At 40.7% G+C, this 60,948-nt stretch overlaps 2 protein-coding genes across 4 annotated transcripts; one reads left to right on the top strand and one right to left on the bottom strand.

Moving 5' to 3' along the window:
* Positions 1-2,463: 2,463 nt before the first annotated feature.
* On the bottom strand, positions 2,464-7,343 carry ckba (creatine kinase, brain a). Of its 3 annotated transcripts, none has more exons than XM_085767427.1 (8): positions 7,191-7,343; positions 4,483-4,670; positions 4,209-4,363; positions 3,909-4,041; positions 3,415-3,586; positions 3,206-3,329; positions 2,921-3,110; positions 2,464-2,813 (listed from the first exon to the last, which is right to left on the bottom strand). In XM_085767427.1, exons 1-8 carry the CDS (start codon positions 7,211-7,213, stop codon positions 2,635-2,637), a joined length of 1,164 nt encoding a protein of 387 aa, XP_085623553.1. In that variant the 5' UTR covers positions 7,214-7,343; the 3' UTR covers positions 2,464-2,634. The 3 variants fall into 3 exon arrangements, with proteins under 3 accessions (XP_085623553.1, XP_085623556.1, XP_085623555.1); XM_085767430.1 differs by lacking the exon at positions 7,191-7,343 and adding an exon at positions 5,725-5,838 and having other exon boundaries at positions 4,483-5,279; XM_085767429.1 differs by lacking the exons at positions 4,483-4,670; positions 7,191-7,343 and adding exons at positions 5,078-5,279; positions 5,725-5,838.
* On the top strand, positions 6,468-33,513 carry trmt61a (tRNA methyltransferase 61A). Its single transcript, XM_085767431.1, has 4 exons — positions 6,468-6,626; positions 8,061-8,406; positions 23,048-23,314; positions 32,895-33,513. Exons 2-4 carry the CDS (start codon positions 8,076-8,078, stop codon positions 33,182-33,184), a joined length of 888 nt encoding a protein of 295 aa, XP_085623557.1. The 5' UTR covers positions 6,468-6,626; positions 8,061-8,075; the 3' UTR covers positions 33,185-33,513.
* The last annotated feature ends 27,435 nt before the right edge of the window (positions 33,514-60,948 follow it).

Here is a 60,948-nt window from a genome sequence, read left to right as displayed (position 1 = left end):
TAGCAGCTGTTATTGTTGTTTAATGAACCAAAGTTCTCTTCACCCCAACAGTCGTCATGAAGAGGAGAAAATAAATAAACACATTAACCCTTGACCCCCGTGTCTTTGTTCACCAGCGTCTGGATCATCAACGCTTTCAGAAACACTGTAGAGAGTCAACGTCCACACTGAGTCACTCCTGTCAACTTGAACGTCCTGTCTCACGCTGATCTTTTCTATCTGGACACAGAGGAGATGTGAAACGACACTGAGATGGTTTATGGTTCTTAAATCCACTAATATTTCAACACCTGAAGTTGAATCAGCTGAATGTCTTTATTGCCATTGCACAAGTACAATGAAATTGGGCGCCGTCCTTAAAGTGCAAGTTAGGAAAAAAATAAAAATATATATATATCAACTATCTATAATAAATAAATAAATAAGATAAATTAAAAAAACACATACAGGAAACAACAACAACACGTATTCACATTCTGCATGTTTATATGCTGGCCGTGTTAAGTGCAGCTGTGGCTCTGGCATAAAAACTGTTCTTGAGCCAGTTTGTGTGGGTTTTTAATGCCCTATAGCGTCTGCCTGATGGCAGGAGCTCAAACTGTGAGTGTCCGGGATGAGATGGGTCATTCACAATTTTCTTGGCTTTTGTGAGACACCGGGTGTTGTACAGTTCCTCCAATAAAACAAAGTAAAAATAAATCTTCAATAAATTACTTAAAGTGTTCCACTACATGTTGGAGGAAAACTGTTTTATTTTTCCACATTTAGACGACCACAAATCTAAAATGTGTCTTTAGAACAACAAATTAAACACCGTGCTTTTATTGTGAAGGGGCTTTGAATTGAATAAACTTCCTGCTATAGAGCTCAGATGGTGATTTTACTTTTTATAGTTTAATTTTTTATAATTTGTTTGAAAATGTCAAAGTGCACTGGTCGATGTGATTTTGTCACTGTTGCTGGACAGGAAGTTACTCCACTTTGCGTCAGGGTTGCATACTTTCAGGGTTTATTTCTCCATAACAACCTCTGAACTATACACTATCCCTTAGCCTACATATCAAACTCAGTCAAGTCACTGAAGAATCTGTGGTGTCATGAGTCTAAACTGAAAATACATGGCTACATGGCTACATTTCCCATAATGCACCAGAGTGCTGGACAATAGGACTCCTGTGTAGAGGATGCTTTACCAACACAGAATTACTGCCTGTTGTTCGAAACCTAGATAAGGGATTAAGCCATGTTGGTTATCCTGGCTGAATTTAGCCTCAAGTCGGTTGTTCGAAAGCTGGATACCTTTATCCTGGTCAAGTTACTATGGTGATTTATTCTCTGCAGCTAGCCTGCTCCAGACCAGGCTAACAGCCAGGCTAAGTTGATTCTGTTGTCTTTATCTGTGAAGTCAGCAGTCACTCTGATCAGAAATCAATGGGTTTCATACATGTTCTTATGTACATATTGGCCTGAATTATAAACAAATAAAATGCATTAACAATAATCAAAAAACATGAAACATTTATAATATTTATTAGGCTTTTTTTTCATAATTGGGCCTTCAAAATTATTTTCATAAAATATGTTACGATTATATTGGCCTAAATATTGGTTGAGGTAAGAAAATAAGAAATAAGAGTGTGAACACCTTCCAAATAATTTATAGACCTCGTCATCATTGTTATCGGCAATTTATTGAAGCACCAAACAGCATAATGTTCTAATATTTAATTAATTTTCACCTGTTGCACATTTGGCCATGTGCTGTAAACTTTACTTCAGATTTGTGCAATTAATCATCTTCCACTGCTCATCATTAAGGCAAAGTGCACAACTGTTAATTTGTGAAAGGAACTTGAGTTGTGATTATAGTTTTGGATTATTAAATCAGACCACAGTTGTCCTCCGTGCTCTCTCTGAGCTTTACGACAGCAGCGGTGCTTTTTTTTTTTAATTTTAAGAGAGGTGAGTCACCTGACGTCAACATTAAGGTCCTGTTGATTGGAGGAAAGTAGCCACACCTGTCCTCTCATCGGTGAATCTGTGATCAATCTCTGTCTCTACTGACAAGAGAATAAGTTCCACCTGGCTTGACAAAGCCGCTGCTCCTCAGCCTGGCTCAGCGTTTGAACAACCAACTAAACCAGGATGGACTTAGGAGACTTTGTCCAACCTGGCTTTTCCACTTATCCTGGATATCTTTATTCTACTTTCGAACAACAGGCCTGAACAAGATGTGGCGTGTTGTGTTCAGGGACACGTGTTTGAATCCTCATCATGGGTCTGGCTGCACATGTTCATTTGAGACATTATAAGTATCATCTTATCTGTTTCCCCTGAGTGAAGTTTTATGGAGGTAGAGATGAATCCGGAGCTGCTCTTGTGTCACCATGACAACCAGTGCTGCTGATGGGAGCACTGGGAATCTTTACACCGGCACCAGTTCAGTCAATCCAGGAGTCAGAGTTCAACTTCAACCAGAACTTTATTTTATTTCAAATCCATCATCACCTTACAGGAGCCATGTTATTTTAAATAAACAATCCAAACTGTGATACAGAAGCATCCAGGACGGAGTCAGACATTCATTCAGACAGAGGGAGAGAGGGGGAGGGGGGAGAGGGGAGGCAGGGGGCTTTACTTCTGGGCGGGCATCATGTCATCGATGGACTGACCCTTCTCCAGCTTCTTCTCCATCTCGACCAGCAGTTTGACTCCATCGACGACCATCTGCACCAGCTCCACCTCAGAGAAGCCCAGTCTGTCGGCGTTGGAGATGTCGAAGGTTCCGCCCACAGCCGCTGTGTCCACGCCGCCTGAGACAAAGAGACACAACAAACATTAAATACATGTGTATGTCCAACAGGAACTGCTTCTACTCATCGTTCCAGTAAAACAGTGTTTCTCCTCCAGGTTCTCGTACCTGTTCCACGTTTCTGGAGCCTCATCCTCTTGAGAACTTCCTCGAACTTGGCGTGTTTGCTCATGTGGGGGATCTTTACGTGCACACCCGCACGCAGGCCGGTGCCCAGGTTGGATGGGCAGGTGAGGACGTAGCCCAGGTGCTCGTTCCACATGAAGGGGCTGCCCTTCGCCTTGAACAGGTCCTCAATCTGAACAGAAACAGAACAGAACCAGACTGTCAGACACTCGTGTTGTGTGTAATAATGAAGACTAATGATGAGTCGTGGTGTTTCCTGTTTCCGACCTTGGTGAGTCCGGTGCAGAAGCGCTGGAACACCTCCTTCATGTTGCCTCCTTTCTGCATGGAGATCACACGCAGGTGGTCCTCCTCGTTCACCCACACCAGGAATGTCTTGTTGTCGTTGTGCCTGAAGACACAAACAGAGGATTCAGTTTCCTCCAACATGAGCTCTGCAGACAGAGATTTACAGACTGAGAGACGAAGCCTCTCACCAGATGCCCCTGGCGTCGGGCCAGTCGCGGGCCATCCCAGACGCCAGCAGCAGAGGAGACACTGGCTTGTCGAACAGGAAGTGGTCGTCGATGAGCTGCTGCTGCTCTGCGTCAGTCATGTTCTTCAGGGCGAAGTATTTCCCCTTCAGGTCTCCGCTCAGAGAGTCCAGAGCTGCAGGACAGATGTTTGAAAAACATGAAAACTTAAAGTTCCAGCTTCTGAACTGCAGGAATATTCTGTTTCCTTTGCCTGAAGCTGTTTAGTAAATTAACTTTGGGAAACTACGATGACTTTATTGTAACTGATGTTCTCATCAGTCTGCTTTACATTCACTGTGCTGTTTCTCCACCTGCTGCCACCGGAGGGCGCTGTCTGCTGCACTAAAGGCTTCACTTCTCTTGGCCTCAGATACTTCAGCTTTATTATATAACGATCACTGAGCTGGAGACACGTCTCGGTGCTGATGTCACCGTCGCCACCGTGTCGTCCTCACCTTCGATGGAGAGCTGCTCCACTGCTCGTCTCTCTCCTCGGCTGCAGTGTGGCGGCAGACAGTACCCGCGGATGCTGCGGCCTGTTCGGACTCGGGAGCTCAGGACGTAGTTGGGGTCGAGGTCGTCGCCTCCCTGAGAGAGAACGACACACGTTAGTTTCTGGTGGACGGTGGCTCAGAGCTGCAGATGGAAATGAGCTCTGTCTGGCTTATTTGCAACAAATTATCATCATTTTGTATGTTCATGAAAATGCAGAGTCCCATTTCAAATAAACGTATGAATGAAATGAAACGCAGTACCTTCAGGTTGTCTGAGTTGAGGTCGGTCTTGTGCTTGTCTGAGGGCTTGTATCCTCCATGACGGTCCTCGATCACGGGGTCCAGCAGCTCCTTGAAGACCTCGTACGTCTCCTCGTCTCCGGCCACGCAGCCCACGGTCATGATGAAGGGGTGGCCTGCACAGAGACGACGGGGTCAGAGGAGACAATGGGACAGGAAACACAGACAGACTTACATCCTCACTATCTGAATGTGCTGAGTGACACGAGGCCTCAGGGTGGGACCGTTACTGTACCAGGATTGTCAACCCCTGTCTGAATGACACCATCTATGGTGACGCCGTTGGGAGTAGCTCGCTCTCTCAGCATCTTGTACATGTCCTGGGTTAAGAACTTGGCCATGTGGTTGTTGTGCTGACTGAGATCTGGGAACTCGTCCTCAGCTGACAGCCTCTTCAGGGTCAGCTTGGCCATATTCTCAGAGCTAAACAGAAACACAGTCTACAGAGTGAGCACAGGCGTCGTTTACAGGTACAGGAACTCTAAACTGGGACTGTTAAAAGCTGGAAGCAGCCACACTCTGCTCAGCTTCACTCTGACACAGCTGTGGATTATCAGCTGCTCTCTGCATACATTATGCAACACTGTAATCTTTTACCATTTTCTATAATAAAGCTGTGAAGTGTATCTGTGATAATGGAGGAGGGGGCAGCAGCTAACTGGTCTCCATATGTCTGAATCTGTTGCTCACACTTTATCCCTGCAGCAAGGTCACAGTGCAAAAAGCTGCCCGTGTTCCCCCGCAGGAACACGGAGCTCCGCGCGCCATTAACCGCGGTCGATGAGCCACGGCAGATGGCCGCTCCGCCGGAAAGCCGCTTGAGTTTTTACCTGGGTTATCAACCCCGGTCTGGATGACATCATCCAGAGTAAATCCACTGGGGGTCTGTTTGCTCCTCAGCTTCTCGTAAATGGCAGGAGTCAGGATCTTGGCCATGTGATTGTTGTGTTTGGTGAGGTCCGGGAACTCCTTATCCGAAGCGTACTTCATCTTCATCTGGTTGTGTGTGTTACCGAAAGGCATGGCTGATCCCTGGGCGGAGGATGGAGGGAAGACACGGTGAAAAGCAGCGAAATAGACCCGAGTTGCTCGGCGCAGACAGTCGGCTTTACGTCTACAGCTCAGTCCGACATTTACATAATATGTTTGAATTTAGCATAGAAGACTGAACCACATCAGATAAATGAGTCGGAGCCTGCAGTGAACGCAGCGTCCTGAGTGCATTCAGACAAAAGCCGAAGCATGCACCAGTTACTTAATCTACTTTTAGAGGCATTTATGGATCCTATCATTTTACATTATCTCATAAGCCTCTGCAGAGTTCACATTAATCCCTGTGGTGAAGAGCGGACACATTCAGAGGCCGTGATGCCCTGTCTGTCTGCACCGCCCTTCTAGCATCGTTAAAAAAAATGAACAAATGAAAAAAAGAAATCACGCGTGTGTGTCTCGGAATCTGAGTGAAATAACCTCCTACCTGTTGTTGACGGACTTGTGCACTACTACTACTACCAGGGGTTGATACGAAGATCCCTATTTTTCCGACCGAGGAGCTCACAAACCACCAGCGGCGTCCCTGCTGCTCTCCGGTGCGGCTGATGACTTGAGATCGTCATTTATAGCGGAGCATCTCTCCTCCCATTGGTCGGTATTTGTAGTCCATTCATTCAATTGGATGCGCTGACTCGGCTCCGGAGGGCGACTCCTTCTTCTACACACTGAGATTTCACTACTGATTCACATTTATGAATAATAACTAGCATTTTTGCAAATAAAATCACATCATACAACCCGATTCATCAGCTTCCATCTCATATTGCTCCACATAGGTTACATTGAGAGGAAATTAAGTTACATAGGCCTACCATTTAAATGCAAAAAGCTGCACAATTAAATCAGCTTTTTTGACATTACAAAAGCAACAGTTTTACAGTGCAGTTTTAGGCACATAACTTGCTTTCTGTCATACTGACGAGAATTAAAAAGCATAAACATGGTGTAACGTTAATTTTCAAACGAAAGCGCTCTAAATAAAGTTGCTTTATCATAATGTTTTTAACTAACGTTATTTGTTAAAAAAAAATCTGCGGTGTCTGCTGTGGATCGCAGATCTACAAATCATCCGCACTACGCCCGTGATTGGGCTCTGTGTGCGGACGGAGGTTACAGATCGGCGGACCAGTTCACCATCCGGTCCCGTTGACTCACTCAACTTCCCCTGAAAACAACACCACGTGTGTGGGGGAAATGAATGGGTAAGCTGTCACTGCTACTCCACATGCACGTACGGTTACACTAAAGAGCAGAAAACAGTCGACATTGGCCGTGTTTTGTGTTCGTTTTGAACACCAACGGTTGAAACGGTTGTTGTGGACGCAGGTAGGTCGAGCGTCGCCAACGGTTGTTTAGTTTTGAACTGTTCAGAACGGTAACGGTTGCTAACGTTAGCATGTTAGCTGGTAGCAAGTTGAACGCAAAACTCACTAGCGTCTCGGTATAAAAGTTACACAGGTTTACAGACATTTTGCACTGTGACTCTTTGCTTGCATGTGTGGGATGATCAGTTGTGATGTTTTTTTAAAACTGTATCAAGCATGTAAGCCGATAACTGAACGTTAGCTGCTGGCTAACTAACGGTGAATCAGCTAGTTGTGTTAGCGTCAGATAAGATAAAGTCCTCCTCAAACTAACTGGTGGCTAACGTTACAAAGTGGCTAATTCAGTTTAAAGTAAACCTTTCTTTTGAGATTTGTGTTACCATTTATCGTTTTCTATCAAGGCTAAGCCTGCCCTTAACAATGTAGCTCCTCTCTGGCTAAGTCTAGCAAAACTCACAGGGGACAAACTGAATGTGAAACCAAAACCTCGACACAAAACACAGATTTTCTTTGAAAACACAAGAGAAATGTAACATTATCTTGACACGACATTAATCTCACTCACATTTTCTCGATGTTGTCCGACATTGTTTTGTTTTTTTTCCTTCTTCTAGAGCAGTGAAATAAAATCCGTCTTCTCTCTTTGAGGTTTAGGAGTTTTTAAAAATCAAACTACTGTTAAACGTTATTCCAAAAATTGAATATAAACAACAACGGCCAACACGCGAGATTCTGTATCTAAGAAACAAACCGTGTAATTGTTATTGTTTGATTTTTAAATTAACGATTTCTCCAGATGATAACTGAAGACAAATCTGTGGCCATTTGTGTTATCCACATACACATAATTTATTTATTTCATAGTTTTTGATTTATCTACCAAGATGGTGTCTTCAAATGTTCAACAACAACAACAACAACAACAACAACAACAGTATATTTGCAGGTTTACATTGCCAAACAAGCAATGTGAAATTGTTATATGACAGGTAATGTTGTGTGTGATTTAACATTATGAATACACACAGCTTCAGAGGTTTATATTTTATTATAATAACATAAAAATTACTACATTTTGAGGTAATATATTGGTTCTCTGTATCAAGATAAACAACGATCTTTAGGATGTGTCATTTGAGTCCAGTTTAAGTGCGTTTGCCACCTACATAGATGAAGGGAACACATTAGATGAGTAAGTTACTAAGCGTGGAATAAGTTCAGCCTAATAAAAAATTTGATTATCTTATCTGTAACATTTGAGCATATTTGAATACTGCATAAAGATGTCCATGTCCTCTACTTGTTATAATCAAAAATACTGTCCAGGTATGTCAGGAAAAGGCCCAAAGATCCATGAACCTGAATTTTATTGTTCAGTATTGATTAGTTTTATTAGTTTAAACTTTAAACTAATAAAACCACCATCTTGTTGCAGACTGACGTGTTCACCATGAGTTTTGTGGAGTATTCAGACTACATTAAGGACGGGGACGTCGCCATCGTCTACCTGGGCCATGACTCCAAGATGCCCGTCAAAGTGCAGCAGGGCGCCCAAACACAAACCCGCTACGGGGTCATTCGCCATTCGACGGACCTGATCGGACAGCGGTACGGGTCGAAGGTCACCTGCAGCAAAGGCGGCTGGGTCCACGTGCTTCACCCCACGCCTGAGCTGTGGACGCTCTGCCTGCCGCACCGCACGCAGATCCTCTACACCACGGACATCGCCACCATCACCATGATGCTGGAGCTGAAGCCGGGGTCCATCGTCTGCGAGTCAGGTGAGGACGGAGTCACGTTAATGTCGGCGTTATGTAACCGTAGAGGTGTTTAAGAAGTAGGGGTGTCACATGCCATGTTTCTATCCACTTGTCAGTCGAATTATCTGAAGATTGATAAAAATATTAATGCGAATAACACCAGTTCAAGTGCGTTTCCATCTAAGCTGTTTTGCGGTCATATTGGTGTATCGAATCGTTTTCTTGCAGTTTACTGTGTTCCATTCATTTTTGTACTAAATCGCAAAACAGAAGGACATCCATCCTTCATCTTTAACCGATTATCGGAGTCTGTCCGCCTGTACACCTGCGTCTTTCTTTGTTTATTCCCGCCGTGTCGTTGAACAGCTGGAAATAAGTAGCAGAATTGACATAAAACATGATCGCAACTCACATTTATCTGGCAGAGAACTGTCACATGAACTTTTTATCGATCAAGAGAAAATCCAATGAGATCGATCGATATTCATGACATTTATCAAATTTTACTGTTTCCATAAGGCATCTTTAATTCGATATCACCTAATGCGAAAAAAACACGTGGATGGAAACATGGTTGCTGTGTGAGTTTTACAGAACCATTTAGATACACAGATACAGATTAAACCAAACATCGTCCTTTACCACCTCTTATGAATTCAATGTGCACATTAGGATCTTTGATATGTATTTGAATTTGTGCAGAAAAACATACTGACACAAACATATATTTTGCATAACAAAAGGGACACACAGGCTGCAGAATGACAAGACATCAGATATGCTATGTTATGAGACTTTTTTTATTTAAGGCACTATATGTGGCTGCATAATCAACAAAAATCACGTGCAATATCCAAATGGCCAAGTGCTACTGTGTCTTTCATAAAGGTCAAATGCGTCACTCACAACATTGCTGTGCTTTGTTAGCACCATAAATATTGTGGTTCTACAGGGAAGCCTCCCATCTGCAAAACATGTTTTCCACACCTAAGAGCACATGCATGTTTTTGTACAAGCCCCAAACATCATTTTTAAACATTTTCAGCAAAAATTAAATGTATCATCACTCCAACTGAAATCGTGACTCATATTGCAACTGCAGTGTCTTCCAGAGTTATTGCAACATGATTTTTCAAACAACTTTGCATATCGTTCAGCCTTATACTCAATAGTGTAAGACTGAATAAAGCAACCACGACTCGAACGCAAACCGAAAGCAGCAGCTGCGTTCCCCTATCAGTGTCTGCACAGGATGTATACGTGTAGTTTCCCCACGTTTCTGCAGCTCTCAGAGCCCACTGGAAGGAAATAGACACGAAGCATGATAATAGTGCATTTGACGCTGCACATATTAACATGCAAACGGCTACAACAGCATGTGAAGACAGCACATTTGTCTGGCTGGACGTCAGCATGAATGAGCGGATTAATTCTCAATATTTTCTGCTTTAGGGCTCAGAGAAATCCTGTATGTAATTCTCAGGTTTTGATTTGTTTCATCACCCAACACCATTTCTTGTTGGTGTGGGATGTCGTGTTCTGTTGCAGCCCATATTTTATTATTTAGTGCGACCTCAAATCATTTCCCCAGCATCAGCAGCAGCAGCTCACACCTTCTCCAGATGTTCTGACACACAGAGCCTCAGCTGTTTCTGTTAAACATCATAGGAACGCTACAGATGTGCAAAGGGCGATTATGTAACGCCACTTTTTATTTATTGACTTTGTCACATTTTGTCCTGCCTCTAAATTCCCCTGTCATTTCATCCAATCTCTGCAATTTAACAAATGGAAATGGAAGACGACGACGACAAAGAAGTAGGAGGAGAAGGAGGCAGCAGAGAAGCAATCACTCAGAGTGTGTTGGTTGGTTTCTTGGTTTCCTTTCAGTGTCAGAGAGCAGAGAGGGGGATGGGAGTGGACGTTTGTGCAGTCCTTCAGTGTGTTTTACTGCTGGCAGGCTTGTGCGCATGTCACGTTATTGATCGTAAAAGTGTGTGCGTGTGAGATGAGATTGGAGAGGTGATGAATGAGTCCAGCAGGAAATCGGGTTTAGTCAGCAGTATGGAGAGGGCTGCACCATCTGCATCGGTCGGTGTCACATTACTCTGCTGCTGCTCTTTATGTATATTTAATAATGTGTGTGTGTGTCTGTGTGTGCACATGCAGTACAGTACAGTGCAAACTTCTGACACCACTTCCCCCCATTCACTTTAATTAGGAACAATAGCAGGTTTAAATACTCAGTTAATTAGATGGTTTTGTAATGAAGCTGCACATAACAACACCTGAGTATCATCATGTGTCAGTGAGGTGGTAATCAGTGTATTTTTTTTTTTTACAGCTCTGTGGTGACTCATAACATTCAGCCTGACTCTCTGTTCTCCTGTAATAGCTGTTGTCCAGCGGAGGAGAGACTGTTTGTCAGCGAGCTGTTTAAACACACACACACACACAGATTACAGGTGATAATTTTGTTGGCTCTTCTCACTCGCGCTCCATGCTGGGCGCTGCTGAAAACGAGTCACCTTGGGTTGAGTGTTTGACACTAATTATGGACTGAATGTTTTATTCTTTTCACACCTGTATCAGTGTTTCACCTCAGTGTTAAGTATGCACAGCAAATATTCACTGTGCTCCTCAAGGTCTGTTCATGTTAATGACCTCCAACAGCAGAAGGAGGAACTTGTGAGTGCCCCTTAAATGCTGACGGTTAAAAATTCAGCAGCCTGGAAGGAAACGCAGCGTGACAGTGCACAAGATGTTAGAAATGCTTTGTTTTCTGCTCAGTTTTTCAGCTTCTTCTGAATCAGTCTCTCACTGTTTATGTCTTTTTGTGGAAATTTGAAGTGTAATAGTGAGTAGTAGCTCCAGTGCAGCATTAAAGCAGAAGTGAGTGATCCGGTCGTTTTCGCTAATGCTGCGTTCCAGGCAGGCTTTTGAAATCATAAATTACAGCTTCAAGTCACAACTTACGACTTTGTAGCGTTCCAGGCAACCCACTCGTGTTTTTCCGACCTGTTTTACCGGTGAAAGTCACTATAACGGCCACTCGTAACTTCCGACCCGTGAAATCGTACCAGTACGTCTTTTTGTACAGTCTATGTACCAGATTGAACTGGTACGACTTCACAGGTCGGAAAAAAACGAGTTTCCTTGAACGCACCATAACAGTCCTCGTCCCTACGTCGCCACATTCACGGCGTCCCTTGGCTGCACACACAGCCCTGCATGCCGTTCTCTCTCCTCATTGGATAAAAACTGTAGGATACGATAAATGTTTTCTCCTCGGCTCAGAGCAGAGCAGAGGGACTGACAGACCCGTGTTTCAGACCAAACACTCTATGTAAGTGATTGCTGTCGGAAGATATAACTATTTAAGACTTATATTAACACAAATATATCACTTACTTCTGCTTTAATAATACCTCTGGTGTTTTCCGTCAATCCCAGGAACGCAGCTGTAGTGTTGTAGTGTTGTTGGTGGGAAGCCAGTGAGGGATCATGTGATGGATTGTTTCAGATGGAGACTTTCATGATTTAATCTGTGCAAACACCCGATGTTTAAAGTCATTTAGCTTCTTACCAGACTGTTGAAAGGCCGTAGATTGATTTAAAGCAGAAGTAAGTGGTCCGGTCGTTTTCGCTAATGCTGCGTTCCAGGCAGGCTTTTGAAATCGTAAATTACAGCTTCAAGTCACAACTTACGACTTTGTAGCGTTTCAGGCAACCCACTCGTGTTTTTCCGACCTGTTTTACCGGTGAAAGTCACTATAACGGCCACTCGTAACTTCTGACCGGTGAACTTGTACCAGATCGAACTGGTACCACTTCACGGTCGGAAAAATACGAGTTTCCTTGAACGCACCATAACAGTCCTCGTCCCTGCGTTGCCACATTCACGGCGTTCCTTGGCTGCACACACAGCCCTGCATGCCGTTCTCTCTCCTCATTGGATAAAAACTATAGGATACGGATAAATGTTTTCTCCTCGGCTCAGAGCAGAGCAGAGTGACTGACAGACCCGTGTTTCGGTCCAAACACTCTATGTAAGTGATTGCTGTCGGAAGATAGAACTATTTAAGACTTATATTAACACAAATATATCACTTACTTCTGCTTTAATCGGCAGATTTCTTTTTTCTTTATCAGACTCTGTTTTGGATGATAAGAACCGATGTGATAACTTTTTATGTGGCCTTTAATCTTTGCAGGCAAACTGGAAACTGTCTGCGGTTTAATTTAGAAACGATGCTGTTGCATTGCTTTGAATTTTTCTAGTTATTTGCATTTGTTTTATTGACGTTTTCCCTGAGTTCACTGCAGCGCTGCACTGAGGCCACTTTGAATAATAAGTTATTTATTGTTGAACAGTCAAATGTTTATCCTCCAGGACATATATTGTTTGAACTGTATTTGAGGGATCATTTATGTAAACATGAGGAATATCGGCCAGTTCATCGGTAATAAGAATCTATTTTTACTGGATAGTTTCAGTATCATCACCGGCCATAAACATCCCATCTGAGGCTCCACTTTCTGATTATTTAAGAACAAAAAACACAAACATTTGCAGACGTTTTGGTCTGTGGCTTTGCATACATTTTTATTTAATTCTTAAATTCACAGCTGATATGATGGAGAGAGAGATAGAGGGGGAGGTTTTCTTGTAAACGTGTGGTGGAATTTCATGACTCCGGTCTCATGACGGTTTAATTGCTGTAGCAGCTGCATTTCCATACTGACAAGAATAAACATCTGTGATGCACATTCGATATATGCATATGGGCATAAAAAAATATATATTTACAACAAATATGTGCTGCAGCAGTTTCTGTATTGAAAGGCCACATTGATCAGGCTTCACTAATGGCGCCACACAGCTACACCCTCCATCCAACAGAGCGGCTACAGCATCTCCACGACAACATGAACAACAACAGCAGCAGCACTGAGGGGGTCGGATGTTTCCTGAGGTCCATGGAGACCAAACTGCGTTGAAGACGGGAAGAAGAACGACTCTCACTTTCATTTCTGCCTGCGAGGGATATTCACGTCTCTGACTTCTGTCCTGGTTTTTTTGCTCCTTCGTGCGGCCAATCGCTGCGCAGCGTTTCATGCAGACGGAGGGGGAACAGAAAGCACCAGCACAGGCTCAGGCTCAGGCTGCGGCTCAACCTCCCCTCCCCCCACCACCATCATCATCATGTCGTCCTCTTGTATCTCTGCCTCCTCTCGGTCAGTCAGTCAGTCGCTTGTCCACCGACTTGACGTCTTGTTCTTGGAGCAGATTAGAGGCGTTGATATGAGTCACAGGGTTGCCTCGATAATTTGCATCAAAGCTCTCATTAAAAACGACCGTTTTATCATTTCTGTGCAACACACACCAAACTGTACAGCAGCACAGATACAGACGGTCCCATGACTCTTATATCTTTGAAAATAGTGTCTGTAATAAAAGAAAGAGGGAACTGTGACTGAGCCAGCAGATCAAACAGACGCAGCTCTCTCCAGAATGGCCCGAAGGAGCAAGTATTCATATTTAGCTTCAGCCAACAACACTGTTGCAACACTCAAGGTGTGTCTCCGAAGACTGTTGGAAAGTATTTCAACAACATTTGGATCGAACTCAACTTGAAATTGTTGCGTAAAGCTTCATAGCATGAATCCTAATGACCTATTTAATCTGTCGCCACCAGCAGGTCAAAACATTGAAGTTAGAAACGTCTAAGAATGAGTTGTGTCGTAACATTATACCAAAGTTTTGCAAAAAGAAATCACCATTTATTTCAACAGTGAAGCACCACTGACCCTCGAACACATGCGCAGCACAGTGAAGAAGTAAATCAAAAGTCAATGGGCACAAAACATGACAATTTAGATGCATCACTTTGTCTGTGAACATTATTCCAGTTAATTAAGATCAATCAAAGACGAGAACATGACATGTACAGCAAGGCTGAAATAATTATGTCTAATATGTGCCAATAATACAAGATCACAGTAGCTGCAGTGTCTTTGATTTTATCCCCTAAAGGTTTAAAGGATTAAGCTGTGATATTGGCATCCATGCACTGTAGTCTAGTCTAGGTTTCAGCATTTCCCTTCCAGTGCAACATGTTTTACATAAGTTTCTGAATCTAAAAAGCAGTGTTTTGAAATGGAAATCCAGGCCCTTGTGAATAACAGCAAAAAATTCCAGGTATGTTGGAAATGTTTTTGTATTTTGTGTCATATTTTAACATTATGTTATTGTTGATAATGGCGCACTCATTACTGGCACTCCTTGTCACAAATGTCCCCAACCCCTACCTTAGTGGGACGATTTGCTTCTCTCTCTGGACTGTCGACTATCAAATCAACTCAAAAAATACCAACCAAAGTAATTAGACTGGTGCTTTGTCCAATGCCAGTGGAAACGTCAACACTCATCTTTTCACATGAGTCTTGACAATGATCACAGCTTTGGAAAATCCTTGTTTTGCCATTTGGTTGTGCATCAAAACAGAAAACAGATCCAGTAAACCACCTCTCAGCCTCGGTGCTTAAATGCAATTACTGGACACAAACCTGTTATTACATCAGGTACAACAGAGAAACATGTATCAGGTGCACATCGAATGATATACAAAACTTTTTTTTAGCATGCAAGAACGTTTCAGCCAGACAGGCAGGAGTTTATTGATTATGCTGGATGCACACTGGCTAATGTTGCTGCGTGAGGCCGTTTTTAAGGATCATTAATATGTATAACTGGATAAGATCTGGCTGCAGAGCATCACGCCTGGCAGAGAAGTGAGCTGCTCAGAGCTACGCTACGGAGGCTCATGGGATTTCTTGGTTTCCCTCATCAAACTCACCAAATGCTATGAGATAATAACAGAACGTTAGGAGACGAGTCGGCAAGCCTCAGCCGGCAGTCTCTGCAGTTGCTCCTAAAACAACTCTGTCTGGTAACGTTCTGTTATTATCTCATAGTGTGGTGGATGTGCAGGTCACAACTTGTCCACCAGAGCGTTTTGGAGTTGTTGGATTGTGTATTTGATGAGTTTGATGAGGGAAACCAAGAAATCCCATTAGCCTTCGTAGCGTAGCTCTGAGCAGCTCACGGCTCTGCTCCGCCGTTCTAAAAGTAGCTTGCACCGACAATTAAAGGGACAACGAGGAGTTTTGGAAAAGCGAAGCGTTTTCACACTACATTTATAAGCCTCCGCGCGCACCGTGAAATTCTTTGACCGGCGCGAGACAGACTCATGTTTTCATTCATCAAGAATTAAAGTCAGAGGTTCGAAGACGATCACATACCGTCGTAGTTCCGACCATAAACGGCGATTCGGTTGCGTTGTTCTCATGACTCGCCACAAAACCGAAAGTAAAGAAACGCTGGTCGGCTCGACCAGCATTTCCGCCACCACTAATAATAACAAAATAACGATAGAGACAAAACGATATATTTATCGAAAATTGGCCCACTAACAAGTGTGGGTAGCGTAGATTAATCCACATTAACGTGAGACTTTTTTATAACCAAATAGAAACTCCTCGTTGTCCCTTTAAAGGTAACGAACCTACTGCTAAGACTATAGAGATTATGGCAATGGGCCAATTTGCCAAAATGTTGAAAAGAAAAGAGAAAAGGAAACCGTCTTAGTCGTAATTGCCGCCACCAGCAACTAGGTTTTGACGGCGATATGTCTTGATGTTAGCTGTTGTTAGCCACCGCCTGTAGCTCGGCTTCTAAGCTTCAACTGTGTTTACATCGATTGCACAGCAGACAAACTTAATACGGTTCTTAGCTCTAGCCCAGCAAGGAGTTGGTGCTGGCTTGGAACCAGTTTTAAGAACCAAGGCGGTCGAAAAGCAAAGAACCGGTGCAGGCACCGGCTCTGAACCAGCTCGGTGGAAAAGCGGCCACCAGTCATTGTTCCCTGTGTATATCCATAAACATGCTGCATTAAAAAGAAGACAGATGCCACATTCCTTCAAATGAGTCAGAACATGACTCAGCTGCTCAGACTCTGTGTCTGAACTCACATATTTAATATGTGCAGAGGGCGGGTCTCAGTTTCCTCTGTGGTCTTGTTTCGTGCTTATGAAGTTTCTCCACGCTGCCAACACTTGAGGCTTCAGTCCCTCCTGCTCTTTGTTGTTATATAAGACTGTAACTTCTGTCTTTTCTCTTTTTTTTAAAATCGTACTAACAAGCAGCACAGAGTGTCTCATGCACGCTGAGGTAAACTGCTGCAGCACCACCACCACTGATAATCAGAGTTATTATTATCTGACAGTCCTTGTTTGTTCTTAGGACCGACCGTCGTCTCACGTTCTCAGTACTGACGCACTTTCAGCTTCAACACACCAGATTCTTTTTTATCATCAAACTCATGTTCTTCCCCACAATCAGACATTTGAGTGGGGAAATTGCACTTTGTGTACTCGGATGCTTCTGCTTTTTTTTAAAAAGACGGGTTAAAGCCTCGTGCCCTGGACTCACTCTTCATCTCTTAACTTAAACAGATCTGACTTGTGTGTTTTTGTTTTTTGCTCGATGTGTTTAAAGTCGAGTGTGTTTCTGTCGGAGCTGGCCGGCGTCCATCCTTTTTTACATCAGGACATCCAGGATGGAAAGTGAACCAGTCAGCAGCCTGAGGTCCAGAGTCGGTTTGGTGCTGATTGATCGTCTCTTTATGTGGACTGGGCTCCGATCGCTCAGAGAGAAGAAGAAAAAAAAAAAAACCTCTCCACTTCCTCTCTAACAGTAATCTGTACTCTACAGACGACCATCGATCTGTGAGTTTGTTTCTGTGTCTGTGCAACAGAACAACAGTTTAAAACCAGCACTGAGCTGAAATGTCTGATTAACAACAAATAAATCAACTATTTGATGATCTAATCCAATAGTTGATCATTTAAACCATTGAACAAGTGAAGATCCAATCATTCTGTGATCAGGCCTCTTGGTTTTTATCAGTTCCCCTTTTAATGTAAGTTGAATATCTGTGGATCTTTGAGCGTTGATCAAATAACATGAAACATTTTCTAAGACACTCGATCAATATCCATCAACAGTTGTAGCTTTGTACACACTGCGTAAATGTGTTGACCACATCAACAGGGAAGTTAAAAAGTAAAGCAGCGATTCAACTAATGATTATTCTAATAATAAATGCAGCTGTTGATTATTATCTTTGTGTAAATGTCAGAACAGACTGAGAAATGACCTTTTGATTGCAGAGATGCATTCAATTGTCTTGTTCCTTGCAGCCGACAGTACGAAACCATCCAGAAGATGTTTGGTTGATCAATTGATTACTAGAATAGCTGCTGATTTAACTTACCATTGATTGATTATTGTAGCTCCAATGTGATATATGAATATTCCTGTTATAAAATCAGTTTAATGTTCTTTTGAGATTTACAGTAAATTGTGAATTCCAACATATGTTGCTTTACCTTTCAACAAATGTCAGTGACATCGGTCGCATATCTTTGGGAGAAATTGTAAAAATCCAATAGATGAACAAACACAACTTCATATTAGTGCTGCACAATGTGCCAAAAACATACATATTGTGATTTAATGGGGCAGATATCGTGATATTCAGTTGTGATTTAGGTGTGAATGTTGATTTTTACTTTTTATTTCCACTTGTAAATGTCAGAACAGACTGAGAAATTACCTTTTGATTGCAGAGATGCATTCAATTGTCTTGTTCCTTGCAGCCGACAGTACGAAACCGTCCAGAAGATGTTTGGTTGATCAACTGATTACTAGGAATAGCTGCTGTTAAAGCTTTCCATTGATTGATTATTGTAGCTCCAATGGGATATATGAATATTCCCATTATCAAATCAGTCTGATGCTCTTTTCTTTATGCAAGTTAACTGAGATTTACAGTAAATTGTGAACTCCAACATATGTTGCTTCACCTTTCAACAAAAGTCAGTGACATCGGTCGCATATCTTGGGGAGAAATTGTAAAAATCCAATAGATGAACAAACACTTCATATTAGGGCTGCACAATGTACCAAAAACATAGATATTGTGATTTAATGGGGCAGATATCGTGATATTCAGTGTGAATGTTGATTTTTACTTTTTTATTTCCACTTGAAAAAAAGCATAAAATTGACGACGTGATGTTTGTTGGGTCCCACGCCCCTTTGATTGAATATGATTTGTTGTCCAGGGCGACTCTGTGCAACCCTGAAAAAAGAAAAGAAGGTGTGCAACCCTGCTTTATATAAAATATACCAATTCAGAAAGACCTAAATCCACACGTCTTTATATTGTGTTTTATTTACTGTCATGGTTCATTTCAGGGCGTCTCTATTGGGGTCATTGAATGCATCATTACACTGTATGCACACAACCCTCTCTGGTGGTCCTGTCTGTCCTCCTCCTCCTTCTTCCTCTATAGTTTAAACCAGACAGATGTTGTTTATTTACAACTTCATGTTCGACTTATCAACATCTGTGCGTCCTCGTTGGCTTCATTTTACTACGGGAAAAAAAAAAATCGGGTCCACAATTTCCCCATTTACTGTCGTTTTCCAGTCCCCGGACCATCTGCTGCAGCAGCGCGAGGCTTCGGCTGCCGTCGGCTGAACATTGGCCTCTTTGTCGCCATGTGAACAAAGGCGGCGGTGATGTAATGTCAGGAGAAGGGAGGAGGGAGGAGGAGGAGGTGGCGCTATGGAGGATGGGCTCCGACCTCCTTCCCCTCCCCTCCCTCGACTGCAAGTCACATGACCTGAGTTATTTTTCTTCTTGTGACACACCACACACACTCACACACACACTCACACACATACAAACTGTACATTAGCGGGCATTGTTTACGGCACGAGGACAGAACAGAAACGCTTCCGGGCAGAGAAGGCCCACTCAGAAATGTAGCATCCACTTACGAGCCAGAGGAGAGAGAGAGAGAGCAGCAGTGTGAAGATGTGTGTGTGTGTGTGTGTGTGTGTAGTCGCTTCTTGTTATGACTGTATCATAAACTGGAGTGTGGATCTGAAAATGAGTCCTGAGCCTCTGTGGTTTTATTGACGTTCCTCTTTCCTATTGGTCAGTTTTCATGAACATGAGTTGATGTTACGTCCCACAAAAAGTCACTGGTGATGACAAATAGTAGGGGTGTGCCAAAAAATCGATTCACATAATAATTGAAGTTCTCATTTAATACAATTCATAATCGATATAAAATGTCCCAAAATCGATTTTGCAAAATAAAAAAATCTGCTGGCTTTCGGCCTCCATTTCCTTAGAATTTAAAAGGCAGCATGTTTAACTATACTATTTTTTTTTTAATAAAGAGGCACTTTTAATTTTGTTATTTAAGCAATATGTGATATTGCTTTTATGCAACAGTTTCAACAACACCATCTAAGCATGGATAAATGTTCAATAAATTAAACTCAATAAATGTGAAAAAGACACTTTAGTCATTCTGTCTTGCAAAGCAGACTGGAGCAGATCATGAGGATCCTTTGCACACCGATAGACTGAAGCAGAAATCATTAGGAATCGATTTTGAATCGAATCGTAGCCCCAAAAATCCTAATCTAATCTAATCGTGAGATAGTAAAAGATTCCCACCCCTAACAAATAATATTTAAAAATGGGTCAAAATGGGATTTTGCTGCAGCTTGAGAAGCGGTTAGTGAGTATTTAGCTGTTGCTGTTGCCTTGTTTGTCTGTTTGCTGCTTTTCCACCGAGCTGGTTCTGGTGCTGGTTTGGTGCTTTACAGGTTCAACTCTGGTGCTTTCAAAGAACCAGTTTGCTTTTCCACTGATGAGGAGCCAAGTCAGAGCCACGCTCCCCAAACAGGAGCTGCTCCTGTCTTTGCTGCCTGCCACAGTTATAAACGGACCTGAAAATTAAAACCCGGTCCAACCAGCGGGTGTTGAAGCCTGAACCCGACGTGGTCCGTCTAATTAGCGTCAACTCTCAGTCTAAACCTGTCTGAAAAAGAAAAGAGAAAAGGAAAGCCGTCTTCGTCGTAATAGCCACGACTGGCAACTACGGTACATTTTGACAGCGATATGTTTTGATGTGAGCGTTAGCCGTTGTTAGCCACTGTAGCTCAACTACTTCAACTGTGTTTACACCGGTTACACAGCAGAAAAACAAACTTAATACAGTATCGATAACATCTCTGTATATCTTAGCACTGGTGTTGTTGTTCAGGTAACTCCACCGCCAGACCCTGGAGGAACCGGTTCTTAACCCAGCGAGGAGTTGGTGTTGGCTTAGAACCAATTTTAAGAACTAAGAACCGGTTCTTAGGCGGTGGAAAAGCAAAGAATCGGTGCCAATCAGGCTCTGGCTCTGAACCAGCTCGGTGGAAAAGCGGCCTGTAACTGAGCTGTTTTTTTACTCGTAAAAGTCAACAACAAATCATATTCCCAAGACATGAAGAGACACGTTTGTTTGGTACAAGACAAAATAACATCTAGGAATATCTGCACATATAATCACAACATGATGTTCTTCACATTTGCGACACCAACACTGAGTCTTTGAGTTGTTGTTGCAGTGTGTGAGGTAAACACTTGGATAAACCTGAATAGTGACTAACACTGTCAGCCATCTTTGTTGTTTGATTTTTGTTCTTGGTTTACGTGGTGAGATGCAAGAGGGCACGTGCACTTTGTTAAAGTCAAGTGAGCGAAATTGTTGGTTGTGTGGGAGTAATGAAGATTCCTTGGTTTCCTTTACACAGAAGAGGAATAAATAACAGAGAAAAAACATTGGCCAAATTGTTATTTTAAACCCAGAAAATGCATCCCTAATAAGTCCACAACTGTTTTTAATGCACAGTTAACACATGGTCTGTTATATCGACCTTTGACCCCAACCATGGTTTAAATTCACTGCTGTTTCCACTCAGACAGGATCATCATGTTGTTGTTATTATTTGAGCTGATTGTTTTATTCCAAATGCAGTGCAGCCTTTTAATGTTTCTGGACAACAGTTGTCATTGTTGTTGGTTCATGTATAATAAAGTTATATTTGCATAAATCAGCATATTTCACCGTTATTATTAAAGCTATAGTGCGTAACTTCTATCACCCCCTAAAGGATTTCTGCGTTATTACAACGATACGGGCGGCACCTCAATATGGCGTATGGCCCGGTGTAACCCGCCCCTCCCCTCCCCACCGCTACCGTTTGTCACTCTCTTCTGCCGAACGGGAAGGCTTTTTCTTTTTAGTAGGATCCACTTCTGAACCTCTTGGTCGCTTCTTCGGGCTCTCCGCCGTGTTGCTTCTAGCAGCGCTCTCCTCCCCCCTCCCTTCTCCTTGTCAGGTAAAACCGATGCTGCGTTCCAGGCAGGCTGTTGAAGCGTAAGTTACGGCTTCAAGTCACGACTTACGACTTTGTAGCGTTCCAGGCAACCCGTAACTCATGTTTTTCCGACCTGTTACCCGTGAAAGTCACTATAACTGCCACTCGTAACTTCCGACTAGGGATGCACCGAATATTCGGTAACCGAATATTGCAAAAAAAAGCAACATTCGGCCTTCGGTGGAATGAGCGCAAAGTAAGGCCGAATATTTAAAAAAAAAAAAAAGTCTGATAAATACGCGATCGCGCAACAATCGAAACGGCAGCTTAAACCCCAGCTTTATTAGTAAGTGACTCCTACTGCTGGAAAAACAACAGCAACAAGAGCAGTGGGGGGAAGCTGCACAGCGACCGCGCACAAGAGCCCGGTGCGTCCTGTCTGCAGCGGAGACACGGCCACTGAGAGGACTGAGTCAGGGGACCGTTCACGTAGGAACGCGCCTTTTAATGAATCATTTAAAAACCAAACACCCTGAACAACATGCTGAGTAGGCTATGAGAGGGAGAGACGGCTGCAGCAGTTAAAACGAAAGTTCCTCGTCCCAGCATGTCGCCCACTCCGTCCGTGGCCGACAGCTTTTAAAACAGTGTTTCCCAACTGTGGGGTCGGGAAGAAAGGTTAGGAACCACTGTTTTAAAAGACACTTGGGTTTTTTTGGAATGTACTTGCATATATCTTTCAGCACTCACAATGGGCCGATATAGGCCTAAATGAAAAACTTTATATAACTTGTTGTGCTTTTTTGATGAGCAACGGCAACTGGAATATTCAAAAACTGTCAGAATAGTCAATAAACATTTACTTTCTTTGAAAATTAAGTTAAGTTAATATTTTATTTAAAAACTTTATAACCACTTTCGGTATTCGGTATTATTCGGTTATTCGGCCAAGCGTTTTGATTTTATTCGGTATTCGGCTTTGGCCCAAAAATGAAACATGGGTCTGTCAGTCACTCTGCTCTGCTGTAAGCCGAGGAGAAAACTTTCCTTGTATCCTACAACCTTTATCCAATGAGGAGAGAGAACGGCATAAAGGGGCGGTCCTCTCTGTGTGTGCAGCCAAGGGATGCGCGTGAATGTCGTGACGTAGGGACGAGGGCAGGGACTGCTAACTCCATCGGCTGACAGGAAGTTAGCCAAAACCACCGGATCGCTTACTTCTGCTTTAAACATCTGATAAATACGGCTTTCAGGTGCATTTACGTACCTTAAAAGAGGCCTTAAAGGTTCATACCAATACATTTAGAATTCAGATTTTGATAAATATTTTAATAGATTGACATTCCTGATTAATGTGTGTTTCAGGAACGGGCAGCGGCTCGCTGTCCCACGCCATCCTGCGCACCATCGCGCCCACGGGTCACCTGCACACGGTGGAGTTTCACCAGCAGCGAGCGGAGAAGGTGGCCGAGGAGTTCAAGGAGCACCGCGTGGATCAGCTGGTCACCGTCAGGAACCAGGACGTGTGCAAGGACGGCTTCGGCGTCACCGGGGTCGCGGACGCGGTCTTCCTGGACATCCCCAGCCCCTGGGAGGCGGTGACGCACGCCAAGACCGCCATGAAGAGACATGGTAAGAGACACACACACACCTGGAGGCAGAACATCTGGTTGGTCCAGGTAATTAAAAGTGATTTATATGCAATATCAAAGACACAGAGAGCAGAGATACCGAGCGTAATAATAAAAAAAGCCACATTTAATTAGAACTAATGACAGTTATCTTTATTTATCAACACTTAACTGTTTATCTGATGCTGACTTTAAAAGCCCGGCGGCTCAGCTTTGTTGTCTAGAGCTGATAAATAGATTTCTAGTTTGAGGCTCTTGGAATAATTTAAGTGTGATAAGACGAAGCTTTGCTCAGTGTCTTTGAACGATAAGAGAATAATGAATAAGAAGCAGAACAACAACACAGAGGAGGAGGTTAAAGGTCGAGCTCTGTGAGGAAGAAACAGGCGATGAAAGGGATACTTCACCCAAAATCGATAATTCACCAATCATCTACTCACCGTCATGCATCAAGGAAGGGTTTGCAGAACTTTCAGAGTCATCAAAACGCTTTAGGAGTTCCAGGGGGGGTCCGGCTGGCGACGGGTTTTCATATAACGGCGGCGGATAGAGTTCACTTTTGAATGGTCCAAAACACACACTATGAACCAGGTACACATACTAGTTCAACATTTTGGCAAATTGGCCCATTGCCATAATCCCTATAGTTTTAGGAGTAGGTTCGTTACCTTTAATTGTCGGTACAAGCTATTTTTAGAACGGCGGAGCAGAGCCGCGAGCTGCTCAGAGCTACGCTACGGAGGCTCATGGGATTTCTTGGTTTCCCTCATCAAACTCATCAAATACACAATCCAACAACTCCAAAACGCTCTGGTGGACAAGTTGTGACCTGCACATTCACCACGCTATGAGATAATAACAGAACGTTACCAGACAGAGTTGTTTTAGAGGTAAATTCATGCTAAACCGCTGATGCGCATTACCTACAGGTTTGTCATCAAGCAGTCTCTGTATTTACCTCTAAAACAACTCTGTTTCGTAACGTTCTGTTATTATCTCATAGCGTGGTGAATGTGCAGGTCACAACTTGTCCACCAGAGCGTTGTGGAGTTGTTGGATTGTGTATTTGATGAGTTTGGGAAACCAAGAAATTCCATGAGCCTCCGTAGTGTAGCTCTGAGCAGCTCACGGCTCTGCTCCGCCGTTCTAAAAATAGTTTGCACCGACAATTAAAGTTAACGAACCTACTGCTATGACTATAGGGATTATGGCATTATGGCAATGTTGAACTATCCCTTTAATGTTATACGTCTTCTAATTGTTAAATCTCAACAGGGTTTAAACTTAGTCAAGGCCAAAATGTGATTCTTTTTACTAATGTCGCATCTCAAACTCAACACTGGTGTTAAATAAAGATCCTCTGCAGCGATGGACGGAGCGCTGGTGGACCGACGCCCTCGGCTTCGAGCCGCTGAGCCCATGTAATGTAAAGCATTTGGCTGCAGTGGTTGGTTCGTGGTCACACTCTGCAGCACCTGATCGTGACTTTCCTGTGACTGTGACTCGTCCTAGTGCAGCAGCAGCGACATGACTGTGACTGAGCAGTGTTTAAAATACCACACAGTGAATTCACCCCCCTCCCTCCCCCCTCCTCCCTCCCAGAACAACGACCGACCATCGATCCTGGTCAGCTCCGCTCTCGTGAACTTTGTCCTTGTGTTGTTACATGTGTTGGTTCCTGTGAAGCGCGGCGACGTGTCCGGGCAGGTCGGCAGCTCACCCAGGTGGGCAGAGGGTTTTTAAAGCACATAGCAACAAAACCCCCTCAACAACACGGAGATTTAAGAAGCTTTGCAGGAAATGAGTTCATTCAAAGTTCAGAGTGTCAACGTTATACAAGACTTTTCATTAAAGTTTATCATATTAAATGCACCTGATACCAAAGATTCCTTTCCACAAATTTAAAGTTGTGTGTGTGAACTCGATCACATGAGAAATATTGCGATATTCAATAAAAATCAAACCTGTCCTGGATCAGACTTGATGATATTGAAAAGAAAATCACTATCCACCAGAAAATGAATTAAATCATATCTTATCATGCAAAGTCCAAATTTCATGTCACTGCTTTGTTTTCCAGACATTTCACTTGGTCATGTAACAAATAAGACAAGGCATCACTTTATCACTTATACCTAAAACAATATCATCGTATATATCGTGATATTTGGCCCCACACTATTAGACATAAAAGTTAGTTCTTCATATTTTTCTTGTTTTTATATAAACAGTAATAATATGTTGCTTTAAGCGAAAATGAAACATGCTACCTCTATTTCCTGTGAACTAAAACAGACACACATGTCAATATGTCTCAAACATAAAGCAGCACTAGTGCATTCATAGTATCAACAATATTAAAGTGTATTTCACTGATTCTGATATAAACACAAGAAAAAATCTCATGGATAAATCATTTAATGACACTGATGAGGAAACGTTACACTGTAAAAATAAGAAGCTAAAATACTAGAATAAAAAAACTAACTCTGATGACTTAAACTTATCGAGGTGATTTTACTACAAGAAATCAAGTTTGTTCCTGTGTAGAAATAAAAGCCCAAAGGTTTAAAATCCAAATCAAATGACCTGGTGCTGCAGCTTTGACACGTGGACGAGGACAGTTTATCCCCAGAAACTAGATTATGCAATTTTTAAAAAAAGATTTTGTGACAAACTGAGGCATAAAAGACACATTCATGCTCAGTTCAAGAACTCAACACTCAAAGACGGAAAAAAACAAACTGTTTTATAACATGATAATTAATCTCATACTCCCAGATCCTGGCCACAGGATCATCTGCAGTGTTTGTAACGTGGCTCCGTTTCAACATGCATGGTGCTTAAAATGTCAATATTAGTGCCAATACCGATGCAATAAATCAGTTTTGTTACTGTTTCTGTTAAACTCACACAAAGCCAAAGTCCTACTACTGAAATCAAACTATAAAATGAACCGACTGCCTCCTCACGCTGACTCGACATGGTTGCGAGATGCACAGGAGGATCAGTGTTTTTAATATTTCCTGAGGCTCCTTAAATGCAGCATGAATTTAAAAACTAATCCCCAATATGAAGAGGAATGCAGCAGCAGAGAAGATGCTGAGCTGCAGCTCCCCCACCTCCAAGCATGGACGTCCTTTTATGGTGCCACTGCTACATATTCTCCTCACACACACACACACGCACACACACACACACACACACACACTGAGATACAGATAAATAGAGTGCAGCCATTGTCGAAGCGGTCCCATGACCATACAGGGTTATGCAGCAGAGAGAGGAGCTGGTGAATGTGGCTCCATAAGGAGAAAAAAAAAAAAAAAGAAAAGGGAAAAAGGCTCCGTCTACTTCCCGCTGCTCCGACTGGATGTTTTCTCCTGAGAGTCGGAGCCAAGCTGAGATCGACCGCCGCAGAGCGAAGAGCAAAAAAACACTCAAAGTTACACCAAGGTCGACCCAGGGAAAAAGAAAAAAGAAAAAAAAACGTCCATTCAGCAACAAGATGAACTCATCAGATGTTTTTTCAGACTGACTCAGTGAAATCCTCCCTGAGCTTCTTCACTGTCGTCGTCGACGTCGTGCAGGTGCTTTAAAAACACTTCACATACATTAAGTTGGACGTGAAGTCGTTTCCCACGGTCGTAACTCTGTCAAATCTGAACACACAGACGATGGGATGTGTTTTTTTTTATTTTTAGCTCCAATAGGAAGTTTCATTTTCCAGGGATAATTTTGTTATTATCTCAGACAAACGTAATAAATCTGCCCAGATCATCATTTTACATAAGAATTTCAACATTCAACAGTCATCCAGTGGTGGATTCATGGAAATGAAAGAGTATACATCAATCATAATTGGAATCATAATTGGATTTTTATATATTAGTGGTGGGACTCACAATGATACGATTATATCACGATACTGGAGTTACAATACGATATAATAATTACGGTTTTAAACGTTTTGCGATTTTCACAGTATTACAATAGCGCACTCTTTTTGCTACAGCATATTTATCCCCTAAAAGAAAAACTTTGTCAACATTTGTTTTATCTATAAAAAGGTAAAGTTAAGTTAACGTGACGTTTCCATTTTCATAATAGGTCCTTTAGTATTCTAATGCTAATTTTCAGTTTATATAATAACAGATCAACGATTGCTGTCGGTTTTTCATACAATATTAATTGACATTGACATTAAGTCCGTTTTTACCCCACTCCTACTATTCATAAAAGCTGGAGCATCATATCTACTAAATAACATAAAAATAATAACGTCATGTCCGTAAGAAGCAGGAAATATAAAATATTTGTTCAACTCAACTTTATTTATAGAGCACTTTAAAGACAACCAAAGTGCTGTACAGATCAATGAAAACATAACATTATTAAAATACAGTAAAGTGCAGTAGAATCAAAACTACAAGTAAACAAATAAAAGACAAGTAAAAGGGTGATAAATGATTAATCAATGAGCAGTAGGGTATATATTTCTGTCTCAGCTGATGAATAAATTAACAGACTTGTAGTGAAACTCCATTAATGAACCGGCAGCAGCTTTTTTCTCAGGCTCAGGAAAAAAAGTAACAGAGTCGATATATTGCAGTGAATTAAAGTGTGAAACAAGAGCCAGTGAATTATTTCTCTTCTTTTTCTTCCAAGTTGTAATTCTGCCAGTGTTTGGTGTTGGCGCTCGGCCCAGCCCGGCCCTGTATTGTGTCCAACCCCCCCACCACCCCCCCTCAAACACTCACAAGAGTCTTATTATGCAACTTTAAAGCAAACGCACACAGAAACCCAGGAGTGTGTAAAGATCCTCGTCACGGACTTGAGACGCCTTCGTATAATCATCAACCCGACCCCGACCCCCCTCCCTCCCTGGCTGGCTGGTTGCCGTGGAGACCAGTGGGTTTGTGTTTGTGGCCGTCGGGTGGGGGGGAGAGCGCTGGTCCGGGTCCCGTTGGCTGAAGGAACGACGGCTATGTGAAGCACGTTGTCGAGTCCTTTGTGATGTTGATCAGCTGCTGCTGCTCTGCAGAGCTGAGCGTCGTCTCATTCACTCGCTGCTGCATGAATTTAAATAGCTCAGAGACGTTTCCATTAATACAACAACCACAGTTCAACCAATATGGGATTTTTATTTTATTTTATTTGTTAAACACTGTCTTTTTTTGGTACTTTACACAATGGAGCCACACGTACCTATGTTGCAGTTTCAGCTAAACAAACGTGCACTTCAACAGTCCAGGTCCAGCGCTGGTGAATTATATAAAAATGATATCAAATAAACAAAACAACCAGATTTAAAGCAGAAGTAAGTGATCCGGTGGTTTTGGCTAACTTCTTGTCAGCCGATGGAGTTAGCAGTCCCCGTCCTCGTCCCTACGTCACCACATTCACGCGCATCCCTTGGCTGCACACACAGAGGACCGCCCCTTTATGCCGTTCTCTCTCCTCATTGGATAAAGGTTATAGGATACAAGGAAAGTTTTCTCCTCGTCTTACAGCAGAGCAGAGTGACTGACAGACCCGTGTTTCAGACCAAACACTCTATATAAGTGATTACTGTCGGAAGATATAACTATTTAAGTCAAGACTTATATTAACACAAATATTCCGCTTACTTCTGCTTTAATAAACTGAGAAATCTAAAGTAAGTTGCCTACATCATTAAACAAACAAAAAGTTACGCTCAAAGTTACCAAAATCAGCCATTTGTGAGGTTTTCATTGATTTGTGCTTAATTTTCTACATCAGAAGCTCCAAATCTTTAAAAAAAAAAAAACGAAGCAAATGGTACCCAAACCTTCTCCAATAACTCTCACCTCCCTCTCTGCACATCTGTTATCTTTTCCAGAGTAAAAGTTGCTAACATCTGTCTGACCCAGAATGCAGAACTTGGGTCTGTTTGACTTTTATAGTGCAAATGACTTTTTAGCCTTCAAAGAAACACATATCTATCATCATCATTCGATACCTTTGGGTGGAGGCTACCTGAAGCCCTTGGGATTCAATTCTAAAATGAAAAGGGCATGGATTCAAGGTCTTTTGAAAATACTTTTTTGGTTGTTTTCCCAAAAAGCCTTTACTTTACAACATTGCCATTTTTGGGGTTAATGCTGATTATATAAAAAGAGTAAAAAAAAGTTCTGATAACAGATTAAATTGGAGGAAATTCCTCATGTTTACACTCATTTTTTCCCATGATCCCTCAAATATGGTTCAAAGACTTTAGTAATTAACCATCATGGGACCAGATTCATGAAATCATCACCCATCACCCGTTACAAGAAAAACTCCCTTTTTTCCCTCCATCATATAAACCAAAAAATCAATTCCTTAAATTAAGATTTGTAAGATCCCAGAATAACGTAATAAATAAACAAATGTTTCAGTGATTTCCTTCTTGAATAACCTGAAACTAAGGCTTGACTGACGTGGTTTCATGTGATAAAATATGGATTTGAGGCACAAAACAATAAATAGCCTAACTTTTATTATTCTACTGTGTATGTCCTCGGTGCAGCTCTGCTGTGAATTTAAGTAAAAATGAATAAAAATAAGTAGAAAAACTTATAAGTGATAAAAATATGACAAATCAATAACAGATCAAGCAATGCAATGACATTATTCTAAATTAAACCCAGAAACTTCGACTCGGTGCAGATGTTTCTTTTTCAAAGAGACAGATGTGAACCAGAGAAACGTTTAAACGCTAGGTATTTAAAAGGTTTCCCTCGGTGTCTCCGTCCTCTCCAGGTCAGACGGTGAAAGTTTTTCTATTTTTTCTTTCTGTCTTGGCCGTCCGTCGGCCTCCCGCTGCGATCACCGCAGGGTTTCACTCCCTTGTGCAGGATCTCTGTTAACCAGAGCAGCGGCTCATCCCATGATCCTCCACTAACTCCCGCCTGCAGCCCAGCGGGTCACGAGGGGGAGGAGGAGGAGGAGGAGGAGGAGGAGGAGGAGGAGGAGGAGGAGGCGCTGCTCTGAAAAATACTGCAAGGAAGAACAGAATTATTAAAGGGATAGTTCACCCAAAATTGAAATTTCTGAGTTACAGGGGGTCTCGGCGTAGCAGTGCATGTCCATATAACGGTTGCAAATGGATACCAACTGTCTTCGTAACAAAAAGACACACCAAAAAACATCCGAATGCCTCCATGCTGCTCATATGTAATGTCCGTCTTGTATTGAAGCCCCGAAATGCGAAATTGTCCCGAAAAAAAAAAGAAAAAAAGTCTATATTCTCGAAGCTCCTTTTCCTGGTTTGTCCAAATTTGATGAACCGGGATTTCGCATTTCGGGGCTTCAATACAAGACAGACATTACATACGAGCAGCATGGAGGTATTTGGATGTTTTTTGGTGTGTCTTTTTGTTACGAAGACAGTTGGTATCCATTTGCAATCGTTATATGGACATGCACTGCTATGCCGAGACCCCCTGTAACTCAGAGAAGCCACGGAGGACTCTGAAACTTCTCCCAGCCCTTAGCCGACATGAGGGTGAGTAGATAATGAGTGAAATTTCAATTTTGGGTGAACTATCCCTTTAATAGAAGTCGTAGTTTCCCTGGTTTAGATTATTTGTGTTTGTCCGTTTTATTGGTTTTAGACGACACAGAAACACAGAGACAGAGACTTGCAGGTGAAACAATGAAACCAGTTGGAGCGTTTTGTTTGCGGCGCCTTCGTTTCCCAGGAGGCAAGGGAAGGCAAGGCATCTTTATTTATATAGCGCATTTCATACCAAGGCAACTCAATGTGCTTTACATAAAGACAAAACATAAAAAAAGAAGCATAAAACTGAATAAAAACAAACAAAACACAAAAAACTGAGTTAAAAGCAAGACCAAATAAAAGTAAAATTTAAAAAAATAGATAAAGTTTTAAGTAAGTTCTAAGAGCTCAGCTATAAGCATGTGAAAAGAGAAAAGAGAAGGCCGAGCGTCTCTCTCTCGTCGTGTGGGGTTGAACAGACCTGAGTCCTGAGTTCTGATCCCTCCCCGAGGCTGCGTCTGGTCCTCAAGACGCTTCACATCCCACTAAAAAAAACAAAACAGTTTTTAAGTCCACAGCATGAGGTCGTCAGGTGAGCGTTTGAGTCTCCATCCCGACTTTTACGCAACAAACTCTGCGGCCGATATCAGTTTAATTTGTTGCGAACCCTCTGGTGTTTGTTCAGATCTCTTATATAAGACAGTTTTAATTTATATTGGCAGCTGAGTCGGAGCCTCCAGCAAAGAAGCACCTGCCAACAAACACCAGCCATGTTAGATAACTACAGATTAAACACAGGATTCATCACATCACACAACAATAAAGTTTTCTGTTTCTACTTCGATCAGGTGATCAATGACAGGTTTGACCTTTGACCTTTACAGTAAGAAAAAACAAGAACAACCAACAGGGAAATTAAGCCAAACCTGGAACTGACACTAAAATCACTAAAATGTCACATTAAAAAAAAATAATTGTATGTTTTTGTGGGGTTTTTGTTTTGTGTTTTTCCCATGACAGGACGTGTGGTTACCATAGTGATAAAACCCGTTTCCTGTGTTTTCAAGTTTAATGATTGCAAATTTACAAAAAAAAAAGTAGGTTTTGATAGATTTACATTTTTAGATTTGGATTAAAAAAGTGTTTTTTGTGTTGTGGATGTTTAAGGAAGGAAACATATTAATGAACAAATGTCACCTGTTTTGTATCATGTTTTTTTTTTTTTCTTTCTTTTTCTGCAAATTAGCATATATTTTTTTGAAAAACCACACACCCAGGTTTTCTCACAAATTCACAAGAAAAATTCATAAATTAACTCCTTTATTTTGTTTTCTTACACATTTTGTTCTCGCACATTTTAAAGTTTTTCTTACAAATTTGTGATTTTACAGTGTACTTATAAATGCGCAACTTTTAACTTGAAAAGCTCTTATTTTGTTAGTTTTTTTCATTGTGGAGGTTTAAGGAAGGGAACGTATTAATAAACAGACGTCACCTGTTTTGTATCATCCTTTTTTTCCACAAACTTGAAACTAGCGGGGTAGTGCGGCTGCAGCACCAGGCAGATCACTGTGCTGCAGCTGATCTGCCCGGTGCTGCAGCCGCTGCGTCCGCGAGGCATCGCCTGTCACATACGGCGTAGCCTCCGCTCCGACGTCGTTGCTACAGCAACCTGTCAGATCGGTCAATAATGTGGCCCAGTCTGAACAGAGCCAAATGCGATTTGGACACTTGCTAAAAACAGTGTGGACAGTCAGCCCTAAAAATCGGATATGAGAAGGAATCAGATTTGAATCAGATTTGCCTGCAGTCTGAACGCGGCCTAAATGGGCCACTTTAAACTTGAAAAGCTTTTTTTGTTTGTTTGTTTGGCTGTATACTATAATAGCTGTAACACGGCATCATAACCTTTATGAATTAAAGAAAGCAGCTAATTACAGAATGTGAACAAAATGAACACCTGCTTGTTTAAAGGCGTTAATATCATAAACTGTTAAATTCAGTTCAGGTCGACATCTTGAAGGCCACGTGTCTGTCACTGACTCGTCCTCTTTCTCTCTACTCTCTGTCTCTCCAGGAGGTCGTGTGTGTTCGTTCTCGCCGTGCATTGAGCAGGTGCAGCGGACGTGCGTGGCTCTGGCGGACGACGGCTTCGAGGAGATCAACACCCTGGAGATTCTGCTCCGAGTCCACGAGGTCCGACCCGTCAACCTGCTGCTGCCCGACTTCGGCCCAGATCCATCCGCTCCTCCTCCTCCTCCGACGCCGTCTCCACAGAACCAGGTCACGGTGAAAACGACGACGCCCCACAGAGAAATCGCCGGTCACACAGGTTACCTCACCTTCGCCACCAAACCCAGAACCTAGAGCTCAGAACCAGAGCGGCGCCTCTTTCTTTAATGTCGTTTATAATCCGTGCTCCGTGCTGCGTATTTCCCATGATAATCCAGCGGCGGCGGCGGCGGGTTCCTCCTGGTCCCGGTTGGCACGGCAGCACCAAGAGGATTTACTCTTCTGAGTTACATAATTTTGAGCTCCTGTCACTTGGCACCGGTTTGTTGCTTCAAGCAGGAGTGAAACTCCAGACGAGAGCGTTTTCATTTCTACACCCGCTCCCTCTTCTTTTTTTTATAACAATTTATCAGTTTTAATCAATGAGTTCAGATTTCAGTCGATGGGGGAAGAAAAGTTTTTAATTTTTGTTGCCTTTTCTGCACTTTTGTATTAAACTTACTACAATAAATGTGTGAAAATACAAAATAAAGTGAAATTGATCTATTTTACAACAACATGTACAAAGAGTCAAACATTTGAGTAAAAAGTCAAAGATCCTTTAAACAAGACTTCAGTTTCCTACCAGATCAACCAATTAGAGGTTTTGTAATTACAAAATACAAGAAAATACTTTTAAAAGATGAGGATTATTTAGTGACACGGAAAATATGCAGCTTCAGAAGTTCTTTTGATTTTATATGTTTCCGTCCATATTGACCAATAAAAAAATGAAGCAGCGATAAAAGACAAGATTTTTAATCAAGAAATAATCTGTCATGTGACTTCCTGTCAGGTTGATGTGTGGACGACAGAGCTAGGCTAACAGTTTCCACCTGTTTCCAGTCATTATGCTAAGCTAAACTAGTTTTGTATGAAAGAAACAGACAGAGGAGAGATCAATCTTCTTTTTCTCATCTTCCTCCACTTATGAAATAGTCTTTAAAATAATTCCTTTAAAATAAAAGCCGTCTTTTCTTATTTCCATCCTTTATTTCAACAACTAACAGTTAAGACAGAACTGGACATGAAGACAATATAAATATGCTGTTGTGACATTTAAATGATCATAAAATCAGGCTAATAAAACTGTATGTACATCTAGTTGATTATCAATTAATCTGCACTCTTATTAATTGATTATTTTGTTTATAACCTGTCAATATAATGATTAGAATTAGCCAGATTTATGACAATCCATCAGTTTGTCACAGTTTGAGAAAATATTTGTCACTTCTGTCACTAATAGTTTCATTTCCCATTGTGCATGATTTTTAAATCTCACAAACAAGTCGGCAGCACAGTCATCGTGTGTTTTCCAGCTTCTCTGACGTTGTTTTGTTCACTTCAGGTCCATAAAAAACAGTCGTGTGTTTATAAAACCCTCCGTCTGCTGCTGCTCTGCTCTGAGATGTTTGATGCTCTGTTGACTCTATACGAGCGCCTCCTTGCTGTAAGAGCAACTCGACGCCAAAAAAGGCAGAGATATCGGCTTCAGGGGAAACACGGTCACTGCCACCTCTTTAAAAATCCAACCTGGCTGAATGCCCCGCCAAAATAAAATGCATCGGTTGAGGTTTCCCATCTCCCTCCGCTCTCTGAAAGGAAGGATCTGGTGCACGGAGACGCTCCAGGAAATCATCACTGTTGTATTTAATCTGTTCTCAATCGTCTTTAAAGGAGCATTTCCAAATGTTCAGATTTGTCTACACCGGTATCTTTTAGTCTAATCATTGTAAAAGGAGAAAATGCATCAAAACTGGGCTCAGATTTACTGTTTTCAAGGTTAAAATTGTTTATATCTATTAGTTAAAACTGGCTTCTAATTGAATTGAAGTAGATAAAGTGAGAAAATGCATCAAAACTGGACTCAGATCTTTTGTTTTCAAGGTTAAAATAGGTTATATCTATTGGTTAAAACTGGCTTCTAATTGAATTGAAGAAGATTAAGTGAGAAAATGCATCAAAACTGGACTCGAAGTCAGATTCAGGAAGTTTTAACACTTCACTTAGTTAGAAAAGCTAAAAAACTAAATGTAACTGAATAAACTAGGTGATTAAAACAGACTGTGGCTCTAGTACAAGCATAAATATAAAGCCCAACTTGCATTAAATTGTAGTTTTCTTTTTGCTAGTCTCCAGGAAAATTCATTAAAAACTTGTTCAGTTTTCAGAGAAACCAAATTAAATCTTAAGGATCTTTTAGTTTTATTTGGTTTCTGATAAAATTAAAGGAGTAAACTGGTTTAAAATGCATCAAAACTCTACTCAGATTAATTGTTTTCAAGATTAAAATAGATTTAGGTTGAGTTGCAATCCGAGCTAATGCACCAGACAGAAGAGGAGATTAAAGTTTAGAGGGTTAAATGGAGGAAAGAGGAAACATTGAAGCTCATTTTTACACTAATTTCTGTGAGTTAAAACTGGTTTTATGTTATAATTAAAGGAGATAAAGTGAGAAACTGTGTCAAAAAGTTTTCAAGATTAACATCGTTGAGGTTTAGTTGATAACTAGGGTTCATGAAAACAAGATGATCGATAAGAATTTAATCATAATACCCTCTTTAATTCAGTGTTGTTTCATAGAAGCTCATTAAAGTGACTCATCTTGTTGAGTTCAACCTCTGTAATTAGACTTTCTATCAATTAATCAATCAGACTTTCTTTATTTAGCCTGTTTGATACACGGTAGCTCAGATCAAACTGCTTCACACACATTTTTCACTTTTACTTTTTCTTTATTTAGTTGAACACCTGACCGCCGAGGCCGACGCTACGTTTAGCGACGTGTTCCTCCGACCTGGTTCACACAATAATCCTGAGCTTTACCGAGGGTTATTAAAAGCACTGGGGTTGTTTCAGAGTGTGTGTGTGTGTGTGTGTGTGTGTGTGTGTGTGTGTGTCAGTCAGTGTGTGTGTTTTGTGTGTGTGTGTGAAGAGCTGGAGGCTGCTGCATGTGAGCGACTGTGACCGAGTGGCTGAGGAGGAGAGCGGCCAACTTTCCACTTCTGGACCAGGCCACAGTCAAGTCAAACTCCCAGTCGCAGCACGAGATCGAAACATTTTCACTTTAACCATCAATAACTTTTTATAGGAAGAAATAATCGTTTTTTTGTTTTTTTTTTAGAGAGAGAAGTTATTTTATAAATAAATAAAACTCTTGTTGGTTCTGTTAAATTGTGGAAACAGGGAAGTGGGTGAACTGGAGAAATGACTGTTTGGGTGTCTGAAACGGTGAAGCTCATTCACCATGATGTAGAAAAAGGTAAATCGAAAAGAAAAATAGAAATAATTCAAGTTAAACACATACAGTAAAGCTCTGCTTCACATAAATTTGTATTCATTAGTATTTTTCTTTAGTCGGAAAATTAATACAAAAATTGCACCAAATTTAAACTGAGACTTCTTTTTCCCATTAATTCCAAGTCACAGTCAACGTCACATGACAGATAATGATTCTGCAAATGTGTTTTGTTAGTTTTTTTGTTGACACATATCTCTGAATTTAACAAACATGAGTCATTAGACTGTTCAGCTCCTCCAGACTCCTGCAGTGAACAGTCTTTATCTTAAGACTTTATGTTCTCTGAGTCGTTTCTGTCACTGAATACAAACCAGTGCATCAAATAAATTAAAACTAAACTGAACTGAACTGACAGATGTTGTGCAGAGAGTCACCACCTGGATGATGGTGGATCATCGTCTCTCTGCAGTCAGTCAACATGTTATTTAACCCTCATTATCCACACACGAGCTTCTGGTCGGCCTCCAGAAAACTGAGTCATGTAATTGAGCGAAAGCTGAATAAGGCCTCACAGTGAGCGGTCGCTGTCACCAGCCGCCACCACCACCACTAGAGCTGGGACGATATGCTTTTCTCCCGCTAGGATTCTTCTACGATTTTTTGGATGGCGATTTGATTTAAATTGCGATTCTACGATATTGCCGATTCTCTCGATTTTTAGTCTTTAGCATTTTTAACATTTATCTGCACACAAATGCTGTAGGAGCCTATAAATTAACATAATCCGTTATAAAGTGAACTTAAACCCTTTTCAAAACCTGGACTCTCTGTATGTAAAAAAGGCTAACAAATGCACATTGCACAATATTTTAAAAAATTCAACAACAACAAAAAAAAATTACAAAAAAAAAAAAAAATTACAAAAATAAAATCGATTTTTGAAAATAAAAATCGTCAAAAAAAGATATCGTGATATTTATGTGAATCGATTTTTTCCCCCACCCCTAACCGCCACCGCTGCCCTACAGCAGCAGCAGCAGCAGCAGCAGCCTCTTCCAGCTCTTGCAGCTCCGCAGGCTCTAATCCACGGAGCCCGAGGCCGGGAATAGCAGCTCTGAGCCGCTGGAAATCCTTCCCGCTTAATCAGCTTGGCTTCTGCCCTCCTGAGCCGAGCGCTGATACCCGGCAAACGGCCAGGCCTGAAACCACGAGCGTGCACGAGACTGGGACGGCACGCGACGAGATCCCGACGAAAAGGAAGAAGAGGAGGAGGAGGAAGAGGGCGTGTCAGGCCTCGGTGCTCGGTGAGGACAAGGACAGAAAAGTGCACTGGTTGTTTTTGGAGACTGAAATAGTTGAGGTTTAGTTGGAAGCTGAGGCGGAGGAACAACAACAAGGCTTTAATTCAACTTCTCTCAGTTGGAATTCATTTTTTTCAAGCTGAATTAAAACGACGAAGAGAAACGAGACGACGTTTTCCAAGATTCAAACAGTTTCATGTTCTGGAAACTGAAGTAGAAAAACAACTCGACACACTAAAATGGGTCAAATTAATTCAAACTTCGCCTACTTGAAACTAAAACCCAGTTTCTAATGAACTGAGAGGAGATGAAATGTTTCTGGAAGCAGAGAAACATGGTAACGCAAGAGACAGGAAGTCGCCTCAGAGTCTGTTTTCAATCTTTAAATAGTTGAGGTTTAGTAGTTGGAGTCTGAGCTAATGAGCCAGAGGAGGAGGAGACCGGGTTTATACTGGTAAATCAAACATTTACACTGCTGCCTCACAGTTTAAACTAGTTTTTAATTTAATGGAGATAAAGTCAAGTTTAAAATGCATCATAATTCAACTTTGGGTTTATCGTTTTTCAACATTAAAATAGTTGAGGTTGAGTTGGACTCGGCAGACGGAGGAGGAGACGGAGGTAAAACACATTTAACTCTGGTATCATTCAATTAAAACTAGTTTCTAATTAGATTAAATGAGTGGAAGTGGTTTAGAAGGAAACAATATGTCAACACTGAACTCGAGTTGTTTTACAGAGCGAAATCGTTGAGGAAGAAGAGTTTTGATACGAGATACAACATTTGATTTTCAGGATTAATAAAGCTGGAACTGATCTAATGATGAATGGTTATTAGGAGGAAGAGGAAATGGTTTAAATTTACACTTTTTTTTAAGTAGATTTCATGTCAATAATCAATCAAACTTTTGTATTTGTAGAGCATCTTTAATAGAGATTAGTTCAAACAACTTCACAGACGACTCAAAAGAAAAACACAAATCAAGTCAGAATGAGATAAAAAACAGATAAAAGAATAAAATTCAATAACAAAAGAAAAGATGAAATAGAATAAAGTCACATTTAGATAATTACTATGATTAAAAAAAGGACTAATGACTAAAAAATTACATTTAATTAAAGTTTTCAGTCACAGCTTCAGAGGACGTATACAGACGGTGCGTTCAGACGTCCTCGGCTCTGTGGGTAAACAGAGCTCTGTCTCAGTGTGTGTGTGTGTGTGTGTGTTTATTTTTTCTTTCTTTTAACCCTTTAATCCCGGTGCGACTAAAAGAGAACGAGTGAGGAGATGAGAAAAGTAACTGTGATGAGATTAGAGGCTGAAAACAGACTGGTGGAGTAAAGCTGAGCAGGTCGGTCTAAATAAACCTCTTACACAACTCTGTGTGTGTGTGTGTGTGGTTTCAGATATAGATCAATGACCTGTCAATTCATCAGAGTCAATTTAAGTGGAAAACCACTGATTATTAGGGGTGGGAGAAAAAATCGATTCACATAGATATCGCGATATCTTTTTTGACGATTTTTAAATCGATTTTTTTTTCAAAAATCGATTTTTTTTTTTTTGAAAAAATTTTTTTTTTTGAATTTTTGAATTTTTTTTTTTGAATTTTTTTAAATATTGTGCAATGTGTATTTGTTAGCCTCTTTTACATACAGAGAGTACAGGCTTTGAAAAGGGTTTAAGTTCATTTTATAATGGAGTATGTTAATTTATAGGCTCCTACAGTGTTTGTGTGCAGATAAATGTTAAAAATGCGACTAAAAATCGAGAGAATCGGCAATATCGTAGAATCGCAATTTAAATCGAATCGGCATCCAAAAAATCGTAGAAGAATCGAATCGGGAGAAAAGCATATCGTCCCAGCCCTACTGATTATTGATTTTTTTCCCCCCTCGTCTGTTGTTCCAAAGCCTGTCCATGTAATAAAGTTTTATTGATTCATTTGATTATAAATAGTCACATAAACTTAATTAAATGTGTCCAATTTTAAAGAATTAGCTCATATGAGATTATATTGTTTATTTTTAAAGGTATAATGTGTAGGAATTGCCCCCATCTAGCGGTGCGGTTGCATATCTGAATGTATTCTTGATGTTGCATTCACGTGAAATCGGGCAGACGTCAGACAGACAACAGACGCTGCATGTAACAGGATAAACAAGCATCTATGTAAACAAGTGGTCCGCCAGCACGAGGCAAAAACAGTTAATTATCACCAGATTTCTCCTTTAACAGTTAAACAGTCACATAATTGGGGCACTCATTTTGTGCCACATGCAGCACTGGAGTTAACGAGCTGCAGATTTTTATTTATTAATTAATTAAAAACAGCTCAAGTTCCTTCAAAAGGTCGTCAGAGACTCTACCGGGACAGAACACAGAGAGTCTCCTGTGAAAAGGAAAAACACACATTGAGGAAAAACGGTGAAGATATTATAAACATCCTGCAGAAGTGAGAAGCTGCAGATGGAGAAAACAGTCTTCTTCGTCTTCTGTCCTGGATGTTGTAGATCTTGTGGCTCATGGACAATAAGCAAAAGAAACAAGAAACTTATCTTATTTCCAGTGTGTGAAGAGGAAACGCTCTGCAGCAGGAGATAACACACACACACACACATAGTCTCTGACAGAAACCTGCTCTTATAATCTCGTCTCTTATGAGCTGCAGCAGAAAATGAAAAACGCCTGTGACCCAGTTTGAGTCGAGGACAAATGTTTCCGTCCCGCGGTTGGTCGGAGCGCTCGCAGCAACACAGGCCTCGTCTCGTCTCCCAGCTCATTACTGTATCAAATATTGATGATAATCTGTTCCCGGGCCTTTTGTTAAATTACAATCGATCCGTTTTGTGAAGGGGATGGGTGGAAAGCCGATGCTGCGATGCTCCGATTCGTCCTGCCAGAGAAACACAAAAGGAGAGAATTAATTTATTCATGTTTTATAATTACATACTCTGACCTATTTGTTTTTGTGTGGATCAATCCGCTGCTAAAAATCGTCCCAGCCTAGGAGATTCTTAGATTTTTATACAGGGTATCCGCGGGGTCTTGAAAAGTATTAAAAGGTGATGAATCAATTTTGGGAAAATTAAGACCCTTAAAAAGTATTTAAAAAGTATTTTCACGACTTTATAAAGTCTTAAAATGTCATGGTATTTTTTCTGAATTAGCTTCTGAAAGAGTTTGAGTCCTAAAAAACATTGTGAAAGTGTGTGAATTTATTCATTTTATTAAAAACGATAACGGAACGACGAAGATGAACCGGTACATAAAAACCGGTACATAAAAAAGAAAAGAAGATTGTTGTTTTTTGTTTTTTGAGTGGAGCAATGTTTTTTTGTTTTGTTTTTTGATAAACTTTGCCTTTGACTTATTATCCCAGCCTATTTTGAATTCTGTTGTATCATAGTGGTCTATAGTCTTTATCACAAACTAAAACTGTTAAGTTAAAAGTGCCACTGATGTAAATGGTTACAGCTTGAAGTGGCGGTGAGGTATTGGAAAATATTGAGAAGGTCTTGAAAAAGTCTTAAAAAGGTATTAAAATTAACTTCAAGATTCTTGTATATACCCTGTTGTAATTGTCTTCTTGTGTTTTCTAATTTAGCTCTGGTTTTTTCCTGCTTGAGAAAACTCTGACATAAAAAAACAAAAACACCGCCCTCTTTTCCCAGGCTCATAATGGTTCCCAGTGTTCCCTCCGCTACGCCGAGCGCCCATGTTTTCAGCGGTGGAGCGGTGCCAGTCAGTCGGAGTCGGCTCTTTCCATTAAAGTGAAGGCGAACAGAGAGAGAGACAGAGAGAGAGTGAATCGCTGATTGACGCTCGTCGTTGACCTCACACCTCGACGCTCAGGACGACTGGCCGCCGTCCAAACGCTGCAGCAGGAATGTTTTCAGGCGGAGGGACACTAACTAACTAACGAGACGAGGGTGGTGGTGCGGCGTTTTTAATGAGCCTCTTTCCCAGGGTCAGAGGACGGCCTGAAAAAAACAAACAGTGGAGCTTTCCTTTAATTATTAAACTTTTTTTTAAAAATCTTTGTTTTCTGCTTTAATTGGTCCTCTTCTTCCTTTTTTCCTGTAGTTTCAATTTATATTTATTCACATGATGTGTGTGACACACGTCTGATAAATCAAACTTAAAGGGATAGTTCAACATTTCGGCAAATTGGCCCATTGCCATAATCCCTATAGTCATAGCAGTAGGTTCGTTACCTTTAATTGTCGGTGCAAGCTATTTTTAGAACGGCGGAGCAGAGCCGTGAGCTGCTCAGAGCTACGCTACAGAGGCTCATGGGATTTCTTGGTTTCCCTCATCAAACTCATCAAATACACAATCCAACAACTCCAAAACGCTCTGGTGGACAAGTTGTGACCTGCACATTCACCACGCTATGAGATAATAACAGAACAGAAGAAATTCATGCAAAACCGCTGATGCACGTTGCCTTCAGGGACAGTTTTTCATCAAGCAGTCTCTGCATTTCCCTCTAAAACAACTCTGTCTGGTAAAGTTTTGTTATTATCTTATTTGATGAGTTTAATGAAGCTCTGCTCTGCCGTTCTAAAAATAGTTTGTAACTTCTGTCGACCCATAGAGAAAGTGTGCGTAATTACAAAAATCTTTAATTGTTGCTGTTGCAGTTTATTTAAAACCAGAAATTTTAAAAAAGCAGATTATGTGTTTACAGTAAATGCATTGTCTATTTATTGGTTTATTTTGTTACGTATTCGGCCTAGGTGACATTCAGTATCCCACTCGGTACTATATCATTTTTAATATTGAAGTGTAAATCAACTCCAGGCCACACTTTTAGCTGAATTTGGTCTCATTTCGGAATAAAAACCATAGATGGGGAAAAAAAATAACTTTTGTAATGACAGATTAAGAAAATGAAATAAATTTGTAGGTTAGTAAATAATCCATAATCAGTAGCCTATTATTGGCAGTAAGAGGGGGCCCCAACATAAACATTTTGCTAAGGGCCCCGTGGAGGCTTGGGCCGGCCCTGCACAACTCAATTACTATTTAGTAGCATCTCAGCATCGTCCATGTTGCCAGTTCCCACTGAGCTGCAGCTACAACAAACATTGTGGATCATGTCTTACATTACCAACGTTAAAAGACCTCGCTATGACTCTCTAAAGCAGAAACAAAACAATGTTTGAAAGATGGAGACAGCTGAAAGCAGAGTAGCTCATTTTCTCCTGGACACACACCTTTGAGCTTTTTGCACAATAATCCAGTTTTCCCAGTGCATGTATGCAGCTTTATCCAGTTTATTTCCTTCTGTTACTACATCGTTACGGCGATGTACTGTAGAGACTGTTGTGAGTGAGTCTCGGGGTACCAGAGCCACAAAGCTGTTAGTGTGTGGCTAATATCTAGCAACCTCGAATCTGAGTCTGAGGGCGAGGGAGAGGGGAAACAATGCGCTGCAGTCTCTCTGGGCAACAAAATTGTTATTTGTCCAGTTGCCTTCGATTCAATTTGTTGCCCAGAGAGATAACGATGACCTGGATGAATGAGAATATCCATAGACAACGCACTGCAGTATTATGAATTTAACTGCAGCAACAGTGACAGAAGAGTCACATGATGAACGAGGAGACGCCTCTGTAGCTTCATACATCACAGATACAGTTTAGTTTAGTTTAGTCAGAGATGTAACAGACAGGAAGTGTCCACGCCTGCAGAGGTGTGTGTGTGTGTGTGTGTGTGTGTGTTGCTGCTGCTGCTGCTTCACTGTAAGTCTTTGTATCTGCTGCTGCTCCATGTGTGTTATCATCAGTGGTGGTTTCTCAGGGGTCAGAGGCGACTCTTTGTTCTCGCTCTGACGTCGTCGTCGACCTCGTCAGCCGACTTCTTTGTTACAGTTGCTGCTGCGGCTCTGAAAACGGCGCCTGTGTTCGGCTCAAACTCTGCAGCAGCAGCAGGAACTCTAACCCCAACCTGCTGATGAACTAACAGCTTCTCCTTTAAAATCCACGACTATTTATATAATAATAACTCATTAAACCGTCTGAGTTTGAATCACTAATCTCTCCTTTTAACGGAGGGAAGCGAATGCAACATGTGGGACGCACATTATTTATTCTCTGATTCTTTTTAGAGAAGCAAAAACACATCTGAGAGAAATCTGGTTAAAATCAAAACAAACATTTTGTTAGTGTCACGCAGTGCTGGAAAAATAATAATAATTTCCATGTTTGATTATTTTCTCAATCGATTTGTAAATTGAAAACATTCACATTTCCCTAAAGTCGTGTCTTCAAACATTTTCTTTTCTCTGTAACTGATTTTTTCACATTTGAGAAGCTGAAACTAGTTCAACATGAACACATAACTCATCAATATTGTTGCCAAGATCATTTCTTACCATCAACTGATTAACTATAGTCTCACCAGTAGTTATGTGTTTTATATAAATCAAGAAAAGTTTCTATTTCCAGATATCTAAAACCATTTTCCAGCCCAGAATGACCAGAGAACAGATGTTTCTCCAGTTATTTAATCCCAATTTATTTGAGAAGCAGTACACTGCAAATACAGACAACAGAATATTTGTCTTATTTCTAGTTAAAAAAAATCTCATTATACGTAAAATCACATAAAAAGTAGCTTGTTTTGAGACACTTACTTCTTTCAAGCATATTTTTACTTGAAATAAGTAGAATAATCTGATAGTGGGGCAAGTTTTTCTTTCTTATTGCAAGCACAAAAAACTTCCTTTCACTGGCAGATTTTTCTACTTATTTCAAGTGAAAATGTGTTTGAAACAAGTGAAATTATCTAAAAACAAATAATTTTTTTAGGTGATGAATCTTATTTTAAGTGGAAAGAGATTAGTTTTGACTAGAAATGAGACATTTTGACAAGAAATATGACAAATATTCTTGGAAAGATTTTGAGTTTTTGCAGTGTAAAAGAGTCAAACACTGGCAAGAGAGAAGAAAATAAAAGATAAAGTTGAACAAATTGATAAAACCTTTTCTTAAGTTTAGTTTTATTAGTTTAAACATATTAAAAACACAAGAAAATGAACCCTATAGACTAAAACTGTGTTTGTACATGTTAAACATTTTAACATGTTGAGTCTATGGAGACTGACTCACTGTTGGAGACCCGCCCTAGTGGTCAGGAGAGGAACTGCAGCTCCTGGTCACATGACCCAGTTTCGTCGGCCGGTGCTGTCAAAAAAAATGACATCACATCACGACAACTATCAGATCCAAACTTAACAAAAAACAATGATGACATCAACACTGTGATAAGTGTTTCAGGAGAAGACGATGTTCAGATTGAGACAACAACAACACTGCAGCTTTAAAATCCATCAGTGAGCTCATGTACAGTAGGAAAAGTACCACAGCCGACGGTATCTTATCTGAACGCAGTGTAAATGAGGAGTCGGCTCTGTGCCTGCACACCGAGTACATACAAGAGCAGATACGCTGCTGCACAGACGCAGGCCGTTATCTCTTATAGTCCAACAGAGGTGACTGTGAAGGAAAGGTGATTATTAAATGACATCATGGCCTGAGTTCTGCTTCGTGTTAATGATATGCATCATTTCTCAGTGTCTTGTTTAAGACAGAAGGACGTACTGTTGGTGCAGAACCTCAGTGCAGCAGGTGGGAGGTAAACACTGGCGGCTCTGTCACCATGTTTTCATCACACTCCTGGAATCTGGAGGAAATGAACGTCGGGCATCCTGAGAGATGGTTGGGCTGATAAAACAGCATCACGTCGGATATTAAAGTCTCTGGTCTTAGTCAGGATACAGGCAGCTGAATGTTAAATAAACTGTAGTCGTTATGTTCCTAATTCAGACTTTACAAAACTGACTCTAAACACTGTGTATATATTATATTTCTATCGATAGGGTATATATTTTTTGTATTTTGTATATAGGAAGTTACATTATTATTTGTATTATGTGGTGTAATGATTCATCTACTACATCGATGCATCGATTTATATTCTTATGGTCCATCTACATCGATCTGTGCTCAGCAAGTTGGCCTTCCGGGCGACATATCGATCTAACATCGTTTTAAATGGTAAACCATCAGTTATATTGATACTAAGAAATTGCACATTGGATTTAAGCACAGCAAACTTTTAAACACTTTTAATGATAAAGACACATTAAACGTTACTCGATTCAGTCTGTCTGTGACGCCAGCAGCAGCGCAAATCTCAGAATGACAACAAAACGTAGCATAGCGGAATCGGATACACCTTCACCTGCACTGTAAAATATCCAGGTATTTATTTCATAGTCACACTGGTTGAATTTTTGGCTAAAAAGTTACTGAATTGATTTCAACTCACTGAAAAAAATTCGTCCTTGAATCGTTACACCCCTAAATATTACATAACTATTTCCAGCAGGAGATTTGTAAAGCTTGTCTATGACTCAGAGTGTAGAGACTGATTTGGTCTGTGGTGTTTTGTTTTGTAGTTTTATGACGTACTGGGATTGATATCTATATAAAGAGCCATCAGGAGTCTGTGTGTGTTTGTTGATGTTGATAGAGTCGAAGTTGAAGTATGTGAAGTTAAAACACGAGTGGCTCCAGAGTCGAACCCTGTGGTACTCCAGAAGTGAAATCAACAAATCTCAGACTCACTCAAGCACAAGTATGAATGGTTAAAGTGTATTTTATGAAGATGATAAAATAAATAGAAGCAGTACAGTAAAGTAAGAAAACAAAAGGACTGAAACAAGAAAATAAAATAAAAGAGTTGCTTCAATCGTCCGTCCTCATCTTTATAGTTTTACAATGTTTAATTTAACTGACCAGTAGCTTATCGAAAGAATTTAATAACCTGCAATAGAATCATCACAGTCGCTCCGATTGGCTGCAGGTGATGTCACATGAGGTTTAATTGCTTGTCATTGAGGAAGTTAGTTATATTCAATCATAAACAATATGGGCGACACAAGACAAGGAGCCGGTGACCCACATGTTGGCTCGGTGCCGACTCACACGTTAGATAACACAACAGCACAGTTTTAAAGGGCAACACACACACACACAGAGACACCGAGTGTGTGGTGTCACAATAACTGAACTTTCATCCTGCAGAAGAAGCACAAAGACACTGTGACCTCGTAAAGGTTCAAATTGATGTAATGCACAACCGACCTCTTTGACCTCGGGTCAAATGTGACTTGTTCAAATGAATTTTGGGGCGTTTAATTCAAATTTAGAGCATCTGTGTCCTTTCTACAAGAGTCAAATGACTTCATGGTGTCAAAACAGTAACCTGATTAAATTCTGACCCCAAAACAAGGAACATTTATTATGTAAATGACCCAAAGTTACAAAATAAAGAGTAAAAGTGGACTGAAAAAGGTGCAAAACAGTTATTATTTGGATAATATAGTAAACTTCATATTTTATAAACAGTTAAAAGGGTCAGACATTGTGTGGTCACTGGAAAAACAACACAAAAGTGGCTTAAAAACATCTTTTTACTCCCAGATGTGATGTAGCTTTAATCCCATCCAGGGGATTATCTGAATGACAAATTTACAAACTGAACAAATGCATTCATTGCACACTGAAACTAAGCTGATGAGGAGAGTTGAGTAACTGTGGCACAGGAAGTAGAGGACATTTGAGCAAGATACTGAACCATGGGGCCGGAAAACCAAACCAGCGAGCAGAGAAGTGTTGAAATGAGAATTGACAGTTCTCTGTGGATTTGTAGACATGTTGTCAATTTTGACAGACGACATCTGAAGGGAATTGCAAGGAAAACGTGTAGTACAAAGGATTTTGTATTCTGACTTCAACAGTGAAACCTTATAAACAAATCAAACCTTAAACAACAGAAAAGACAGAAAACCTCTCACTCTAACTTCATCCAGATGGTGCATGATTTGTTCCATCACAGCTCAGCGGCCACAGTTAAAACCAGATCTATATTTTCCATGTCTCTCCGTGCGAGCGCATGCAGTTTAGTCACCGTGTCACAGGAGGAAGCAGCCAGAGCAGAAAACAGAAACAACAGCAGGGTCGAGGGCGCTGACTGATGGACTGTACGAAGACACAGCTGACATCTGGCTAACAATAGAAACCGTATCACCTCCACCGGCTGGAACAAGAAGACACGCATGTTTATATGACGCACAACAACAGATAAATCCTGGCGTCTAACAAAGACTTTAACCATCAAGTCTGTCTGTTGCAGATAAACATTAATTTGCGACCAGATGGAGGCGCTAAACAGAAAAGTTAATAGTTGTTCAGATATTTTTTATGTGAAATCACTCGGTTGACATTGTGGATCATAATTTTACCAATAAAGACAACATTTAAATATTAGCTGTATTGAGGAGTGACAGGAGACAAATAAAGAAATATTTGACTTTGACTTTGAATAATGGCGATATAAAATAATGGCGTTACTAACAGCAGTACTTTTTTCAGTAACGAGTAATCAATTAAGTTACAGTTTCCCCCGTTATAATGCCATTAGCTACGTGACTCAACAAGTCCCTTCACAAAATAATACACCCATTAAAATGTACGTTATATATATTTATATTTTTCAGTCCAGTCGGAAAAAAGCTGTTTGTCTGGAACTAACCAACTCACTCAGTATATTTCAGTATTTTGGGGAAAGTAACTAGTAACTATAACTGATTACTTTAAAGTAATGAGACACTGCATTGAGATTGAGCATTTTTAGGATTACCGCTGTTAAAGTTAGAACATGGTAAAATGCTCCCTAAAGGCCTTTGTTAGCAAGTAAGAGTTCACCATTAGCTACACAGCTGAGTACGGTGGCCCTGAGAGGCCAACACACTGCTTAAAGGAGACATATTCTGCCCCTTTTCGACCAATTAAAATAGTTCCCAGGTGTCTTAAAGACATATCTGTGACATGCTTTGGTCAAAATACTCACACAAACATCACAGCCCTTTTCATCCTCTCAAACATCCCTGTTCAGAACGGCTGGTTTCAGTGCCTGTCCCTTTAAATGCAAATGAACCACTGCTTGCCCCGCCCCTTCTACCGGTACCAGGTAGGGGCGGTATTATGCAAATTCTAAAGCTAGTTACATCATTGTCAGACAACTAAGGGAACAGCTCGTAAAACCACATGGATTTCAACCTAGGTAGCCTTAAAATTACATTTTTTTTTTGTCAATTCTCACATTTTGGGGACCGCGAGGCAAGACAAACACCCAAATATATGTTAAAGAGCCTTAAAAAAGTGATATTTACATAATACTATGTCCCCTTTAATACAGAAAACAACTTCACCATTTTGGCAGTGCTTGAGTTCACAACGCACCAGAAGTGTTTTCATGGGGCGCTTTAGTTCAAAGCTTCTTGACTTTAGATGTTGTGCAGACAGCTACCTGTCAGTGGTGTTTGACAATGAGGTGAGTTCGTTTGGTTCATTACAATGTCAACATCACATGATTGATTGATTCATATTTTTGCTAATATTTACTGTTAGCTTAGCATTAGCCCTTAGCCTGGTCTGTCCTGGCCTGAAAAAACACTCGCAGAGACACTGCATGGCTAAAAATAATAATCAGCTAAAACACTGAGATGACCAGACGAGATAAATACAAAATATGCTGTTGTGTGTTTCGGTGTCAATGTTAATCAGGGCTGCAGCCAAACTATCTGCAGGATCTGTGTTTGCAGAGTAGAGGAAGGTGTGTTGCATTCCTGCTGCTGCTGCTGCTGCTGCTGCTGCTGCTGCTACGAGGTGTGGGGTGTGTTTGCAGGGTGGTGGACGTGCAGACGCAGCCTGGACTTTGGCCAAAGAAGAAACAGCAGCAGCAGCACTGCAGCAACTCAGCTCTGTCTCTGCCCTCTGCATTTCACCCCAGACGTTGTCGTATCTGTCGACACAGTAGACACACCTGTGCACCATTTACTCCAGTTACACCTCCTTCCACCTTCCCAGTCTTCCCACCTGCAGGTCACACTGCAAAAAATCAAATATCTTACCAAGAATATTTGTCTTATTTTTTGTCAAAATGTCATTTCTAGTCAAAACAAATCTCATTATACTTAAAATAAGACTTATTACATTAAAAAGCAGCTTGTTTTAGACACTTTTTCCTTCTTTCAAGCATATTTTCACTTAAAATAATCTGATAGTGGAGCAAGTTTTTCTTCCTTATTACAAGCACAAAAAACTTGCTTTCATTGGCAGATTTTTCTACTTATTTCAAGTGAAAATGTGTTTGAAACAAGTGAAAATGATCTAAAAACAAGTTAATTTTTAGGTGATGAGTCTTATTTTAAGTGGAAAGAGATTAGACTAGAAATGAGACATTTTGACAAGAAATATTCTTGGAAATATTTAGAGTTTTTGCAGTGCATCAGACTTTACACCTTCTCCTGGAGGCTGAAGCTTTATTACAAAGATGGATTCAGGTACATAAAGTGTTTTTTTATAGGTGCCGGTTATGGTTTTTATATGAAGGGTAATTTGAGCAGTTTACTATCATTCATCAGAAAGAGGATCTACATCATATTTCTGTCCTGTATTTCATTTCCTTATTGACCGACTGTTGCACACGGCGCTGAGCAAACCTTGAGTCTACAGCAGGAACATACAGTGTGTCATGCCTTTTTTTTTCATCTTTTACATTTTCAAACTGACAGAAAAGGAAAAGGGCCCTCAACAAATAGTAAATATCTTGTCTGATACCTTGGTCAAAGTTATCTGAGAGCTCAAGTCTCCTGGGTTTCCCATTCTTTTGCAGGCTGCTGCTTTGTTTCCCTTTTTCACTCTGAAACTGTAGAAAACTAAAATAATACACTGATATTGATTAAAATATATATAAAAAAGAATGTTTCATGTTTAACTTTCTGCCTTTTGGAGATCATTTCATCTTCCACTTGATGAACTGTTTACATTAACATAACTTGTGCATCCCACTGTAAGTCCTTTCCCGCTCTTAGGATCTTGTATTTGGATCTTCATAAATCAAACTTCAACACAGGTAGCCTACTACCTCATTTTTACCCTTGAGCACATTTTCTCTTCCTCCTTCTGCTCCAGTTTGGGAACAAGCTGCACAGATTTCTACTGGCGGCCGGAGGGAGAACAGATTCCCACTGCCCTAAAAAAAAAGAAAAAACCCAAACACAGCACAGGTCTTGTTCAAGGTGAGAAGAACTCGAACGTGGCACGATGATCGGCTGCCCCCTGCAGCCCGGACCGAGGTGCACAACCAGCCTCTTCCTGCTGCTGCCACTCACTCAGCAGCACTCTGCATCCAAGAATAGAGACGTCAGTGCTAAGTGGTCTGTGTTCGCAGTGAATGGCACTTCACATTAGGAGCTTATGGATATGAATTAAATATGACATTCCAGCTCTCATCACCCGCATGAGCCTCTGCTGCTATTCCTGTGTAGCTGCACATGTGAAAATGCATGAAAAATGCAGTGAAATGGGGCTTTTTTTCCACATGCAACCAGCTCTTCTGCAGCAAATTGTGCTCTGCTGAGATGCAAAGGTCATGCATGTTTTGCGAAGGGTGAAGCATAAATAGCGACATCTGTTCATATTCCAGGAAAAAGCCGACTTTAATGCCCATGGCGGCCTCTGAAACCAATTTCTGTGACACTAATACTCTGCTTTTCCTGCAAATCACAATCACGTTAGGTAACTCCCTCCTCGCCGCCGCCGCTGTACTTTGTACCTCTCCCTCACATCGTGCCGTGAGCTGCAGATGTAAAACGTGGGAGTGGAGACACACACACACAACAACAATAATATTATCCACAGGCCAAACAGAGGGCAGTTCCCGCGGAGGAGGAGTGAGTGAGTGTGATTCCTGCTGTTGCTGTGGCAACCGGCCAAATATGGCACCAATCCCCATCACTGTCAGGTACCGGTGTTACAGCCACACACAGATAAAGACAAATAAATCCATCACGCATCGTCTCTGCAGCCACCGCACTGAGTTTAGATACTGAAATCTGATATTTTAGGTCAATGTTTTGTGCAATATGTAAGGATTTTATTCTAGAGGTTCAGAAATGTTACTATAAATAACAATAATAACTGGACTAATCTACTTACGTAACATTTCTCTTTACAAGGTTACAAAGTGCTCCTTAAAACACACAGCAAAACGGTATAAACAGACCTAACAGTATCATTGAAATTCATATTCAAACAGGAATTCAAAGGTTTTATAAAATAGAAAGTTTATTTGTCTCAATTCAAAATGATTTATGTGTGAAATGATATACTGAATCACAATTATTTAGACTTTTGTCATGCATAACTGAATAAATAGCTCTTTAGTTCTGGTACAAATATACCATTCCACATTAAAATCAAATAAACAACACAGAAAAAAAACTGAAGTGGAAGATTTATGACTTTATGATGTAGAAAACACTAAATATTTGTCAATTAATGTTTGTTTTACATTGAATTATAACGATAAAACAAGGTTACATGGGATTTATGTCCAGTTGGAACGTTACATGTTCCTCTTAAAACATGTATTAAAGATTTTTAAGACTGAATTATAAAAGAAACTTGATATTTTACAGTTTTTTTCCCATTATTATTTTGAAATATCACACTAACAATACATATTACACATAAACTGAGCTGCAAATGTAATGTAAATAAACTCTGACTCCAGGAAATAGCCGTATACACAGACAGTGACCTACTCAGCCTTTACATGTTAGGAACCAGACTGTTGTTTGGCATAAATGGAAAATCTGAGGACATTTGATTCTTGAAAGGAACGTCCTTTTTATTTAGATTTTATTCCATGTTCCTGTTTCCTTCTCGCAGGGATCAAGAGGTTAAAAACTTTCCCCCCTCCGGTCTGAGATCTGTCTGTGTTCATCACCGCCCGACGCCCGTCCATAACTTCTGACTGAGTGAGTTTTAGTTTCTCACAGGGCGGACCAGAGGAAAGAATTAGTCTCCAGCTGTCGTCCTGCCTGAGCCGGAGCTGAGTGTTTCTGTGTGGAGGCCGGCTGCCAACAGAACCAGTCACCAGAAACACACTGACGGCCGAGTCGACAGATGGGCCTCGGACCGCAGCCAACATCCCCAATTCAGAGGGAAAGAGAGACAGAGAGAGAGAGAGAGATGATGGGATGTTTCACTTTACCCCAGATCCTCCCCTGACCCCGTGAGTGAGTGGAGTTAAGAACCAACGAAACAGCAGCAGCAGAAACATGTTTTCAGTGTTGTTTTCTGTTTCAGATATGTGACATCATGTTGTTACGATTGTGAATATTTTGTTTAAGTTCATAAAAATGTTAGTTTGTTCGTCTAAAAGGTCGTTTTCCTGAAGAAAATAGGTCATTAAAGCAGCAAAAGGAAGAGATATGTCCATGGTGACGTCATCAAAATACCAACAAATAGTCAAATCCATAAATACTGCATGTTCATATCAGAAAGTTATGAAGAGAGAACATTTAACAAATGTGATTTTAGCTCAATGTGATTTTTTTTTTTTTACTGTATTTCAACTTAATCTCCCTCTAGGGATCAGTAAAGTATCCAGACTCTGATTCTGAATCCTTCAGCTCTGAACCCAGAGGGACAAATTAAGATTTTAACCTCACGAAGGAACATGAAAGATGAAAAGGTCAGAGGATCAACAACGTCATTAAAATTCATCCTCTGGAGACCTTAAAGGGATAGCTCAACATTTTTGGCAAATTGGCCCATTGCCATAATCCCTATAGTCATAGCAGTAGGTTTGTTACCTTTAATTGTCTGTGCAAGCTATTTTTAGAGCGGCGGAGCAGAGCCGTGATCTGCTCAGAGCTACGCTACGGAGGCTCATGGGATTTCTTGGTTTCCCTCTAAAACAACTCTGTCTGGTAACGTTCTGTTATTTCTCATAGCGTGGTGAATGAGGTCACAACTTGTCCACCAGAGCGTTTTGGTTTGGTTTTGTTGGATTGAGAATTTGATGAGTTTGATGAGGGAAACCAAGAAATCCCATGAGCCTCCGTAGCGTAGCTCTGAGCAGATCACGGCTCTGCTCCACCGCTCTAAAAATAGCTTGCACAGACAATTAAAGGTAACGAACCTACTGCTAAGACTATAGGGATTATGGCAGTGGGTCAATTTGCCAAAATGTTGAACTATCCCTTTAAACATATTGAAAAACATGATCCAAAACTGAAAATCCTGTGGGGATGTTTGAGAAGAACAGTGAAGTCATTAAGGTTCAACCTCTGAGGAACATGAGTATATCGAGATAAACCGAAGCAAACAGAGTGTCATCTCAGCTCTGCAGCAAACTTGAAGCTAAAAACAGTTTTGTTTTGTTATTTAAAGGGGAAACTTCAATGTAAATATTTGTTGGGTTATGTAACGTTCTTCCTCTGAGAGATAAATTACCATAACTTAACATAAATTAACGTTAATGACTCATTCCACTGTCTAATGAGCTGCTACAGGCTGCAAGTGTCTATCTATTGCACATTTAAACATAATAAATATTATTTGATGCACTTCTAACCAAACACAGGAACTTGGTTGTTACAATAACATTAATTATATTCAGCACAATGGGACAAATGAGTCGACACACAAATGCATCGTCACCATCACACTCTCTTCACTCTCCCAAGTATTCCTAATTAGACAAAGAGCTGATTAAAACAACATATTTTTTCTTATCACAGTCAGACAGCCGACTCTTTATAATCAGACTCCTTTGAACTGCTCATTTCTTTTTTTTCTTGGGTTTATAATTGACCACCCTTGTGGTTTGTGCACTTTAGAGGAAGCTGCTGTGTGATTCAATCAATAAATGAACATTTAATCTTTTAATTTTGCAGACGGATTCTCCTCAGGACTCGAGACATTTCAGATGTAACAGCTGGAAACACAAAGTAACGTTTGAATCAGCCCACACGTGTTCATTTACATCATTTGACATAAGTTAAAGATCTCAAATTGATCAGTTGCTCAGTCTTTAAAGGGATACACCAACAGTTTTTTTTTCTGCATGTCTTGCCTCACTCCCGAGTCCATGACCAGCAGATAGACACCATCCTTTCAACTGTGCGTGCAGTAACAAGGGAGATAGAGCCGTATCGCCCATAATTAGCTTAGCTCAAACGCTGGAAGTGTATAGGTAGTGTTAGCCTACCTCCACCTAAAGTCATCAGAGACACTCTTCAGCAACTCTAAACGGAAACCCGCGGGCCGATCTTCGTCTCAGAGCTGACAAAACTCTCCGGTAAGGCATCTTGAGCGGTCAAATGCCGGTAACGGGACGAGATCGGTCAAAACGGACGGTTCAAGCAAAGACGGTTTATTTTGGTTCAAGCTAGCTACATCGAGGGTAGGTTAGCTTCCTATTTCAAAGTAAAAGCACAAATTCTATCGTCATGGTTTTCTGTATGTAAAGGGAAACAGGTGTTTTATTTTGTGAAAGTAACCGGAAGTGCGTTAGTCACAACGGCTAGTTTGAGTAGCACTGAATTCGTCCCAACAAAATCGTAAACAGCTGGTATTTAGACAAGTTAACGACACACTGCTGATCTAAACGGCTACTTTCTCGCCTAAAAATGTTTGAAATGTGGATAAAGTGATATATTTACAGAGTTTAGAGCTAAAATGAAGTCAGCTTCTGACTGCTGATTTCGGCTTGGGTAGGAGGCAGGCTAACACTACCTATACACTTCCAGCGTTTGAGCTAAGCTAATTACGGGCGATACGGCTCTATCTCCCTCGTTACTGCACGCACAGTCGAAAGGATGGTGTCTATCTGCTGGTCATGGACTCGGGAGTGAGGCAAGACACAAAGAAAAAAAATGTTGGCGTATCCCTTTAACTATGACAGATGTGAATGTGCAGCTGTATTTGTTTTACAGTAAAGTTCACACATGTGGGACAGACACTCTGCCGACATGGTGCGGAGCATGGAGAGAGGAAGGTAAAAGGTCAAGAGAGAAAACAAATAAGAGAGGGATTTATACAGTTGGATTATTTAATTGTGTTACTTATATCATTTTGTTGTGTGACTACGTCTCCCATGAGGCTTTGACAAGTATGTCAAATATCCTTCCTCTTGGGGAATGTGAGTTATTTGCACCACATTTCATCACAATCCAACTGATTGTTCCCCAACAACAACCGCGCCGCGTGCATGTGTGGAGCTCGAGGAGGAAATGTCAGCTGCTCCTTTCTGCAGGCTACAGGGTTCATCCTCTGGGACGCCGGCCAGAAATTGTTGAGATTGTTCAGTCTGGACGTAAACCACCCGCCCGTCTCATAACCAACCAAAAAATTGCCGTCTTTAGAGCCACGTACACCGCTAATGATACGTTTAAAAAAAAAATGTGACCACAGTAACACAAACCTCATCCGCAGAAGCTTGAAGGACACGAAGAGTCGACACACACACACACACACACACACACACACACACACACACACACACACACACACACACATATATATATATTTCAGTGATGCTCAATGCAAGTCGTCCTAATTGTATCTCATTGTAAGTATTATACTAAATAGCTATAACACTTTACTTTGTATTATGATCTTTAAAACAGGAGAAAAACATTCATTTCAATTCAAAATATGTGACTCCTTACCTGTGGTAAAGGCCAAATTCATGGCACTAACCATGCTCTTCAAGATATAAATATGAAAAATGTGCATTATAACTGTCTTATGTATGGTTTAATAACAATAACACACATCAATTACAACAAAACATGTCAAAACAAAACATGAGACAGAAAAGCCACCATTTTCATAGAATGACCTGTCTATAGAGCCACATACACCGCTAATGACTATGTGACCACATAGGTCACATAGTCATTAGCGTTTCATAGGTTTCATATGCACATATATCCATGAGGATATATGCACATGTATGAAACCTATATCCAGTTTATCTGTGCATATATGCTGCAAATATGGTTTTAATGAGGATATATGCGCATATATGAAACCTATATGCAGTTTATCTGTGCATATATACGCATATATGCACCATATATATATAGCATATATGGATATATATGAAAACGGCCAATTTTATGTATGTCACATATATTCAAACCTATATTAAAACCTATAGGTTCTTTCCATGTGGGTAGAGCCACGTACACCGCTAATGACTAATGACCGCAACACAAACCTCATCTGCAGAAGCTTGAAGGACACGATAAGACGACACACACACACACATATATATATATATATATATATTTCAACAATGCTCAATTCAAGTCGTCTTAATTCTGTCTCATTGAAAAAAAGAGGTTACATTTCACAACGGGATCATCATTTTCCCAGCTGCTGCTTATGCATCGTCTTCTTCGTCTTCTTTTTCTTGTGTATCTGCCACAGAGGTCAAACCGATTATAAACCATTTTATTTTAACCCCCTCGGCCCTGCAGTCGCAGCAGCTTACACTAATCGATGCAGGCTTTTCTCACCCAGTAAAGAGGCTCGGGGAATATTACATAACACTCCTCCTCCTCCTCCGTTTCTGCACCGCTGCACAGCTGACAGCACCAGGGACCCTGCTGCATATTGCATGACATAACCCTCCACACATCTGACTACACACTGAGCTCCCTTCATCTCGGTTTGCTCTCTACTCCATCTTACCCCCCTCCCTCTCCACCGCCACCACTACCTCCAGGCGTTTGACTATTTTTTGCATGGAAAAAAACAAACATAACACTGTGTTTATTAATAGTAGTTTAGTTTAGTATTCATCCTCTGCAGGCCCTGCACCACCTCCCGGACATCTTGTACTTATCCGAGTCTCATGCTTCTTCCTCTTCTTATTCGTCTTCTTCTTGTGTTGTGAGTCATCCTTTTTTCCTCTCTGGATGTTTTGTACCTCATGACATAACCCACACTCACCACACACACAAAAAATACACACTGCCCTCCCTTCATCCCCACATGTTTGTTATCCCCTGTATTTCCCTCTCATGATGATGATGATGATCTACTGACTCAGGTCGGAAAAATGCAGCGTGAGTCAACATCTGCAAAACATCCAGAAACTAAGTATTAAATGAACATTTCAGAGTTTGATTCCGATCCTAAGTCTTTGCATTCCTGTTTTGACTCCAACATGATGGTTTTCTGGTGTTTCTTCAGATACTTCAATCGGCAAAGCTATGGCTAAAGCTGTTGGTGGCCAAAGTTAGCAGAAGTTAGCCACTGTCTTCTTTGTTTTGTGTATTTTCCACTCAACCACATGACTAAAGACCTGTAGGTACCTTTACGTAGCTACATAGCATACTCCACAAGAACAGAGAAATTTGTTCTCTCTCCCACGGCTGCAAGAAATGTCATAATTTTCTTGCAGCTTGTTCTTGACGCATCATCGTACAGTATATGATGTCCGACAACTATTGTTTGATTGGTCAAATTTGAAGTTCTAAACTTGAGTTTCTCTCTCTCTTTCTGAAGTATGAAATGTCCTGGTCAGAACTAACATTGTTGTTGAGAAAACCATCAAATTTCTCTGTTCTTGCGTATCTACGGGCCACATTGGCAAAGCTATTGAAGCTACAATTGGCATAAGCAACGTTAACTCCTATTATATTATTTTGTTGTTTGGTTTCTTTTCTCTTCAACAGCATGGATAACATTAGTAAAACTAGCTTTGGCTATAAAGTTGTTGGTATTTCACATAAGTCAGTAGCCTACTTATTATTTAGATGTTGGCCTATTTTCTGATCAACAATCTGGCTAACATTAGTAAAGCCATAGCTAAAGCAAAAGTTAGCTATTATCTTTTTGTTGGTTTTGTTGGTTTTTATTTAATCCACAATATAATTAAGATAAGCGGGCAAAGCTAAAGCTGCCAGAACCAAATTGGCTTCATCTTTTATTGTCACACTATTTTGGCCCAACACTCGCCAAGAAATGGCAAAAACCGTTGGTACCTACAGTTACTGTAGCTCAAGTTAGCCATATCTAAAAACTGGCAAAGCTATGGCTAAAACTGTTGATATCTTCTGTTAGAAAATAAACCAAAAACAAACAAAAAAATAGCTAGCTTTTTTGCTGAGAGCTCAAGCTGTTAACTGATTTATGTTTAGTTTCTATGGTTTACCTACTCAACAAACCTAAACTACAATGTGTCCTTGCACGACAATACAGGTTTGCTCTAAGTGATCTCATTGCAAGGTGATGGATTAATAAGATAATAATACAGTGAATAAGATTAAGTCCGCCTATTCAAATATTACTGCGAACTAAGCCTCTTAGTGTTGTTTTGGTTTGATGATATAAGAGGATATAATCAGTATTTCGATGGACCAGCTTGTTTGAGCTGCTGAGAAACACCTAAAAGATAAAATTATTGTTACCACTAGAATCAGTTAACACAAGTTAACACTCAGGTAAATTGCACGGTCCATGTTGCGTAGTATTTTAACAGCATAATGAAGTGACTGACTCTAACAGGTGAACAGGTTTCTCTTAATTTGTTTGGTGTTCATAATTCAGTTTTATTTTATTCTTTGAATGTTATTCGCATTTTCCTATTTCTAAATTATTCCATAGACTGACTCCTTTAATTGATATCTTTGTTTTACATTTGTTTGTGCCTTTTTGTAAACATACAAATCCAGATCTTAGTTCATATTTACTGGCTCGGATCTTAAACATCTTATGGACACCATCTGGAAGCAGATTATTATTTACTTAACATAATTTGAGCCGTTTTAAAATCCACAAGGTCATTGAATTTTAAAGTCTGTAAGTTTATGACTGATTTGTTTGTTGATTCAAGATAATCCGCCCTGTTGATTTTCCTTATTGCTCTCTTTTCTAATATGACATGTAAATCCTCCCTCAGGTGTTGTTTTCCTACTATCTCTATCTACACCCGTGACTTCTCTCACCAACGTCAGACCTTTGACACTCCTCTGTTTGTTGTGCAGTCCACCAAGCAAAAAGCACTTTAAAGGTTCTGCTTAGTGTTTTATAGAGACCGAACAGTGGCCTATTAATCATGTGCAGCACTGAATTAAGACCCATTCTTCATAAAAAAGTCTCATTAAAGCCCCGGCTGGCTGAATATACCAACCGAGCTCGCTGACGCTGCTGTAGTGATCCATGCTGCTGTCGATGAGGTGTTTATTGCAGCTTATGTAATCAACACAGCCTCACAGAGCTGTATCACACCCCAGTCTGCTGCCTGCTGCCACCCCGGGCTGCTCTGTCCTCATAAATACCCCCACCGACCGTGCTGCTGCCTGCAGAGCTGAGGACGTGGCGCCCCCTGGTGGCTGCAGGAGACACAACAAGGCCATCCAATGTGGATGCTTTCAGACGGACACGGTTCTTGTTCTGGTTCTGGGAGTATGTTACTCTGCATTACTCAAAATGTTTGCCTTTTTGCTGTCTTTGTAATCATTCTTCAGTTTTTTTTCTTTTAAAATGTATTAATTATTTGGTCTGGTGTTGGAGTGAACCCCGCTTTGGTCATCTCTTAAAGAGAAACTATGCTATATTTTTACCTTAATCAAACAGCCTCAGAGTAATAGTGCTGGTTAAGTAAATGCAACAATTTCACTTCATGTGATGTAAGTGGCTTTAGGTTTTTTGATTTTATTTATTCAATGTTTTTCACTTTGCTAATCAGATAGCCTACTAACAACCTCAGAAAGGTCTCAGTCAAGCCAATCAAAATGCAAATTGATCTCTAACCTTATTGTGGATTTATTTAAAAGGCTGTGTTTGTGGTTAAAGCTGAAATATAATATGGTAACTTTGAGGATTTTAAAGCAGCTATAATCAATATATTTAAGTTAAAAGTTGTTTCACTCGGTTCTTTTAGCGTCTTTCAGCTCATTGTTTTGGTTTTCTGGCAACTTTTGGTTCATTGTCTCCACTGTGGAGGAACTATGCAGGATTTTTACCTCAACTACGCAACATTTTTCACCTTGTCTCCAGCTCCAGAGTCTTAGTTCTGGTTAAATCAATGACTTGTAACTAGTTCCAGGGAGAATGGAGGCTCTCTGCCTTCCACCCTAGCGTCTCTTGGCTGAAAACCAACCTTGTAAGATCAGAGCCTCTGAACCGGTGTCCCAGCTCTCGTCTCCATGGCGACACCGCCACACAAACGTAACGACTACACAATTATACACATGGTAACATGGTAGATGATCAATAACGTTATCCACCGCTCCATGGATTGATTTCTCACCGGCTTCGTTGTTGAAACGAATGCACATGGAAGAGAGGAGGGTTAAAGACACTGAGGAGGAGAGACCAGACTTACATAGTAGTAAGATTAGTAGCCCCAATGGGAAATTTAT

The sequence above is a fragment of the Trachurus japonicus genome, chromosome 22, assembly GCF_045865225.1.
Source record: "Trachurus japonicus isolate A0001 chromosome 22, Traja_1.0".
Classification (NCBI taxonomy): Eukaryota; Metazoa; Chordata; class Actinopteri; order Carangiformes; family Carangidae; genus Trachurus; species Trachurus japonicus.
Note: the sequence above shows the minus strand (reverse complement) of the source record. Positions and strands in the feature narration are given on the sequence as shown.

Coding starts and splice junctions, on each gene's coding strand:
- trmt61a (XM_085767431.1), top strand. CDS start 8,076: ATGAGTTTTGTGGAGTATTCAGACTACATTAAGGACGGGGACGTCGCC. Junction 8,407..23,047: donor GTCCATCGTCTGCGAGTCAG/GTGAGGACGGAG, acceptor TGTGTGTTTCAG/GAACGGGCAGCGGCTCGCTG. Junction 23,315..32,894: donor GACCGCCATGAAGAGACATG/GTAAGAGACACA, acceptor CTGTCTCTCCAG/GAGGTCGTGTGTGTTCGTTC.
- ckba (XM_085767427.1), bottom strand. CDS start 7,213: ATGTCGGACAACATCGAGAAAAT. Junction 4,671..7,190: donor TCGGACAACATCGAGAAAAT/GTGAGTGAGATT, acceptor GTTTCTGTTTAG/CTCTGAGAATATGGCCAAGC. Junction 4,364..4,482: donor GACAGGGGTTGACAATCCTG/GTACAGTAACGG, acceptor GTCTCTGTGCAG/GCCACCCCTTCATCATGACC.